This window comes from Mesoplodon bidens (assembly GCF_964165515.1).
Source record: "Mesoplodon bidens genome assembly, chromosome: 11".
Lineage (NCBI taxonomy): Eukaryota > Metazoa > Chordata > Mammalia > Artiodactyla > Ziphiidae > Mesoplodon > Mesoplodon bidens.
The window spans coordinates 56,913,642-56,985,730 of NC_138167.1; positions in this window are offsets into that span (position 1 = coordinate 56,913,642).

Here is a 72,089-nt window from a genome sequence, read left to right on the forward strand (position 1 = left end):
CCCTCAAGTACTTGTGCATATGGTGTGATTCTTAACACAGGTTTTGAAACTGCTGTTGCAGATAAGGGCCATAGTGCAGCAGCATTTTTGCTGTTCCCAATCTGGTAACTAGGGAAACAGACCTTCCTGGCAGTGGTTTTCCTAGGTTGTATATTAGAGTGCAATGTGCCTGGATAAATGCCCAAAAGCTGATATCTCCTTACTTTTGTTTGTTTTTTAAAGTGAATTTATATTTCTTTATGGGAGTCATATTCCATTGTGTACATGGACCACTTCTTCTTTGTGCATTCCTCTGTTGATGGACATTTTCATAGCTTCCAAGTGTTGGCTATGGTAAATATGGCGGAATGCAGGATTTCCAGCCTGTGTCATTTTTTCTCTTGTGGTACGTGCACCTCTCATTTCCGTGGCCCCTCCTGATGCAGAGCACAGGCTTCGGATGTGTAGATGCAGCAGCAATAACTCACGGGACCAGCTGCTCCTCGGCATGTGGGATATTCCTGAACTGGGGCATAAACTTGTGTCCCCTGCATCGGCAGGCAGACTCTCAACCACTGTGCTACAAGTGAAGCCCAGTCTGTGTCTTGTTGATTCTCAACCTCTCAGGCAATAAGCCCAGAGTTGGGTATGCTTGATTGAACGTTAGCTCAAATCCCTAACCCTAATCCGTTTTTGTACCCTAACTTGTACCCTAATACTTACCCATTCGTTAGCCCTAACCCTAACCCTAATATTAACACGTTTTCGTATCATCATCTTTACCCTAATCCTTACCCGTTCGCTAACCCAAACACCAACCCTAACCCTTACCTTAACCTGTACCCTAATCCTAACCCATACACTAACCCGTACCCTAAACCCAACACTTTTTTGTACTCTCACCTGTACCCTAAAGCTTACCCGTTCTCTAACCCTAACCATAACCCTAATCCAAACCCCAACCCTAATCCTTACCCTATCCTGTACCCTAATACTAACCCGTACACTAACACTAACCTGTACCCTAACCCTAACATGTTTCCGTACTCTCGCCTGTACCCTAAACCTTACCTGTTCACCAAGCCTAACCCTAAACCTAACCCTAACCCTTACCCTAATCTGTACCCTAACCCTAACTCGTACACTAACACGTACCGTAAAACGTACCCTAACCCTAACACGTTTTCGTACCCTCACCCGTACCCTAAATCTTGACCGTTCGCTAACCCTAACCCTTACCATAACCCGTAACTTAATCCTAACCCATACACTATCCCATATCCTAACACGTAACCTAAACCCAACACGTTTTCGTACCCTCACCTGTACCCTAATGCTTACCCGTTCACTAACCCTAACCCTTACCCTAATCCGTACCCTGACCCTATCACATTTCTGAACACTCACCTGTACCTTAAAACTTACCCGTTCGCAAACCCTAAACCTAACCCGTACCCTAATCCTAACCCGTACACTAACAAACACTATCCCATACTGTAACACGTACACTAGCCCTAACATGTTTCCGTACCCTCACCTGTACCCTAAAACTTACCCGTTCACTAACCCTAAACCTTACCCTTTCCCATACGCTAATCCTATCACATACACTAACACTAACCCATACCCTAACACGTACCCTCACTGGTACCCTAAACCTTATCCATTTGCTAATCCAAACCCTAACCCTAAACGTAAACCTTACCCTAACCCATACCCTAGTCCTAACCCGTACAGTAACACAAACCTGTAGCCTAACACGTACCCTAACCCTAACAGGTTCCCGTACCATCAACTGTACCCTAAACCTTACCCGTTGGCAAACCCTGTCCCTAAACCTAATCCTAAATCTAACCCTAACCCTAAACATAACCATTACCCTAACACGTACCCTAACATGTTTCCGTACCCTCACCTGTACACTAAACCTTACCCGTTCGCTAACCCTAAACCTAGCCCTAACCCTAACATTTACCCTAACCCATACCCTAATCCTTACCCATACACTAACACTAACCTGTACCCTAACGTACCCTAACCCTAACACGTTTCTGTAAACTCACCTGGACCCTAAACCTTACCCATTCGCTAACCCTAACCCTAACACTAACCCTTACCCTAACCCATACCGTAACCCTAACCCATAGACTAACACATACCCAACCCAAACACGTTTTTGTACTGTCAACTGTACCCTAAACAGTACCCATTCACTAACCCTCACACTTACCCTAAACCTAGCCCTAACCCTAACACTTACCCTAACCCGTACCCTAATCCTAACCTGTACGCTAACACTAACCCATACCCTAACACGTATCCTAATCCTAACACGTTTTCCTACCCTCACCTGTACCCTAAAACGTACCTGTTTGCTAACCATAACCCTAACCCTAAACCTAAGCCTATCTCTAAACCTAAACCTAACCCTAGCCCATACCATAATCCTAACCCATACACTAACACTAACCTGTACCCTAACACTTTTCCGTAACCTCACCTGTACCCTAAACCTTATCCACTCGCTAATGCTAACCCTAACCCTAACACTTACCCTAATCCTAAACTGTACACTAACACAAACCCATAGCCTAACACATAACCTAACCCTAACAGGTTCCCGTACCTTCAACTGTACCCTAAACCTTACCCATTCACGAACCCTGTCACTAAACCTAATCCTAAACCTAACCCTAACCCTTACCCTAATCTTAACCCGTACACTAACCTGTACCCTAACACATACCCTAACGCATTTCCGTACCCTCAACTGTACACTAAACCTTACCCATTCACTAACTCTAACACTAAACCTAAACCTAGCCCTAACCCTTACCGTAACCTGTACCCTAATCCTAACCCATACACTAATACTAACCCGTACGCTAACACGTACCCTAAGCCTAATACGTGTCCGTACCTTCACCTGTAACCTAAACCTTACCCGTTCCCTAACCCTAAACCATACCCTAATCTTAACATGTACACTAACGCTAACCTGTACCCTAACACATACTCTAACCCTAACACGTTTTTATACCGTCACCTGTACCCTAAACCTTACCCGTTCACTAACCCTTACCCTATCCCGTACACTAACACTAACATGTATCCTAACACGTACCATAACCCTAACACGTTTCCATACCCACAGCTGTACCTTAAACCTTACCCATTCGCTAACCCTAACCCTAATCCAAAACCTAACCCTAATCCTAACCCTGAACCTTACCCTAAACCGTACTCTAATCCTAAACCATACACTAATATTAACCTGTACCCTAACAGTACCCTAACACGTTTCCGTGCCCTCACCTGCACCCTAAAACTTACCCTTTCGCTAATCCTAACCCTAAACCTAACCCTAACCCAGAACCTTACCCTAACATGTACCCTAAGCGTAACACGTTTCCGTACCCCCATCTGTAACCTAAACCTTACCCGTTTGCTAACCCTTACCCTAACCCATACCCTAATCCTAACCTGTACACTAACACTAACACAAACCATAACATGTACCCTAACCCTAAGATGTTTCCGTAACCTCACCTGTACCCTAAAACTTACCCATTTGCTAACCCTAACACTAATCCTTACCCTCACCTGTACCCTCATCCTAACCAGTACACTAACCTGTACCCTAACACATACCCTAACCCTAATAGGTTTCCGTACCCTCATTTGTACCATAAACCTTACCTGTTTGCTAACCCTAAACCTATCCCTGAACCTTACCCTAACCCATACCCTAATCCTAAAGCGTACAATAACATTAACCCATACCCTAACACGTACCCTAACCCTAACACGTTTCTGAGTCCTCACCTGTATCCTAAAACTTACCCGTTTGCTAACCCTAACCCTAACCCTGACTCTGACCCTTACCCTAATCCTAACCCATACAGTAACACTAACCTGTACCCTAACCGTAACACATTTCCATACCCTCACCTGTACCCTAAACCTTACCTGTTCTCTAACCCTAAACCTAACCCTAACTCTTACCCTAACCAGTACCCTAATCCTAAAATGTACACTAACACTAACCCATACCCTAACACATACCCTAACCGTAACATGTTTTTGTACCATCACCTGTACCCTAAACCTATCCCATTCGCTAAACCTCACACTAACCCTAAACCTAGCCCTAACCCTAACACTTACCCTAACCCTAACACTTACCCTAATCCTAACCTGTTTACTAACACTAACCCTTACCCTAACACATACCCTAACCCTAACAAGTTTTCCTACCCTCACCTGTACCCTAAACCTTACCCGTTCTCTAACGCTAACCCTAATCCTTACCCTAAACCATACCCTAATCCTAACCCCTACACTAACACTAACCCGTACCATAAAATGTACCCTAACACTAAAACGTTTCCGTACCCTCAGCTGAACCCTAAAACTTACCTGTTTGCTAACCCTAAACCTAACCCTAAACCTTACCCTAACCTCTACCCTAATCCTAATCTATACACTAATACTAACTGGTACCCTAACACGTACCCTAACCGTAAAAGGTTTCCATACCCTCATCTGTACCCTAAACCTTACCTGTTCACTAACACTAACCCTAACCTTAAACCTAAAACTAACACTAATCCTAACCCTGACCCTAACCCGTACCCTAATCATAACCCGTACACTAACACTAAACCATACCCTAACATGTATCCTAACCCCAACACGTTTTTGTACCTTCACCTGTACCCTAAATCTTACCGGGTTGCTAACACTAAGCCTAACCCTAACACTAACCCTTACCCTAACCCGTACATTAATCCTAACCCTTACACTAACACTAACCCATAGCCTAACACATACTCTAACCCTAACACGTTTCAGTGCACTCACCTGTAACCTAAAACTTACCCGTTTGCTAACCCTAAACCTTACCCTAACTAGTACACTAATCCTAACCCATACACTAACACTAACCCGTACCCTAACATGTATCCTAACACCAACAGGTTTTCGTACCCTCCACTGTACCCTAAACCTTACCCGTTCACTAACCCTAAGCCTAAACCTAACCCGTACCCATACCCTAATACTAACGAGTACACTAACACTAAAGCGTTCCCTAAAATGTATGTTAACCCCAACACGTTTTTGTACCCTCACCTGTACCCTAAACCTTACCCGTTCACTAACCCTAAGCCTAACCCTATACCTAACACTAACTATAATGCTAAGCCTTACCCTAAGCCATACCCTAATCCATATACAGTAACACTAACCCATACCCTAACATGTATCCTAACCCTAACACATTTCCATACCCTCATCTGTACCCTAAATCTTACCCGTTTGCTAACCCTAACCCTAAAGCTTAGGCTAACCCGTACCCTAATCCTAACCCATACACTCACAGTATCCCATACCCTAACAGGTACCCTAACCCTAACACGTACCCTCATCTGTACCCTAAACATTACCTGTTCTTTAAACCTAACCCTAAACCTAAAACTAACGCTAACCCTAAACCTTACCCTAACCCATACCCTAATCCTAACCCGTGCTCTAACACTAACCCGTACCATAAAATGTACCCTAACACTAAAACGTTTCCATACCCTCAGCTGAAACCTAAAACTTACCCGTTTGCTAACCCTAACCTGTACCCTAATCCTAACCGGTACACTAACCCTAAAAGGTTTCCATACCCTCATCTCTACCATAAACCTTACCCATTCGCTAATGCTAAACCTAAAACTAACACTAATCCTAACCCCTACCCTAATCATAGCCCGTACACTAACACTAAACCATACCCTAACATGTATCCTAACCCCAACACGTTTTCATACCTTCACCTGTACTGTAAATCTTACCAGTTCACTAACACTAAGCCTAACCCTAAACCTAACCCTAAATCTAATGCTAACCCTTACCCTAACCCGTACCTTAATCCTAACCCTTACACTAACACTAACCCATACCCTGACACGTTTCCGTGCCCTCACCTGTACCCTAAAACTTACCCATTCGTTAACCCTAACACTGACCTCACCCTAACCTGTACCCTAATCCTAACCCATACACTAACACTAAATCATACCCTAACACGTACCCTAACTGTAACACGTTTCCATACCATCACTTGTAAACTAAACTTTACCCATTCTCTAACTCTAACCCTAAACCTAACCCTAACACTGAGCCTTACCCTAAACTGTACCCTACTCCTAAACCGTACACTAACACTAATCCATACCCTAACACGTACCCTAACCCTAACACATTTCCATACCCTCACCTGAACCCTAAACTTTACCCATTCGCTAACCCTAAACCTAACTCTAACCCATACCCTAATCCTAACCCATACACTAACACTATTCAGTACCCTAACACGTTTCTGTACACTCACCTGTACTCCAAACCCTACACGTTCACTAACTGTAACCCTAACCCTAACCCGTACACTAAAACTAACCCATACCCTAACATGAATGCTAACCCTAACACGTTTCCGTACCCTCAACTGTACCCTAAACCTTACCCATTCACTAACCCTAAGCCTAACCCTAAACCTAATCCTTACCCTTTCCCTAACATGTATCCTAACCCCAACACGATTTCATACCCTCAACTGTACCCTAAACCTTACCCATTCGCTAACACGTACCCTAAACCTAACCCTTTCCCTAACACGTACCCTAATCCTAACCCGTACACTAACACTAATCCATACCTTAACACGTATTCATATGCTCACCTGTACCCTAAACCGTACCCGTTCACTAACCCTAATCCTAACCCTAACCAGTACCCTAATCTGAACCCATTTCGTACCCTCCCCTGTACCCTAAAACTTACCTGTACCCTAATCCTAACCCATACCCTAACACGTACCCTAACCCTAACCCGTTTTCGTACACTAACCTGTACCCTAAAACTTACGTGTGCTAAACCTAACCCTAATCCTTACCGTAACCCATATCTAAACCTAACCTGTACACTAATGGGACCCTAACACATACCCTAACCCTAAACCTTACCCTAACCCTTACCCTAATCTTAACCAGTACACTAACCCTAATGTGTACCCTAACATGTACCCTAACCCATTTTGTACCCTAACCTGTACCCTAAACCGTACCCTAACCCTTAAACCAACCCTAACCCTAAACTGCACTCTAACCCATACCCTAGCACTAACCCGTACCTTAACCTATATCCTACCCCTAACTCGTAGCCATACCCTAAATGGTACCCTAACCCATACCCTAAACCTAAACCATACCCTAACCAATACACTAACCCATACACTAAACTGTACCCGTAGCCATACCTTCAATTTTACCCTAACCCGTACCCTAACCCTAAGCCTAACACTAACCCTAAACTGTGCCCAAACCTGTACGCTAATCCTGACCCATAACCTAACATTAAACCATACCCTAACCTCTACCCTAACCCTAACCCGTACCCTAACCTCTACCCTCATCCTAACCTGTGCCATAACTTTAACCTGTTCCCTAACCCACACCATAACCCATTTACTCTAACCCTAACCAGTAGCCATACCCTCAGCTGTACCCTAACCCTAACCTGTACCCTAAACCTAACCCGTACCTTAACCCATACCCTAATCCTAACCCATACCCTAACACTAACCTGTACTCACCTGTACCGTCAACCCATAGCCATACCCTAAACTGTACCTGAACCCATGCCCTAACCCTAACCTTAACACTAACCCTTACCCTAACCCATACCTGTACCCTCCCTAACTTTAACCTGTACCCTATTCCTAACCTGTACCCTAACCCTAACCTGTAATCCAACCCATATCCTAAACCCTAATCATTACCCCTAACTTAACTTTTTTTGTATTTTAAAAAATATTTTTCTGGGCTCAAAACAAATTAGAAGAACAACAACATAAAACAGAATGTAACCTGAGTGTCTCTCAAAAAGCTATGTCTGAAGTACTTTGTACTTCTGTTCTATGGAATGTTATGTAGCCTATAAAAATTGTGAGAGCTAAATCTGTTTTCTACACTGTGAAACATGATGTTCCAGATGTAAGGAACACCTGGATAAAATGAGAAATCTACACATTATGCTCGTCGTTTCTGAGAGTGAGAAAGGATGGCAAGTGGTACAATATCTTTTCCTTTAATCTTTTTAAATTTCCCTGGTTACAAATTACTAGAATTATAATTGTACTTTAAAAAAGTAACAATGGAAATTTAAAAGAAAAACATATATATGGTGTGTTTAACTACATTTCATAGAATTATTATTCCTGAATCGTAATTCTGTTAGTACACCAGTAAAGAGATTATTCCTTAATATTAAGGTGAGGACCATTTCCTTTTGTTTTTGAGAATAATTCTGTAAACTCATTTCAAGTAATGGCACTCTTCCCCAAATCAAAGGTTTAACAAGGGATATGCAAGCAGAATAATCATGAAAACACAAAGCAATACAACAGCAACAAAAAGTTTCTACCTTCCCAAAACAGCTCAATTTACAAGAGGATTTATATCTTTAGAACAAAAGCATTCCTCCTTGACTTTCTAACCAGTCGATATCTGTGTATTCTACAGAAAACCTGTGATGTTATTCCCATAAAATACCCTTTTCTATTTCTGCCTCCATTAGATATCCTAAGCACTAGTGTTTTAATGGACAGGTTAAAAACAAAATCCTAATGTGATTTATTTATAATGTGTGTTCTTTGTCTTATACTAGTGTCTAAATTCTTCTCCATAGCTGGACCCCAAATAATATTGCTTTATGTGCTAAGTGATATTTGGAGAGTGGGAGAGGTTTAATAAATACCCTAACCCTAAAGTATACCCTAACACTAATCCTAACCCATACCCTAAACCTAATCTGTACCCTAATCCTAAACCAAACCCTAACACTAACCCATAAACTATGCCATACACTAACCCTAACCGTAGCCATACCCTAAACTGTACCCTAATGCTAACCTGTACCATAACCCTAACCCTAACCCATACCCTAAACTGAACTCTAATCCTAACCCATACAGTAACACTAACCTGTACCCTAACATGTACCCTAACCCTAAGCCTAGCCATACCTTAAACTGTACCCTAACCCTATCCCATACCCTAACCCATCCCCTAAACCGTACCCTAATCCTAACCCGTACCCTAACACTAACCCATACTATAATATGTACCCTAACCCTAACCCGTTGCCATACCCTAACCTGTACACTAAACTGTATCTATGACCTAACGCTAACCCTAAACCTTACCCTAACCCTAATCCTAACCTGAGCACTAACACTAACCCGTACCCTAACCCATAGCCATACCCTAACCTGTGCCCTATCCCTATCCTGTACCCTAATCCTAAACCTAATCATAAACCGTACCCTAACCCTAAACCATAGCCATACACTAAAGTGTACCCTAACCTGTACCCTAGCCCTAACCCTAAACCGTACCCTAAACTGTACCCTAATCTGAACCCATTCCCTAACACTAAACCCTACCCTAACGTGTATCCTAACCCTAACCCAGAGCCATAATCTAACCTGTTCCCTAAACCGTACACCAACCCTAACCATAACCAAACCCTATATCTAACCCTAACCCGTACCCTAATCATAATCCATACACTAACACTAACCGGTACCCTAACCCATACCCTAACCCTAAACCGTAGCCATACCCTAAACTGTACCCTAAGCCTAACCCATACCCAGAACCGTACCCTAATCCTAACCCTAAGGTAGTACCCTAAGGTACTAAACAGTACCTTAACCCGTATCCTAACCCGTAGTTGCACCCTAACCCGTACACTAAGCCTAAACCTAACCCTAACCCGTACCCTAACGGTAACCCATACACTAACCCATAGCTGTACCCTACACCGTACCCTAAACCGTACCCTAACCCTAACTCTAACACTAACCCTAACCTGTACCCTAATCCGTACCCTAACCCTAACTGGCACCCTAACCCATACCCTAATCCTAACCTGTACCCTAACCCTAACCCGTACCCTAAACACTAATTCTTACCTCTAGCTTAATTTTTATTTTCTATTTTAAAAAATATTTTTCTGGGGATAAAGCAAATTAGCAGAACAATAAAATAAAACGGAAAGTATCCTGAGTGTCCCTCAAAAATCTAACTCTGAAATACTTGGTACTTCTGTTCTATTGACTGTTATGTAGCCTATAAAAAGTGTGAGAGCTAAATCTGTTTTTCTACAGTGAGAAACATGATGTTCCAGATGTATAGAACACCTGTAAAAAATGAGAAATCTACACATTATGCTGGTCATTTAAGTAAATGGGAAAGGATGGCAAGTGGTAAAATATTACCTTTTACTTTAATCTTTTTAAATTTCACTTGTTACTAAGAACTTGAATTATAATTGTACATTAAACATGTAACAATGGAAATTTAAAAGAAAAAATATATATTGTGTATTTTATTACATTTCATACAATTATGGAATGCTGTCGCCCTCTGGCCGTTACCTGCAAAAGCAGCTTTAAAACCTATGCTAATGGTCACTTCATATGAACAAGTACTGCAGGGCTGTAAAGGAAACCCGCCCTGAGGAAACCTGTCCTGAGGGAGGTAAAGGCCAAAATATTTCAAAATGTGGCACATATTTCAAGAAAACCATTTGAAGAAGTAAGCTGTAATAACAGTTTGAAAACTAAAAGGACATGCCTGAAAGCTCAATTTCAAGAGATTATGACACACATGCAAATCCAACCACACAGAAGTATCAGTGCACACCATTGAGAATAACAATCAGGAGAGAAATTACAAACGATCAAAGCTGAAGAGGTGGTGGAGAAATGCATACCCTTAATTTGAAGTGGGACGTAACCTGATAAGAGCCACTAATGGGAAGAGAATGTAGGTGCCTTGAAAAGATAAACATTGAGCTACTATATGATCCAGCAGGCCCACTCCTGGGCCTATAACCTAAGAAGACAGAATTCAAAAGACACAGGCAGGCAAATCTGCACTGCAGCAGTATTACAATAGTCAAGACATGGAAGCAACCAACAGGCCATCAACAGATGGGTGGATAAAGAAGAACCACTACATGTAGACACGGAATATTAGCTCGGGAAAAAATGAAACAATGCCATTTGAAGCACAATATATGAGTCTAGAGGTAATCATGCAACTTGTAGTAAGTGAGAAAGCGAAAGACACCTAATGTATAATATCACTTATAGGTGTTACCTACAAATTGATAACAATGAAGATATTTCCACAGAGAAAGGCAATCACAGGTTCATTAAACAAACTTATGGTTCCCCAAATCGAAAGGTGTGAGGATTGGATACATTACGATATTCGGGTTAACAGAAATATACAAAAACATGTGAAATATATAATCACCAAAGACCTACGGAATACCAAGAGAAGACTACTCAACATTGTGTCATAACCTACATGGGAAAAGGATACGAAGAAGAATAGATATATGTATATGTGTGAAAGAACCACATCTTGCACACCTAGAACAAACAAAACATTGTAATCAAATTTGCTGTGATAAAAATAAAAAATTAAAAATATGAACAAGAAATAATGAGATATAAACTTAAAGGAATTTTTCCTGGCACATTCCATTCTAATTTTCAACCTAGAACAGGACTTCCATTAAGGCACTGTTGCTCTGGTAACCAGATTTGGCAAAGGAGAAATGCTGGCACCTTGTGGCTGTTTCACACAACAGCAGCTTTAAACCAAGCACTAATGGTCACTTAATATTCAAAATATGTGCAGGTCTGTAAAGGACACCGGGTCTCTAAAAATTCCTGGGGTCGTAAATCGACCAGAAAATTCAAAAGACGTCAACATTTCAAAAAAGAGAATGTCAAGAGGCATATTTTGAGCACACTTTGTCTTTTTTTCTTTTTCTTTTTGTTTAAAAAATGCATGCAATAATGCTCAATATCAGGAACTAATAAAGCCATGCAAATCCAATCTACAAAAACGTTCACCTTACCAACGTCAGAATGATCATCAGCAAAATAGTCTACAAAACATGAATGCTGAAAGGGTTTTAGAGAGCTGTGTATCCTCTAGCTGCTGCTGGGACGTAAACTGGTAACAGCCAGTAGTGAGAAAACAATGGTGGTGCGTTTAAAGTTAGAAATTGAGCTCATCACTCTGTAGTAACCTACATGGGAAAGGAACTGAAGATGAATAGATAGATACATAAATATAATGAATCAGATTCTGTACATCTAGAACAAACACAACATTTTAATCAAATTTGCTCAGATAATAAATAAAAAATAATTAAAAATACAAACAAGAGGTAAGGAGATATAAGCACTTGGGGGCGTCCCCTGGCACATTCCACTCTAATTTGCAGCCTACTAACATGATTTCCAGGAATGCTCTGTTGCCCAAAAACCCAGAGTTGGAAATGTAGAAATGCTGCCGCCTTGTGGCCGTTTCCCACAAGAGCGGCTTTGAACCAAAAGCTAATAGTCACTTAACATTCACAAGGACTCAGGGCTGTAAAGGACACGTGCCCTCAAAAAATATCCTGAAGTGAGGAATAGCCAAAAAAATACAAAAAAGCCAAAATTTTCAAGAAGGTAGTATGAAGTGGTAAGTTTGACTTACTCTCTTGTTAAAAAAAGGAAAATGGATAGAAACTCAACCTCAGGAATTATTAGACTCAAGCAAATTTAATCTATAAAAGGTTTCAACTCACACCAGTCGACTGACCATCAGCAACAAGTCTACAAATAATAAATGCTGAAGTGGTTTGAGAGAACTGTGTGCCCTCTAGCTGCTGGGGGGATGTAAAGTGGTAACTGTCAGTAGTGAGAACATAATGGAGGTGTGTATAAAGGTAAAAATTGAGCTACCATGTTTTCTGGTAGGTCATTTGATGGGCCTATCACCTGAGCAAACCAGAATGAAAAAGACACAGGCTGGCAATCCTGCACTGCAGGAACATTAACATAGCCAAGACATGGAAGAAACCAAAATGTCCATGAACAGAAAAATGCACAAAGAAGTGGTCCATGTACACAATGGAATATTAGCCATGGAAAACAATGAAACAGTGCCATTTGCACCACCATATAAAGACCTAGAGATAATCACCCAAGTTGAAGTAAGAAAGACAGATATCCTATGACATCACTTCTAGGTGTTACCTAAAAATTGATACCCATGAAGTTATTTCCAAGAGCAAGAAATGCATGGACTAAGAAAATAAAATTATGTTTAACCAAATGGAAAGGTGTAAGGAATGAATGAATTATGATATCGGGGTTAACAGACATGTACTAACACATATGAAATATATAATCACAAAATACGTATGGAATAGCAAGAGAGGTCTACTCAACACTCGGTAATAACCTACATGGGAAAGGATCCAAAGATGAATAGACAGATTCATTGATATGATGAACCAGATACTGTACACTTAGGAGAGACAACATTTTAATGAACAGAGGAATGCACAAAGAAGAAGTGGTCCATGTACACAATGGAATATGACTCAGGTAAAAAAATATATAAATTCATTTTAGGAAACAATCATAAGTAAGGAGACAACAGCTTTTGGAGTTTGATCCGGGCATGTTCCACTCTAATTTATAACCGAGGAACACCACTGCCAGGAAGCTCTGTTTCCCTAGTTACGACATTGGGAAAAGCAGAAATGCTGCCGCCCTCTGACCGTTACCTGCAACAGCAGCTTGAAAACTTGTGCTAAGGGTCACTTCATGTGCACCAGTACTGGAGGGCTGTAAATGAAACATGCCCTCAAAATGTCTAGATGGAAGTCATGGCCAAAATATTTCTGAATGTCACACATACTTCATGAAAAGAATTGGAAGAAGTAAGCTGTATTCACAGTTTGAAGAAAAAAAGGACATGCCAGAAAGCTCACTTTCAAGGGATTATGAGACGCATGCAAATCCAACCACAAAGAGTTATCAGCTCTCACTAGTCAGAATAAACATCAGCAAAAAAACAACAAACTATAAAAGGTGAAGTTGTTGTGGAGAAGGGCATACCCTCAACTTTAAGTGGGACATAACCTGGTAAGAGCCACTAATGAGAACAGAATGGAGGAGCATTTACAAGGTAAACATTTTGCTACCATATGATCCAGCAGGCCCACTCCTGGGCCTATAACCTAAGAAGACAGAATTGGAAAGACACAGGCAGGCAAATGTGCATTGCCGCAGTATTACAATAGCCAAGACATGGAAGCAACCAAAACGTCCATCAACAGATGAGTGGACAAAGAAGTGGTACATGTAAAGACGGAATATTAGCCAAGGAAAAAAAGGACACACCGCCATTTGCAGCACCGTAGATGAGTCTAGAGGTAATCACATGATTTGTAGTAAGTCAGAAAGAGAAAGACACATATCCCATGATATCACTTATACGGTGTACCAAAAAATTGATACCAGTGAAGACATTTCCACAGAGAAGGGCAATCACAGATTCATTAAACAAACTTATGGTTCACCAATGGAAAGGTGTGAGGATGGGATACATTAGGATATTGGGGTTAACAGACATATACAAACACAGGTGAAGTATATAATCCCAAAGACCTAAGGAATACCAAGAGAAGACTACTCAATATTCTGTCATAACGTACAGGGGAAAAGTATCCCAGGAAGAATAGGCATATGTATATGTGTAAAAGAGCCACAACATGCACACCTAGAACAAGCCAAACATTGTAATCAAACTTGCTGTGATAAAAAATAAAAATTAAATTAAAAAACGAACAAGAAGTAGTGAGTCATAAACTTAAGGGTCTTTTTCCTGGCACATTCCATCCTAGATTGCAACTTAGAACATGACTTCAGTTGAGGCCCTGTTGCACTAGTAACCAGATTTGGTAAAGAAGAAATGCTGCCACATTGTGGGCGTTTCACAAAACAGAAGTTTAAATCCCAGCCTTAATGGTCAATTGATATTCAAAATAATTGCAGGCCTGTAAATCACACCTGCCCTGAAAACAAACCCTGGGGTCGAATATCGACCAAAAAATTCAAAAGGCGTCCCCATTTCAAAATGACACTTTCAAGAGGAATATTTTATGAACATTTGTCTTCTGTTTCGTTTTCTTTTTTTATTAGAAAAACGGGAATGGAAAAAGGCGGAACATCAGGAATTAATAAAGCCATGCAACTGCAGTGTACAGAAACGTTCACCTCACAGCCATCAGAATGATAATCAGCAAAAAAAAGTCTACAAAGAATAAATGCTGAAGGGGTTTTAGGGAACTGCGTACCCTTTAGCTGCTGGTGGGATGTAACCTGGTAACAGCCAGTAGTGAGAACAGAATGGAGGTGCTCTTAATGGTAAAAATGGAGGTACCATAGGATCAGGTAGGCCCACACATGGGTGTATCAGCTGAGTAGAAAAGAATCAAAAAGACACAGGCTGGCAATCCTGTACTACAGCAACATGTACCACAGCCAAGACCTGGAACAAACCAAAATGTCCATCAACAGAAAAATGCACCAAGAAGAACTCGTCCATGTACACAATGGAATAGTAGCCATGAAAAATCATGGAAAAGTGCCGTGGGCACCATCATAGAAGGATCTAGACATAATCACCCTACTTGAAGTAAGAAAGAAACCAAAAGACACACATCCTATGACATCACTTATAGGCGTTACCTAAAAATGGATACCCATGAAATAATTTCCAAGAGAAGGACATGCATAGATTCAGAAAACCAAATTATGTTTAACCAAATGGAAAGGTGTAAGGAATGTATGAATTAGGATATGGGGGTTAACAGACATGTACTAATAAATATGAAATATATAATCACAAAATACCTATGGAATACGAAGAGAGGTCTACTCAACACTTTATAATAACATACACGGGAAAGGATCCAAAGAGGAAGAGACAGATACACTGAAGGATGAACCAGAAACTGTACACCTAGGAGAATCTACATTTTTATCAAATTTGCTCTGATAATTAATAAAAATTAAATTAAAAAACACAACTATTTAGGAGATATAAGCTCTTGGGGGTTTGCGCTGGCACATTCCATTCTAATTTGCAAATTACTAACACGATTTCCAGGAAAGCACTGTTGCCCAAAAACCCAGAGTTGGAAATGTAGAAATGCTGCCGCCTTGTGATGGTTCCCACAACAGCGGTTTAAACCCACAGCTAATGGTCACTTAACATTGACAAGGACTCAGGGCTGTAAAGTACACCTGGCCTAAACAATTCTGTGGAGGTAGAGAATGGCCAAAAAATTCATACTGGCAAATTTTTCAAGGAGATAGTATGGAGGGGTAAGTTTTACTCACTCATTTTCAAAAAAGAGGAAAATGGATAAAACTCAACATCAGGAATTATTAGACTCATGCCAATCTAACCTCCAAAAAGGTTTCAACTCACACATGTCAACTACCATCAGCTAAAAGTCTACAAACAAGAAATGCTGAAGGAGTTTTAGAGAGCTGTGTACCCTCTAGCTGCTGGAGAGATGTAAAGTGGTAACAGCTAATAATGAGAACAGAAAGGAGCTGCGTTTAAAAGTAAAAATTGAGCCAACATTCCATTCAGCAGGCCCACCGCTGAGCCTCTCACCTGTGAAATCCAGAGTTGAGAAGGCACAGGCTTCAACAGCTGCACAGAAGGAATTTTCACGATAGCCAAGACACGAAAGCAGCCAAAATGTCCATCACCAGATGAATGGATAAAAAAGACGTGGTGCATGTACACAATGCAATATTAGCCATGGAAAACAATGAAACACTGCTCTTTGAGGCACCATAGATGAGCCTAGAGATCATCACAGAACATGAGGTAAGTCGGAAAGCAAAAGACATATACTATGATATCAATTATAGGCGTTATCTAAAAACTGACACAAATAAACATATTTCCACAAAGAAAGACACTCACAAACTTAGAATACAAACTATGCTTATCTCAAAGGGAAGGTGGGGGGAATGGAAAAATTAAGATTACAGTTACCATACATGTACAAATACCTATTAAATACATATATCAAAAAGACCGACCATATAGCAAGGGAGGTCTATGGAACACTCTGCAATAACTTACATGGGAACTAGATCTGTACATTAATATATATATATATATATATATATATATATATATATATATATGTGTGTGTGTGTGTGTGTGTGTGTGTGTGTGTGTGTGTATGTATCAAAGAAATGAACCAGAATGTGTCCTAGGACAAAGAATAATTCAACCATTACCCCGATTAAAAAAACTATAACTACGGACAAGAAGTAACGTGACATAAACTTAGGCAGTTTCTCCTGGCACATTCCATTTTATTTACAACCTAGGAATAGGACTTTCAGAAAGGCTCTGCTGCCATAGGAACCAAAATTGGCAATGGAGAAATGTTGCCGCCTTATGGCCATTACCCACAACAGCAGCTTTAAACCCAGGGCTAATGGTCACTAAATATTCACGCTCATTGCAGGGCTGTAAATGACACCTGCCCTCAAAAACAATCCTGGGGTCGAAAATTGACCAAAAAATTCAAAAGAGGGCAACCTTCCAAGAAGAAAATTTCAATAGGTTAATTGTACTCTCCGTTGATTTCTGTTTTCCTTTAACAGAAATTTTTAAAGTTGTGGAAGAATCCTGAACATTAGGAATAGCTAAATACATGCAAATCCAAATTACAAAAAACCTATCAGCTCACACCAGTCAGAATAGTCATCAGCAAAAATTCTGCAAACAATAAATGCTGAAGTGGGTGTGGAGAAATGTCTACCCTTGGTTTAACATGGGACATGGTAAGAGCCAGTAACGAAAACAAAAAGGAGGTGTCTTGAAACCGTAAATACTGAGCTACCATTCAATCAAGCATACCCACTGCTGGGCATTTCGCCTGAGAGAATGAGGATCAAAAAGACACAGGCTGGGCTTCACTGCTGGCGCTGTGGTTGAGAGTCCGCCTGCCGATGCAGGGGACACGGGTTCATGTCCCAGTTCGGAAATATCCCTCATGCCGAGCTGCTGCTTCCATGCGCTATGGCAGCTGGGCCTAACCGTACGGAGCCTGTGCTCTGAAAAGGGAGGGTCCACAGCATTTAGAGGCCCATATACCCCCACAAAAAATACATAGGCTGGCAATCCTGCACTCCCACCATATTTACGATAGCCAAAACTTGGAAGCCATGAAAATGTCCATCAACAGAGGAATGCACAAAGAAGAAGTGGTCCATGTATGCAATGTAATATGACTCCAATCAAAAATATATAAATTCAATTTAGAAAAGAAACAAAAGTAAGGAGACATCAGCATTTGGGTATTCATCCGGGCACATTCCACTCTAATATATAACCGAGAAACACCACTGCCAGGAATGTCTGTTTCCCTAGTTACGACATTGGGAAAAGCAGAAATGCTGCTGCCCTCGGGCCGTTACCTGCAACATCAGCTTTAGAACCTGTGCTAAGGGTCACTTCATATGCACCAGTACTGGAGGGCTGTAAAAGAAACCTGCCCTCACAATGTCTTGAGGGAGGTAATGGCCAAATTATTTCTAAATGTCACACATACTTCACGAAAACAATTTGAAGAGGTAAGCTGTACTCACAGTTTGAAGAGAAAAAGGACATGCCAGAAAGCTCAATTTCAAGGGACTTTGGGACGCATGCAAATCCAACCACAAAAGGTATATCAGATCACACTAGTCAGAATAAACATCACCAAAGAAACTACAAACAATAAATGCTGAAGGTGTTGCGGAGAAGTACATACCCTCAACTTTAAGTGGGACGTAACCTGTTAAGAGCCACTAATGAGAAAAGAATGAAGGTGCCTTTAAAGTTAAACATTTTGCTGCCATATGACCCAGCAGGCCCACTCCTGGGCCTATAACCTAAGAAGACACAATTGGAAAGACAAAGGCAGGCAAATGTGCATTGCCACAGTATTACAATAGCCAAGACACGAAAGCAACCAAAAAGTCCATCAACAGATGAGTGGACAAAGAAGAACTGGTACATATACAGACGGAATATTAGCCATGGAAAAAAAGGACAAAATGCCATTTGCAGCACCGTAGAAGAGTCTAGAGGTAATCAAGCGACTTGTAGTAAGTCAGAAAGAGAAAGACACATGTCATATGCTATCACTTATAGGTATAGCCTAAAAATTGATAACAGTGAAGATATTTCCACAGAGAAGGGCAATCACAGATTCATTAAACAAGCTTGTGGTTCACCAATGGAAACGTGTGATGATGGGATACATTAGGATATTGGGGTTAACAGACATACACAAACACAGGTGACATATATAATCACCGAAGACCTAAGGAATACCAAGAGAAGACTACTCAACATTCTGTCAAAACGTACATGGGAAAATGATCCCAGGAAGACTAGACAAATGTATATGTGTAAAACAGCCACATCTTGCACACCTAGAACAAGCCAAACATTATAATAAAACATGCTGCGATAAAAATAAAAATGAATTGAAAAACACGAACAAGAAGTAGTGAGACATAAACTTAAGGGGATTCTTCCTGGCACATTCCATTCTAAATTACAACCTAGAACACAACTTCCATTGAGGCTCTGTTGCCCTTGTAACCAGAATATGTAAAGAAGAACTGCTGCCACCTTGTGGCCGTTTCACACAACAGCAGCTTCAATCCCAGCGCTAATGGTCAGTTGATATTCAAAATAATTGCAGGCCTGTAAATCACACCTGCCCTGAAAATAAATCCTGGGGTCGTATATCAACCAAAATATTCAAAAGACGTCCACATTTCAAAATGACAGTTTCAAGACGCATATTTTACGCACATATGTCTTCTGTTTCTTTTTCTTTCTTTGTTGAAAAACGGGAATGGAAAAAGGTTGAACATCAGGAATTAATAAAATCATGCAAATCCAGTTAAAAAAACGTTCACCTCACAGGCATCAGAAGGATCATCAGCAAAAAAATGTCTACAAAGAATAAATGCTGGGGGCTTCCCTAGTGGCACAGTAGTTGGGAGTCCGCCTGCCGGGGCGGGGGACACGGGTTCGTGCCCTGGTCTGGGAGGGTCCCGCATGCTACAGAGCGGCTGGGCCCGTGAGCCATGGCCGCTGAGCCTGCGCGTCCGGAGCCTGTGCTCCGCAATGGGAGAGGCCACAAAAATGAGAGGCCCGCATACCGGGGAAAAAAAAGAATAAATGCTGAAGGGGTTTTAGAGAATTGTGTACCCTTTAGCTGCTGGTGGGATGTAACCTGGTAACAGACAGTAGGGAGAAGAGAATGAGGTGCGCTTAAGGGTAAAAATGTGATCTCGTAGGCCAACTGATGGGCCTATCACCTGAGTAGGCCAGAATCAAAAGACATAGGCTGGCAAACCTGCACTGCAGCAACATGTACCATAGCCAAGACCTGGAAGAAACCAAAATGTCCATCAACAGTAAAATGCACCAAGAAGAAGTGGTCCATGTACACAATGAAATAGTAGCCGTGAAAAGGCATGGAACAGTGCCCTTGGCACCACCATAGAAGGACCTAGAATTAATCACCCTACTTAAAGTAAGAAAGAAACCGAAAGACAGACATCCTATGACATCACTTATAGGCGTTACCTAAAACTTGATACCCATGAAATAATTTCCAAGAGAAGGACACGCATAGATTCAGAAAACCAAATTATGTTTAACCAAATGGAAAGGTGTAAGGAATGTATGAATTAGGATATGGGGGTTAACAGACATGTACTAATACATATGAAATATATGATCACAAAATACCTATGGAATATGAAGAGAGGTCTACTCAACACTCTATAATAATACATATGAAAGGATCCAAAGAGGAATAGACAGATACATTGATAGGATGAACCAGAAACTGTACACCTAGGAGAATCTACATTTTTATCAAATTTGCTCTGATAATTAATAAAATTAAATTTAAAAACAAACAACAATTTAGGAGATATAAGCTCTTGGGGGTTTGCGATGGCACATTCGCTCTAATTTGCAGCTTACTAACACGATTTCCAGGAAAGCTCTGTTGCCCAAAAACCCAGAGTTGGAAATGTAGAAATGCTGCCGCCTTTTGGCCGTTTCCCACAAGAGCGGCTTTAAATCCACAGCTAATGGTCACTTAACATTCACAAGGACTCAGGGCTGTAAAGGACACCTGCCCTAAACAATTGTGCTGAAGTAGGGAATGGCCCAAAAAATTCGAAGCTGGCATATTTTTCAAGGAGATAGCATGGAGGGGTAAGTTTTACTCACTCATTTTCAAAAAAGAGGAAAATGGATGAAGGCTCAGCATCAGGAATTATTAAACTCATGCAAATCAATCCCCCCAAAAGGTTTCAACTCACACATGTCAACTACCATCAGCAAAAGTCTACAAACAGTAAATGCTGAAGGTATTTTAGAGAACTGTATACCCTCTAGCTGCTGCAGAGATGTAAAGTGTTAACAGCTAATAATGAGAACAGAAAGGAGCTGCGTTTAAAAGTAAAAATTGAGTCACCATTCCATTCAGCAGGCCCACCGCTGAGCCTCTCACCTGAAAATTCCAGAGTCGAGAAGGCACAGGCTTCAGCAGCTGCACTGAAGGAATTTTCACAATAGCCAAGACACGGAAGCAAACAAAATGTCCACCACCAGATGAATGCATAAAGAAGAAGTGGTCCATGTACACAATGGAATATTAACATGGAAAACACTGAAACCCTGCTGTTTGAGGCACCGTAGATGAGCCTAGATATAATCACAGAACATGAGGAAAGCAAAAGACATATCCTATGATATCACTTATAGGCGTTATCTAACAACTGACACAAATGAACATATTTCCACAAAGAAAGACACTCACAGACTTAGAAAACAAACTATGCTTATCTAAAAGGAAAGCTGGGGGGAATGGAAAAATCAAGATTAGGGTTACCTAATATGTGCACAAATACCTATTAAATATATATATATATATATCAAAAAGACCGACCATATAGCAAGGGAGGTCTATGGCACACTCTGCAATAATTTACATGAGAAGTGGATATGTACGTGAATATATATATATATATATATATATATATATGTATATATACATATATATATATATATATATATGTAAGGTACAAATGAACCATATTGTGTACACCTAGGACAAACAATAGTCTAATCATTACCCCGAATAAAATAACTAAAACAACGAACAAGAAGTAATGTGACATAAACTTATGGGGGTTTCTCCTGGCACATTCCATTTTAATTTACAACCTAGGAACAGGACTTCCAGAAAGGCTCTGCTGCCCTAGTAACCAGATATGGGAATGGAGAAATGCTGCCGCCTTGTGGCCGTTTCCCACAACAGCAGCTTTAAACCCAGTGCTAATGGTCACTGAATATTCACACTCATTGCAGGCCTGTAAATGACCCCTGCCCTCAACAAAAATCCTGGGATCTAAACTTGACCAAAAAATTCAAAAGAGGGCAACCTTCCAAGAAGACAATTTCAAGAGGTTAATTGTACTCTCCGTTTTTTTCTGTTTTTCTTTACCAGAAATTTTAAAAGGCGTGGAAAAATGCTGAATATTAGGAATAAATAAAGACATGCAAATCCACATTACAAAAACCTGTCATCTCACACCAGTCAGAATGGCCATCAGCAAAACTTCTGCAAGCAATAAATGCTGAAGGGGTTGTGGAGGGAGGCCTACCCTTGGTTCAACCTAGGACAAGGTAAGAGCCAGTAAGGAAAACAAAAAGGAGGTGCCTTGAAAAGGTAAATACTAAGTTACCATTCAATCAAGCATTCCCACTGCTGGGCCTATCGCCTGAGAGGATGAGAATCAAAAAGACACAGGCTGGGCTTCACTGGTGGCACAGTGGTTGAGAGTCTGCCTGCCAATGCACGGGACACGGGTTCATGCCCCGGTTCGGGAAGATCCCACATGCAGCGGAGCGGCTGGTCCCATGAGCTATGGCTGCTGGGCCTGCGCGTCCAGAACCTGTGCTCTGCAACGGGAGGGGCCGCTGCAGTGCGAGGCCCACGTACTGGGAAAAAGAAACAAAAGACACAGGCTGGCAATCCTGCACTCCAGCAATATTGACCATAGCCAACACTTGGAAGCTACGAAAATGTCCATCAACAGAGGAATGCACAAAGGGAAAGTGGTCCATGTACGCAATGGAATATGACTCCAAATATATATATATATATATAATTTCAATTTAGAAAACCAACATAAGTAAGGAGACATCAGCATTTGGGGGTTTATCCGGGCACATTCCGCTCTAATATATGACCGAGGAACACCACTGCCAGGAAGGTCTGTTTCCCTAGTTACCAGATTGGGAAAAGCAGAAACGCTGCTGCCCTCTGGCCTTTACCTGCAACAGCAGCTTTAAAACCTGTGCTAAGGGTCACTTCATATGCACCAGTACTGGAGGGATGTAAATCAAACCTGTCTTCAAAATGTCTTGAGGCAGGTAATGGCCAAAATATTCCTAAGTGTCACACATACTTCACGAAAACAATTTGAAGAGGTAAGCTGTACTCACAGTTTGAAGAAAAAAAGGACATGCCAGAAAGCTCAATTTCAAGGGATTATGAGACGCATGGAAATCCAACCACAAAGAGGTATCAGCTCACACTAGTCAGAATAAACATCAGCAAAGAAACTACAAACAATAAATGCTGAAGGTGTTGTGGAGAAGTGCATACCCTCAACTTTAAGTGGGACGTAACCTGGTAAGAGCCACTAATGAGAACAGAATGGAGGTGCCTTGACAAGGTAAACATTTTGCTACCATATGATCCAGCATGCCCACTCCTGGGCCTAAAACCTAAGAAGACAGAATTAGAAAGACACAGGCAGGCAAATGTGCATGGCCGCAGTATTACAATAGCCAAGACATGGAAGCAACCGAAAAGTCCATCAACAGATGAGTGGACAAAGAAGAACTGGTACATGCAGAGATGGAATACTAGCCAAGGAAAACAAGGACACAATGCCATTTGCAGGACCATGGATGAGTCTAGAGGTAATCACGCGACTTGTAGTAAGTCAGAAAGAGAAAGACACATATCGTATGATATCACTTATAGGTGTTACCTAAAAATTGATACCAGTGAACATACTTCCACAGAGAAGGGCAATCACAGATTCATTAAACAAACTTATGGTTCACCAATGGAAAGGTGTGAGGATTGGATACATTAAGATATTGGGGTTAACAGACATATACAAACACAGGTGAAGTATATAATCCCCAAAGACCTACGGAATACCAAGAGAAGACTACTCAATATTCTGTCTTAACGTACATGGGGAAAGGATCCCAGGAAGAATAGGCATATGTATATGTGTAAAAGAACCACATCTTGCACACCTAGAAGAAGCCAAACACTGTAATCAAACTTGCTGTGATAAAAAAATAAAAATTAAATTAAAAAAACGAATAAGAAGTCGTGAGACATGAACTTAAGGGGCTTCTTCCTGGCACATTCCGTTCTAAATTACAACCTAGAACACGACTTCCATTGAGGCTCTGTTGCCCTAGTAACCAGATTTGGTAAAGGAGAACTGCTGCCACCTTGTGGCCGTTTCACACAACAGCAGCTTTAATCCCAGCACCAATGGTCAGTTGGTATTCAAGATAATTGCAGGCCTGTAAATCACACCTGCCCTGAAAACAAATCCTGGCGTCGTATATCGACCAAAAAATTCAAAAGACGTCCACATTTCAAAGTGACAGTTTCAAGAGGCATATTTTACACACATTTGCCTTCTGTTTCTTTTTCTTTCTTTCTTTCTTTCTTTGTTAAAAAATGGGAATGGAAAAAGGCTGAACATCAGGAATTAATAAAGCCATGCAAATCCAGTGTACAAAAACGTTCACCTCACGGCCGTCAGAACGATCATCAGCAAAAAAACTCTACAAAGAATAAATGCCGAAGTGGTTTTAGAGAACTGCGTACCCTTTAGCTGCTGGTGGGATGTAACCTGGTAACAGCCAGTAGTGAGAACAGAATGGAGGTGCGTTTCAGGGTAAAAATGGAGCTACCATGTGACCTGGTAGGCCCACTGATGGGTCTATCACCTGAGTAGACCAGAATCAAAAGACATAGGCTGGCAATCCTGCACTGCAGCAACATGTACCATAGCCAAGACCTGGAAGAAACCAAAATGTCCATCAACAGAAAAATGCACCAAGAAGAAGTCATCCGTGTACACAATAGAATATTAGCCATGAAAATGCATGGAAGATTGCCGTTGGCACCACCATAGAAGGATATAGAGATAATCACTCTACTTGAAGTAAGAAAGAAACCGAAAGACAGACATCCTATGACATCACTTATAGGCGTTACCTAAAACTTGATACCCATGAAATAATTTCCAAGAGAAGGACACGCATAGATTCAGAAAACCAAATTATGTTTAACCAAATGGAAAGGTGTAAGGAATGTATGAATTAGGATATGGGGGTTAACAGACATGTACTAATACATATGAAATATATGATCACAAAATACCTATGGAATACGAAGAGAGGTCTACTCAACACTCTATAATAATACATATGAAAGGATCCAAAGAGGAATAGACAGGTACATTGATAGGATGAACCAGAAACTGTACACCTAGGAGAATCTACATTTTTATCAAATTTGCTCTGATAATTAATAAAATTAAATTTAAAAACAAACAACAATTTAGGAGATATAAGCTCTTGGGGGTTTGCGATGGCACATTCGCTCTAATTTGCAGCTTACTAACACGATTTCCAGGAAAGCTCTGTTGCCCAAAAACCCAGAGTTGGAAATGTAGAAATGCTGCCGCCTTTTGGCCGTTTCCCACAAGAGCGGCTTTAAATCCACAGCTAATGGTCACTTAACATTCACAAGGACTCAGGGCTGTAAAGGACACCTGCCCTAAACAATTGTGCTGAAGTAGGGAATGGCCCAAAAAATTCGAAGCTGGCATATTTTTCAAGGAGATAGCATGGAGGGGTAAGTTTTACTCACTCATTTTCAAAAAAGAGGAAAATGGATGAAGGCTCAGCATCAGGAATTATTAAACTCATGCAAATCAATCCCCCCAAAAGGTTTCAACTCACACATGTCAACTACCATCAGCAAAAGTCTACAAACAGTAAATGCTGAAGGTATTTTAGAGAACTGTATACCCTCTAGCTGCTGCAGAGATGTAAAGTGTTAACAGCTAATAATGAGAACAGAAAGGAGCTGCGTTTAAAAGTAAAAATTGAGTCACCATTCCATTCAGCAGGCCCACCGCTGAGCCTCTCACCTGAAAATTCCAGAGTCGAGAAGGCACAGGCTTCAGCAGCTGCACTGAAGGAATTTTCACAATAGCCAAGACACGGAAGCAAACAAAATGTCCACCACCAGATGAATGCATAAAGAAGAAGTGGTCCATGTACACAATGGAATATTAACATGGAAAACACTGAAACCCTGCTGTTTGAGGCACCGTAGATGAGCCTAGATATAATCACAGAACATGAGGAAAGCAAAAGACATATCCTATGATATCACTTATAGGCGTTATCTAACAACTGACACAAATGAACATATTTCCACAAAGAAAGACACTCACAGACTTAGAAAACAAACTATGCTTATCTAAAAGGAAAGCTGGGGGGAATGGAAAAATCAAGATTAGGGTTACCTAATATGTGCACAAATACCTATTAAATATATATATATATCAAAAAGACCGACCATATAGCAAGGGAGGTCTATGGCACACTCTGCAATAATTTACATGAGAAGTGGATATGTACGTGAATATATATATATATATATATATATATATATATATATATATATATATATGTAAGGTACAAATGAACCATATTGTGTACACCTAGGACAAACAATAGTCTAATCATTACCCCGAATAAAATAACTAAAACAACGAACAAGAAGTAATGTGACATAAACTTATGGGGGTTTCTCCTGGCACATTCCATTTTAATTTACAACCTAGGAACAGGACTTCCAGAAAGGCTCTGCTGCCCTAGTAACCAGATATGGGAATGGAGAAATGCTGCCGCCTTGTGGCCGTTTCCCACAACAGCAGCTTTAAACCCAGTGCTAATGGTCACTGAATATTCACACTCATTGCAGGCCTGTAAATGACCCCTGCCCTCAACAAAAATCCTGGGATCTAAACTTGACCAAAAAATTCAAAAGAGGGCAACCTTCCAAGAAGACAATTTCAAGAGGTTAATTGTACTCTCCGTTTTTTTCTGTTTTTCTTTACCAGAAATTTTAAAAGGCGTGGAAAAATGCTGAATATTAGGAATAAATAAAGACATGCAAATCCACATTACAAAAACCTGTCATCTCACACCAGTCAGAATGGCCATCAGCAAAACTTCTGCAAGCAATAAATGCTGAAGGGGTTGTGGAGGGAGGCCTACCCTTGGTTCAACCTAGGACAAGGTAAGAGCCAGTAAGGAAAACAAAAAGGAGGTGCCTTGAAAAGGTAAATACTAAGTTACCATTCAATCAAGCATTCCCACTGCTGGGCCTATCGCCTGAGAGGATGAGAATCAAAAAGACACAGGCTGGGCTTCACTGGTGGCACAGTGGTTGAGAGTCTGCCTGCCAATGCACGGGACACGGGTTCATGCCCCGGTTCGGGAAGATCCCACATGCAGCGGAGCGGCTGGTCCCATGAGCTATGGCTGCTGGGCCTGCGCGTCCAGAACCTGTGCTCTGCAACGGGAGGGGCCGCTGCAGTGCGAGGCCCACGTACTGGGAAAAAGAAACAAAAGACACAGGCTGGCAATCCTGCACTCCAGCAATATTGACCATAGCCAACACTTGGAAGCTACGAAAATGTCCATCAACAGAGGAATGCACAAAGGGAAAGTGGTCCATGTACGCAATGGAATATGACTCCAAATATATATATATATATATAATTTCAATTTAGAAAACCAACATAAGTAAGGAGACATCAGCATTTGGGGGTTTATCCGGGCACATTCCGCTCTAATATATGACCGAGGAACACCACTGCCAGGAAGGTCTGTTTCCCTAGTTACCAGATTGGGAAAAGCAGAAACGCTGCTGCCCTCTGGCCTTTACCTGCAACAGCAGCTTTAAAACCTGTGCTAAGGGTCACTTCATATGCACCAGTACTGGAGGGATGTAAATCAAACCTGTCTTCAAAATGTCTTGAGGCAGGTAATGGCCAAAATATTCCTAAGTGTCACACATACTTCACGAAAACAATTTGAAGAGGTAAGCTGTACTCACAGTTTGAAGAAAAAAAGGACATGCCAGAAAGCTCAATTTCAAGGGATTATGAGACGCATGGAAATCCAACCACAAAGAGGTATCAGCTCACACTAGTCAGAATAAACATCAGCAAAGAAACTACAAACAATAAATGCTGAAGGTGTTGTGGAGAAGTGCATACCCTCAACTTTAAGTGGGACGTAACCTGGTAAGAGCCACTAATGAGAACAGAATGGAGGTGCCTTGACAAGGTAAACATTTTGCTACCATATGATCCAGCATGCCCACTCCTGGGCCTAAAACCTAAGAAGACAGAATTAGAAAGACACAGGCAGGCAAATGTGCATGGCCGCAGTATTACAATAGCCAAGACATGGAAGCAACCGAAAAGTCCATCAACAGATGAGTGGACAAAGAAGAACTGGTACATGCAGAGATGGAATACTAGCCAAGGAAAACAAGGACACAATGCCATTTGCAGGACCATGGATGAGTCTAGAGGTAATCACGCGACTTGTAGTAAGTCAGAAAGAGAAAGACACATATCGTATGATATCACTTATAGGTGTTACCTAAAAATTGATACCAGTGAACATACTTCCACAGAGAAGGGCAATCACAGATTCATTAAACAAACTTATGGTTCACCAATGGAAAGGTGTGAGGATTGGATACATTAAGATATTGGGGTTAACAGACATATACAAACACAGGTGAAGTATATAATCCCCAAAGACCTACGGAATACCAAGAGAAGACTACTCAATATTCTGTCTTAACGTACATGGGGAAAGGATCCCAGGAAGAATAGGCATATGTATATGTGTAAAAGAACCACATCTTGCACACCTAGAAGAAGCCAAACACTGTAATCAAACTTGCTGTGATAAAAAAATAAAAATTAAATTAAAAAAACGAATAAGAAGTCGTGAGACATGAACTTAAGGGGCTTCTTCCTGGCACATTCCGTTCTAAATTACAACCTAGAACACGACTTCCATTGAGGCTCTGTTGCCCTAGTAACCAGATTTGGTAAAGGAGAACTGCTGCCACCTTGTGGCCGTTTCACACAACAGCAGCTTTAATCCCAGCACCAATGGTCAGTTGGTATTCAAAATAATTGCAGGCCTGTAAATCACACCTGCCCTGAAAACAAATCCTGGCGTCGTATATCGACCAAAAAATTCAAAAGACGTCCACATTTCAAAGTGACAGTTTCAAGAGGCATATTTTACACACATTTGCCTTCTGTTTCTTTTTCTTTCTTTCTTTCTTTCTTTGTTAAAAAATGGGAATGGAAAAAGGCTGAACATCAGGAATTAATAAAGCCATGCAAATCCAGTGTACAAAAACGCTCACCTCACGGCCGTCAGAACGATCATCAGCAAAAAAACTCTACAAAGAATAAATGCCGAAGTGGTTTTAGAGAACTGCGTACCCTTTAGCTGCTGGTGGGATGTAACCTGGTAACAGCCAGTAGTGAGAACAGAATGGAGGTGCGTTTCAGGGTAAAAATGGAGCTACCATGTGACCTGGTAGGCCCACTGATGGGTCTATCACCTGAGTAGACCAGAATCAAAAGACATAGGCTGGCAATCCTGCACTGCAGCAACATGTACCATAGCCAAGACCTGGAAGAAACCAAAATGTCCATCAACAGAAAAATGCACCAAGAAGAAGTCATCCGTGTACACAATAGAATATTAGCCATGAAAATGCATGGAAGATTGCCGTTGGCACCACCATAGAAGGATATACAGATAATCACTCTACTTGAAGTAAGAAAGAAACCGAAAGACAGACATCCTATGACATCACTTATAGGCGTTACCTAAAACTTGATACCCATGAAATAATTTCCAAGAGAAGGACACGCATAGATTCAGAAAACCAAATTATGTTTAACCAAATGGAAAGGTGTAAGGAATGTATGAATTAGGATATGGGGGTTAACAGACATGTACTAATACATATGAAATATATGATCACAAAATACCTATGGAATACGAAGAGAGGTCTACTCAACACTCTATAATAATACATATGAAAGGATCCAAAGAGGAATAGACAGGTACATTGATAGGATGAACCAGAAACTGTACACCTAGGAGAATCTACATTTTTATCAAATTTGCTCTGATAATTAATAAAATTAAATTTAAAAACAAACAACAATTTAGGAGATATAAGCTCTTGGGGGTTTGCGATGGCACATTCGCTCTAATTTGCAGCTTACTAACACGATTTCCAGGAAAGCTCTGTTGCCCAAAAACCCAGAGTTGGAAATGTAGAAATGCTGCCGCCTTTTGGCCGTTTCCCACAAGAGCGGCTTTAAATCCACAGCTAATGGTCACTTAACATTCACAAGGACTCAGGGCTGTAAAGGACACCTGCCCTAAACAATTGTGCTGAAGTAGGGAATGGCCCAAAAAATTCGAAGCTGGCATATTTTTCAAGGAGATAGCATGGAGGGGTAAGTTTTACTCACTCATTTTCAAAAAAGAGGAAAATGGATGAAGGCTCAGCATCAGGAATTATTAAACTCATGCAAATCAATCCCCCCAAAAGGTTTCAACTCACACGTGTCAACTACCATCAGCAAAAGTCTACAAACAATAAATGCTGAAGGTATTTTAGAGAACTGTATACCCTCTAGCTGCTGCAGAGATGTAAAGTGTTAACAGCTAATAATGAGAACAGAAAGGAGCTGCGTTTAAAAGTAAAAATTGAGTCACCATTCCATTCGGCAGGCCCACCGCTGAGCCTCTCACCTGAAAATTCCAGAGTCGAGAAGGCACAGGCTTCAGCAGCTGCACTGAAGGAATTTTCACAATAGCCAAGACACGGAAGCAAACAAAATGTCCACCACCAGATGAATGCATAAAGAAGAAGTGGTCCATGTACACAATGGAATATTAACATGGAAAACACTGAAACCCTGCTGTTTGAGGCACCGTAGATGAGCCTAGATATAATCACAGAACATGAGGAAAGCAAAAGACATATCCTATGATATCACTTATAGGCGTTATCTAACAACTGACACAAATGAACATATTTCCACAAAGAAAGACACTCACAGACTTAGAAAACAAACTATGCTTATCTAAAAGGAAAGCTGGGGGGAATGGAAAAATCAAGATTAGGGTTACCTAATATGTGCACAAATACCTATTAAATATATATATATATCAAAAAGACCGACCATATAGCAAGGGAGGTCTATGGCACACTCTGCAATAATTTACATGAGAAGTGGATATGTACGTGAATATATATATATATATATATATATGTATATATACATATATATATATATATATATATATATATATATGTAAGGTACAAATGAACCATATTGTGTACACCTAGGACAAACAATAGTCTAATCATTACCCCGAATAAAATAACTAAAACAACGAACAAGAAGTAATGTGACATAAACTTATGGGGGTTTCTCCTGGCACATTCCATTTTAATTTACAACCTAGGAACAGGACTTCCAGAAAGGCTCTGCTGCCCTAGTAACCAGATATGGGAATGGAGAAATGCTGCCGCCTTGTGGCCGTTTCCCACAACAGCAGCTTTAAACCCAGTGCTAATGGTCACTGAATATTCACACTCATTGCAGGCCTGTAAATGACCCCTGCCCTCAACAAAAATCCTGGGATCTAAACTTGACCAAAAAATTCAAAAGAGGGCAACCTTCCAAGAAGACAATTTCAAGAGGTTAATTGTACTCTCCGTTTTTTTCTGTTTTTCTTTACCAGAAATTTTAAAAGGCGTGGAAAAATGCTGAATATTAGGAATAAATAAAGACATGCAAATCCACATTACAAAAACCTGTCATCTCACACCAGTCAGAATGGCCATCAGCAAAACTTCTGCAAGCAATAAATGCTGAAGGGGTTGTGGAGGGAGGCCTACCCTTGGTTCAACCTAGGACAAGGTAAGAGCCAGTAAGGAAAACAAAAAGGAGGTGCCTTGAAAAGGTAAATACTAAGTTACCATTCAATCAAGCATTCCCACTGCTGGGCCTATCGCCTGAGAGGATGAGAATCAAAAAGACACAGTCTTGGGACTCCCTGGTGGCGCAGTGGTTGAGAGTCCGCCTGCCGATGCAGGGGATACGGGTTCGTGCCCCGGTCTGGGAGGATCCCATATGCTGCGGAGCGGCTGGGCCCGTGAGCCATGGCCTCTGGGCCTGCGCGTCCGGAGCCTGTGCTCCGCAACGGGAGAGGCCACAACAGTGAGAGGCCCGCATACCGCAAAAAGAAAAAAAAAAAAAAAAAAAAAAAAACACAGGCTGGGCTTCACTGGTGGCACAGTGGTTGAGAGTCTGCCTGCCAATGCACGGGACACGGGTTCATGCCCCGGTTCGGGAAGATCCCACATGCAGCGGAGCGGCTGGTCCCATGAGCTATGGCTGCTGGGCCTGCGCGTCCAGAACCTGTGCTCTGCAACGGGAGGGGCCGCTGCAGTGCGAGGCCCACGTACTGGGAAAAAGAAACAAAAGACACAGGCTGGCAATCCTGCACTCCAGCAATATTGACCATAGCCAACACTTGGAAGCTACGAAAATGTCCATCAACAGAGGAATGCACAAAGGGAAAGTGGTCCATGTACGCAATGGAATATGACTCCAAATATATATATATATATATAATTTCAATTTAGAAAACCAACATAAGTAAGGAGACATCAGCATTTGGGGGTTTATCCGGGCACATTCCGCTCTAATATATGACCGAGGAACACCACTGCCAGGAAGGTCTGTTTCCCTAGTTACCAGATTGGGAAAAGCAGAAACGCTGCTGCCCTCTGGCCTTTACCTGCAACAGCAGCTTTAAAACCTGTGCTAAGGGTCACTTCATATGCACCAGTACTGGAGGGATGTAAATCAAACCTGTCTTCAAAATGTCTTGAGGCAGGTAATGGCCAAAATATTCCTAAGTGTCACACATACTTCACGAAAACAATTTGAAGAGGTAAGCTGTACTCACAGTTTGAAGAAAAAAAGGACATGCCAGAAAGCTCAATTTCAAGGGATTATGAGACGCATGGAAATCCAACCACAAAGAGGTATCAGCTCACACTAGTCAGAATAAACATCAGCAAAGAAACTACAAACAATAAATGCTGAAGGTGTTGTGGAGAAGTGCATACCCTCAACTTTAAGTGGGACGTAACCTGGTAAGAGCCACTAATGAGAACAGAATGGAGGTGCCTTGACAAGGTAAACATTTTGCTACCATATGATCCAGCATGCCCACTCCTGGGCCTAAAACCTAAGAAGACAGAATTAGAAAGACACAGGCAGGCAAATGTGCATGGCCGCAGTATTACAATAGCCAAGACATGGAAGCAACCGAAAAGTCCATCAACAGATGAGTGGACAAAGAAGAACTGGTACATGCAGAGATGGAATACTAGCCAAGGAAAACAAGGACACAATGCCATTTGCAGGACCATGGATGAGTCTAGAGGTAATCACGCGACTTGTAGTAAGTCAGAAAGAGAAAGACACATATCGTATGATATCACTTATAGGTGTTACCTAAAAATTGATACCAGTGAACATACTTCCACAGAGAAGGGCAATCACAGATTCATTAAACAAACTTATGGTTCACCAATGGAAAGGTGTGAGGATTGGATACATTAAGATATTGGGGTTAACAGACATATACAAACACAGGTGAAGTATATAATCCCCAAAGACCTACGGAATACCAAGAGAAGACTACTCAATATTCTGTCTTAACGTACATGGGGAAAGGATCCCAGGAAGAATAGGCATATGTATATGTGTAAAAGAACCACATCTTGCACACCTAGAAGAAGCCAAACACTGTAATCAAACTTGCTGTGATAAAAAAATAAAAATTAAATTAAAAAAACGAATAAGAAGTCGTGAGACATGAACTTAAGGGGCTTCTTCCTGGCACATTCCGTTCTAAATTACAACCTAGAACACGACTTCCATTGAGGCTCTGTTGCCCTAGTAACCAGATTTGGTAAAGGAGAACTGCTGCCACCTTGTGGCCGTTTCACACAACAGCAGCTTTAATCCCAGCACCAATGGTCAGTTGGTATTCAAAATAATTGCAGGCCTGTAAATCACACCTGCCCTGAAAACAAATCCTGGCGTCGTATATCGACCAAAAAATTCAAAAGACGTCCACATTTCAAAGTGACAGTTTCAAGAGGCATATTTTACACACATTTGCCTTCTGTTTCTTTTTCTTTCTTTCTTTCTTTCTTTGTTAAAAAATGGGAATGGAAAAAGGCTGAACATCAGGAATTAATAAAGCCATGCAAATCCAGTGTACAAAAACGCTCACCTCACGGCCGTCAGAACGATCATCAGCAAAAAAACTCTACAAAGAATAAATGCCGAAGTGGTTTTAGAGAACTGCGTACCCTTTAGCTGCTGGTGGGATGTAACCTGGTAACAGCCAGTAGTGAGAACAGAATGGAGGTGCGTTTCAGGGTAAAAATGGAGCTACCATGTGACCTGGTAGGCCCACTGATGGGTCTATCACCTGAGTAGACCAGAATCAAAAGACATAGGCTGGCAATCCTGCACTGCAGCAACATGTACCATAGCCAAGACCTGGAAGAAACCAAAATGTCCATCAACAGAAAAATGCACCAAGAAGAAGTCATCCGTGTACACAATAGAATATTAGCCATGAAAATGCATGGAAGATTGCCGTTGGCACCACCATAGAAGGATATAGAGATAATCACTCTACTTGAAGTAAGAAAGAAACCGAAAGACAGACATCCTATGACATCACTTATAGGCGTTACCTAAAACTTGATACCCATGAAATAATTTCCAAGAGAAGGACACGCATAGATTCAGAAAACCAAATTATGTTTAACCAAATGGAAAGGTGTAAGGAATGTATGAATTAGGATATGGGGGTTAACAGACATGTACTAATACATATGAAATATATGATCACAAAATACCTATGGAATACGAAGAGAGGTCTACTCAACACTCTATAATAATACATATGAAAGGATCCAAAGAGGAATAGACAGGTACATTGATAGGATGAACCAGAAACTGTACACCTAGGAGAATCTACATTTTTATCAAATTTGCTCTGATAATTAATAAAATTAAATTTAAAAACAAACAACAATTTAGGAGATATAAGCTCTTGGGGGTTTGCGATGGCACATTCGCTCTAATTTGCAGCTTACTAACACGATTTCCAGGAAAGCTCTGTTGCCCAAAAACCCAGAGTTGGAAATGTAGAAATGCTGCCGCCTTTTGGCCGTTTCCCACAAGAGCGGCTTTAAATCCACAGCTAATGGTCACTTAACATTCACAAGGACTCAGGGCTGTAAAGGACACCTGCCCTAAACAATTGTGCTGAAGTAGGGAATGGCCCAAAAAATTCGAAGCTGGCATATTTTTCAAGGAGATAGCATGGAGGGGTAAGTTTTACTCACTCATTTTCAAAAAAGAGGAAAATGGATGAAGGCTCAGCATCAGGAATTATTAAACTCATGCAAATCAATCCCCCCAAAAGGTTTCAACTCACACGTGTCAACTACCATCAGCAAAAGTCTACAAACAATAAATGCTGAAGGTATTTTAGAGAACTGTATACCCTCTAGCTGCTGCAGAGATGTAAAGTGTTAACAGCTAATAATGAGAACAGAAAGGAGCTGCGTTTAAAAGTAAAAATTGAGTCACCATTCCATTCAGCAGGCCCACCGCTGAGCCTCTCACCTGAAAATTCCAGAGTCGAGAAGGCACAGGCTTCAGCAGCTGCACTGAAGGAATTTTCACAATAGCCAAGACACGGAAGCAAACAAAATGTCCACCACCAGATGAATGCATAAAGAAGAAGTGGTCCATGTACACAATGGAATATTAACATGGAAAACACTGAAACCCTGCTGTTTGAGGCACCGTAGATGAGCCTAGATATAATCACAGAACATGAGGAAAGCAAAAGACATATCCTATGATATCACTTATAGGCGTTATCTAACAACTGACACAAATGAACATATTTCCACAAAGAAAGACACTCACAGACTTAGAAAACAAACTATGCTTATCTAAAAGGAAAGCTGGGGGGAATGGAAAAATCAAGATTAGGGTTACCTAATATGTGCACAAATACCTATTAAATATATATATATATCAAAAAGACCGACCATATAGCAAGGGAGGTCTATGGCACACTCTGCAATAATTTACATGAGAAGTGGATATGTACGTGAATATATATATATATATATATATATATATATATGTATATATACATATATATATATATATATATATATATATATGTAAGGTACAAATGAACCATATTGTGTACACCTAGGACAAACAATAGTCTAATCATTACCCCGAATAAAATAACTAAAACAACGAACAAGAAGTAATGTGACATAAACTTATGGGGGTTTCTCCTGGCACATTCCATTTTAATTTACAACCTAGGAACAGGACTTCCAGAAAGGCTCTGCTGCCCTAGTAACCAGATATGGGAATGGAGAAATGCTGCCGCCTTGTGGCCGTTTCCCACAACAGCAGCTTTAAACCCAGTGCTAATGGTCACTGAATATTCACACTCATTGCAGGCCTGTAAATGACCCCTGCCCTCAACAAAAATCCTGGGATCTAAACTTGACCAAAAAATTCAAAAGAGGGCAACCTTCCAAGAAGACAATTTCAAGAGGTTAGTTGTACTCTCCGTTTTTTTCTGTTTTTCTTTACCAGAAATTTTAAAAGGCGTGGAAAAATGCTGAATATTAGGAATAAATAAAGACATACAAATCCACATTACAAAAACCTGTCATCTCACACCAGTCAGAATGGCCATCAGCAAAACTTCTGCAAGCAATAAATGCTGAAGGGGTTGTGGAGGGAGGCCTACCCTTGGTTCAACCTAGGACAAGGTAAGAGCCAGTAAGGAAAACAAAAAGGAGGTGCCTTGAAAAGGTAAATACTAAGTTACCATTCAATCAAGCATTCCCACTGCTGGGCCTATCGCCTGAGAGGATGAGAATCAAAAAGACACAGGCTGGGCTTCACTGGTGGCACAGTGGTTGAGAGTCTGCCTGCCAATGCACGGGACACGGGTTCATGCCCCGGTTCGGGAAGATCCCACATGCAGCGGAGCGGCTGGTCCCATGAGCTATGGCTGCTGGGCCTGCGCGTCCAGAACCTGTGCTCTGCAACGGGAGGGGCCGCTGCAGTGCGAGGCCCACGTACTGGGAAAAAGAAACAAAAGACACAGGCTGGCAATCCTGCACTCCAGCAATATTGACCATAGCCAACACTTGGAAGCTACGAAAATGTCCATCAACAGAGGAATGCACAAAGGGAAAGTGGTCCATGTACGCAATGGAATATGACTCCAAATATATATATATATATATAATTTCAATTTAGAAAACCAACATAAGTAAGGAGACATCAGCATTTGGGGGTTTATCCGGGCACATTCCGCTCTAATATATGACCGAGGAACACCACTGCCAGGAAGGTCTGTTTCCCTAGTTACCAGATTGGGAAAAGCAGAAACGCTGCTGCCCTCTGGCCTTTACCTGCAACAGCAGCTTTAAAACCTGTGCTAAGGGTCACTTCATATGCACCAGTACTGGAGGGATGTAAATCAAACCTGTCTTCAAAATGTCTTGAGGCAGGTAATGGCCAAAATATTCCTAAGTGTCACACATACTTCACGAAAACAATTTGAAGAGGTAAGCTGTACTCACAGTTTGAAGAAAAAAAGGACATGCCAGAAAGCTCAATTTCAAGGGATTATGAGACGCATGGAAATCCAACCACAAAGAGGTATCAGCTCACACTAGTCAGAATAAACATCAGCAAAGAAACTACAAACAATAAATGCTGAAGGTGTTGTGGAGAAGTGCATACCCTCAACTTTAAGTGGGACGTAACCTGGTAAGAGCCACTAATGAGAACAGAATGGAGGTGCCTTGACAAGGTAAACATTTTGCTACCATATGATCCAGCATGCCCACTCCTGGGCCTAAAACCTAAGAAGACAGAATTAGAAAGACACAGGCAGGCAAATGTGCATGGCCGCAGTATTACAATAGCCAAGACATGGAAGCAACCGAAAAGTCCATCAACAGATGAGTGGACAAAGAAGAACTGGTACATGCAGAGATGGAATACTAGCCAAGGAAAACAAGGACACAATGCCATTTGCAGGACCATGGATGAGTCTAGAGGTAATCACGCGACTTGTAGTAAGTCAGAAAGAGAAAGACACATATCGTATGATATCACTTATAGGTGTTACCTAAAAATTGATACCAGTGAACATACTTCCACAGAGAAGGGCAATCACAGATTCATTAAACAAACTTATGGTTCACCAATGGAAAGGTGTGAGGATTGGATACATTAAGATATTGGGGTTAACAGACATATACAAACACAGGTGAAGTATATAATCCCCAAAGACCTACGGAATACCAAGAGAAGACTACTCAATATTCTGTCTTAACGTACATGGGGAAAGGATCCCAGGAAGAATAGGCATATGTATATGTGTAAAAGAACCACATCTTGCACACCTAGAAGAAGCCAAACACTGTAATCAAACTTGCTGTGATAAAAAAATAAAAATTAAATTAAAAAAACGAATAAGAAGTCGTGAGACATGAACTTAAGGGGCTTCTTCCTGGCACATTCCGTTCTAAATTACAACCTAGAACACGACTTCCATTGAGGCTCTGTTGCCCTAGTAACCAGATTTGGTAAAGGAGAACTGCTGCCACCTTGTGGCCGTTTCACACAACAGCAGCTTTAATCCCAGCACCAATGGTCAGTTGGTATTCAAAATAATTGCAGGCCTGTAAATCACACCTGCCCTGAAAACAAATCCTGGCGTCGTATATCGACCAAAAAATTCAAAAGACGTACACATTTCAAAGTGACAGTTTCAAGAGGCATATTTTACACACATTTGCCTTCTGTTTCTTTTTCTTTCTTTCTTTCTTTCTTTGTTAAAAAATGGGAATGGAAAAAGGCTGAACATCAGGAATTAATAAAGCCATGCAAATCCAGTGTACAAAAACGCTCACCTCACGGCCGTCAGAACGATCATCAGCAAAAAAACTCTACAAAGAATAAATGCCGAAGTGGTTTTAGAGAACTGCGTACCCTTTAGCTGCTGGTGGGATGTAACCTGGTAACAGCCAGTAGTGAGAACAGAATGGAGGTGCGTTTCAGGGTAAAAATGGAGCTACCATGTGACCTGGTAGGCCCACTGATGGGTCTATCACCTGAGTAGACCAGAATCAAAAGACATAGGCTGGCAATCCTGCACTGCAGCAACATGTACCATAGCCAAGACCTGGAAGAAACCAAAATGTCCATCAACAGAAAAATGCACCAAGAAGAAGTCATCCGTGTACACAATAGAATATTAGCCATGAAAATGCATGGAAGATTGCCGTTGGCACCACCATAGAAGGATATAGAGATAATCACTCTACTTGAAGTAAGAAAGAAACCGAAAGACAGACATCCTATGACATCACTTATAGGCGTTACCTAAAACTTGATACCCATGAAATAATTTCCAAGAGAAGGACACGCATAGATTCAGAAAACCAAATTATGTTTAACCAAATGGAAAGGTGTAAGGAATGTATGAATTAGGATATGGGGGTTAACAGACATGTACTAATACATATGAAATATATGATCACAAAATACCTATGGAATACGAAGAGAGGTCTACTCAACACTCTATAATAATACATATGAAAGGATCCAAAGAGGAATAGACAGGTACATTGATAGGATGAACCAGAAACTGTACACCTAGGAGAATCTACATTTTTATCAAATTTGCTCTGATAATTAATAAAATTAAATTTAAAAACAAACAACAATTTAGGAGATATAAGCTCTTGGGGGTTTGCGATGGCACATTCGCTCTAATTTGCAGCTTACTAACACGATTTCCAGGAAAGCTCTGTTGCCCAAAAACCCAGAGTTGGAAATGTAGAAATGCTGCCGCCTTTTGGCCGTTTCCCACAAGAGCGGCTTTAAATCCACAGCTAATGGTCACTTAACATTCACAAGGACTCAGGGCTGTAAAGGACACCTGCCCTAAACAATTGTGCTGAAGTAGGGAATGGCCCAAAAAATTCGAAGCTGGCATATTTTTCAAGGAGATAGCATGGAGGGGTAAGTTTTACTCACTCATTTTCAAAAAAGAGGAAAATGGATGAAGGCTCAGCATCAGGAATTATTAAACTCATGCAAATCAATCCCCCCAAAAGGTTTCAACTCACACGTGTCAACTACCATCAGCAAAAGTCTACAAACAATAAATGCTGAAGGTATTTTAGAGAACTGTATACCCTCTAGCTGCTGCAGAGATGTAAAGTGTTAACAGCTAATAATGAGAACAGAAAGGAGCTGCGTTTAAAAGTAAAAATTGAGTCACCATTCCATTCGGCAGGCCCACCGCTGAGCCTCTCACCTGAAAATTCCAGAGTCGAGAAGGCACAGGCTTCAGCAGCTGCACTGAAGGAATTTTCACAATAGCCAAGACACGGAAGCAAACAAAATGTCCACCACCAGATGAATGCATAAAGAAGAAGTGGTCCATGTACACAATGGAATATTAACATGGAAAACACTGAAACCCTGCTGTTTGAGGCACCGTAGATGAGCCTAGATATAATCACAGAACATGAGGAAAGCAAAAGACATATCCTATGATATCACTTATAGGCGTTATCTAACAACTGACACAAATGAACATATTTCCACAAAGAAAGACACTCACAGACTTAGAAAACAAACTATGCTTATCTAAAAGGAAAGCTGGGGGGAATGGAAAAATCAAGATTAGGGTTACCTAATATGTGCACAAATACCTATTAAATATATATATATATCAAAAAGACCGACCATATAGCAAGGGAGGTCTATGGCACACTCTGCAATAATTTACATGAGAAGTGGATATGTACGTGAATATATATATATATATATATATATGTATATATACATATATATATATATATATATATATATATATGTAAGGTACAAATGAACCATATTGTGTACACCTAGGACAAACAATAGTCTAATCATTACCCCGAATAAAATAACTAAAACAACGAACAAGAAGTAATGTGACATAAACTTATGGGGGTTTCTCCTGGCACATTCCATTTTAATTTACAACCTAGGAACAGGACTTCCAGAAAGGCTCTGCTGCCCTAGTAACCAGATATGGGAATGGAGAAATGCTGCCGCCTTGTGGCCGTTTCCCACAACAGCAGCTTTAAACCCAGTGCTAATGGTCACTGAATATTCACACTCATTGCAGGCCTGTAAATGACCCCTGCCCTCAACAAAAATCCTGGGATCTAAACTTGACCAAAAAATTCAAAAGAGGGCAACCTTCCAAGAAGACAATTTCAAGAGGTTAATTGTACTCTCCGTTTTTTTCTGTTTTTCTTTACCAGAAATTTTAAAAGGCGTGGAAAAATGCTGAATATTAGGAATAAATAAAGACATGCAAATCCACATTACAAAAACCTGTCATCTCACACCAGTCAGAATGGCCATCAGCAAAACTTCTGCAAGCAATAAATGCTGAAGGGGTTGTGGAGGGAGGCCTACCCTTGGTTCAACCTAGGACAAGGTAAGAGCCAGTAAGGAAAACAAAAAGGAGGTGCCTTGAAAAGGTAAATACTAAGTTACCATTCAATCAAGCATTCCCACTGCTGGGCCTATCGCCTGAGAGGATGAGAATCAAAAAGACACAGGCTGGGCTTCACTGGTGGCACAGTGGTTGAGAGTCTGCCTGCCAATGCACGGGACACGGGTTCATGCCCCGGTTCGGGAAGATCCCACATGCAGCGGAGCGGCTGGTCCCATGAGCTATGGCTGCTGGGCCTGCGCGTCCAGAACCTGTGCTCTGCAACGGGAGGGGCCGCTGCAGTGCGAGGCCCACGTACTGGGAAAAAGAAACAAAAGACACAGGCTGGCAATCCTGCACTCCAGCAATATTGACCATAGCCAACACTTGGAAGCTACGAAAATGTCCATCAACAGAGGAATGCACAAAGGGAAAGTGGTCCATGTACGCAATGGAATATGACTCCAAATATATATATATATATATATAATTTCAATTTAGAAAACCAACATAAGTAAGGAGACATCAGCATTTGGGGGTTTATCCGGGCACATTCCGCTCTAATATATGACCGAGGAACACCACTGCCAGGAAGGTCTGTTTCCCTAGTTACCAGATTGGGAAAAGCAGAAACGCTGCTGCCCTCTGGCCTTTACCTGCAACAGCAGCTTTAAAACCTGTGCTAAGGGTCACTTCATATGCACCAGTACTGGAGGGATGTAAATCAAACCTGTCTTCAAAATGTCTTGAGGCAGGTAATGGCCAAAATATTCCTAAGTGTCACACATACTTCACGAAAACAATTTGAAGAGGTAAGCTGTACTCACAGTTTGAAGAAAAAAAGGACATGCCAGAAAGCTCAATTTCAAGGGATTATGAGACGCATGGAAATCCAACCACAAAGAGGTATCAGCTCACACTAGTCAGAATAAACATCAGCAAAGAAACTACAAACAATAAATGCTGAAGGTGTTGTGGAGAAGTGCATACCCTCAACTTTAAGTGGGACGTAACCTGGTAAGAGCCACTAATGAGAACAGAATGGAGGTGCCTTGACAAGGTAAACATTTTGCTACCATATGGTCCAGCATGCCCACTCCTGGGCCTAAAACCTAAGAAGACAGAATTAGAAAGACACAGGCAGGCAAATGTGCATGGCCGCAGTATTACAATAGCCAAGACATGGAAGCAACCGAAAAGTCCATCAACAGATGAGTGGACAAAGAAGAACTGGTACATGCAGAGATGGAATACTAGCCAAGGAAAACAAGGACACAATGCTATTTGCAGGACCATGGATGAGTCTAGAGGTAATCACGCGACTTGTAGTAAGTCAGAAAGAGAAAGACACATATCGTATGATATCACTTATAGGTGTTACCTAAAAATTGATACCAGTGAACATACTTCCACAGAGAAGGGCAATCACAGATTCATTAAACAAACTTATGGTTCACCAATGGAAAGGTGTGAGGATTGGATACATTAAGATATTGGGGTTAACAGACATATACAAACACAGGTGAAGTATATAATCCCCAAAGACCTACGGAATACCAAGAGAAGACTACTCAATATTCTGTCTTAACGTACATGGGGAAAGGATCCCAGGAAGAATAGGCATATGTATATGTGTAAAAGAACCACATCTTGCACACCTAGAAGAAGCCAAACACTGTAATCAAACTTGCTGTGATAAAAAAATAAAAATTAAATTAAAAAAACGAATAAGAAGTCGTGAGACATGAACTTAAGGGGCTTCTTCCTGGCACATTCCGTTCTAAATTACAACCTAGAACACGACTTCCATTGAGGCTCTGTTGCCCTAGTAACCAGATTTGGTAAAGGAGAACTGCTGCCACCTTGTGGCCGTTTCACACAACAGCAGCTTTAATCCCAGCACCAATGGTCAGTTGGTATTCAAAATAATTGCAGGCCTGTAAATCACACCTGCCCTGAAAACAAATCCTGGCGTCGTATATCGACCAAAAAATTCAAAAGACGTCCACATTTCAAAGTGACAGTTTCAAGAGGCATATTTTACACACATTTGCCTTCTGTTTCTTTTTCTTTCTTTCTTTCTTTCTTTGTTAAAAAATGGGAATGGAAAAAGGCTGAACATCAGGAATTAATAAAGCCATGCAAATCCAGTGTACAAAAACGCTCACCTCACGGCCGTCAGAACGATCATCAGCAAAAAAACTCTACAAAGAATAAATGCCGAAGTGGTTTTAGAGAACTGCGTACCCTTTAGCTGCTGGTGGGATGTAACCTGGTAACAGCCAGTAGTGAGAACAGAATGGAGGTGCGTTTCAGGGTAAAAATGGAGCTACCATGTGACCTGGTAGGCCCACTGATGGGTCTATCACCTGAGTAGACCAGAATCAAAAGACATAGGCTGGCAATCCTGCACTGCAGCAACATGTACCATAGCCAAGACCTGGAAGAAACCAAAATGTCCATCAACAGAAAAATGCACCAAGAAGAAGTCATCCGTGTACACAATAGAATATTAGCCATGAAAATGCATGGAAGATTGCCGTTGGCACCACCATAGAAGGATATAGAGATAATCACTCTACTTGAAGTAAGAAAGAAACCGAAAGACAGACATCCTATGACATCACTTATAGGCGTTACCTAAAACTTGATACCCATGAAATAATTTCCAAGAGAAGGACACGCATAGATTCAGAAAACCAAATTATGTTTAACCAAATGGAAAGGTGTAAGGAATGTATGAATTAGGATATGGGGGTTAACAGACATGTACTAATACATATGAAATATATGATCACAAAATACCTATGGAATACGAAGAGAGGTCTACTCAACACTCTATAATAATACATATGAAAGGATCCAAAGAGGAATAGACAGGTACATTGATAGGATGAACCAGAAACTGTACACCTAGGAGAATCTACATTTTTATCAAATTTGCTCTGATAATTAATAAAATTAAATTTAAAAACAAACAACAATTTAGGAGATATAAGCTCTTGGGGGTTTGCGATGGCACATTCGCTCTAATTTGCAGCTTACTAACACGATTTCCAGGAAAGCTCTGTTGCCCAAAAACCCAGAGTTGGAAATGTAGAAATGCTGCCGCCTTTTGGCCGTTTCCCACAAGAGCGGCTTTAAATCCACAGCTAATGGTCACTTAACATTCACAAGGACTCAGGGCTGTAAAGGACACCTGCCCTAAACAATTGTGCTGAAGTAGGGAATGGCCCAAAAAATTCGAAGCTGGCATATTTTTCAAGGAGATAGCATGGAGGGGTAAGTTTTACTCACTCATTTTCAAAAAAGAGGAAAATGGATGAAGGCTCAGCATCAGGAATTATTAAACTCATGCAAATCAATCCCCCCAAAAGGTTTCAACTCACACGTGTCAACTACCATCAGCAAAAGTCTACAAACAATAAATGCTGAAGGTATTTTAGAGAACTGTATACCCTCTAGCTGCTGCAGAGATGTAAAGTGTTAACAGCTAATAATGAGAACAGAAAGGAGCTGCGTTTAAAAGTAAAAATTGAGTCACCATTCCATTCGGCAGGCCCACCGCTGAGCCTCTCACCTGAAAATTCCAGAGTCGAGAAGGCACAGGCTTCAGCAGCTGCACTGAAGGAATTTTCACAATAGCCAAGACACGGAAGCAAACAAAATGTCCACCACCAGATGAATGCATAAAGAAGAAGTGGTCCATGTACACAATGGAATATTAACATGGAAAACACTGAAACCCTGCTGTTTGAGGCACCGTAGATGAGCCTAGATATAATCACAGAACATGAGGAAAGCAAAAGACATATCCTATGATATCACTTATAGGCGTTATCTAACAACTGACACAAATGAACATATTTCCACAAAGAAAGACACTCACAGACTTAGAAAACAAACTATGCTTATCTAAAAGGAAAGCTGGGGGGAATGGAAAAATCAAGATTAGGGTTACCTAATATGTGCACAAATACCTATTAAATATATATATATATCAAAAAGACCGACCATATAGCAAGGGAGGTCTATGGCACACTCTGCAATAATTTACATGAGAAGTGGATATGTACGTGAATATATATATATATATATATATATGTATATATACATATATATATATATATATATATATATATATGTAAGGTACAAATGAACCATATTGTGTACACCTAGGACAAACAATAGTCTAATCATTACCCCGAATAAAATAACTAAAACAACGAACAAGAAGTAATGTGACATAAACTTATGGGGGTTTCTCCTGGCACATTCCATTTTAATTTACAACCTAGGAACAGGACTTCCAGAAAGGCTCTGCTGCCCTAGTAACCAGATATGGGAATGGAGAAATGCTGCCGCCTTGTGGCCGTTTCCCACAACAGCAGCTTTAAACCCAGTGCTAATGGTCACTGAATATTCACACTCATTGCAGGCCTGTAAATGACCCCTGCCCTCAACAAAAATCCTGGGATCTAAACTTGACCAAAAAATTCAAAAGAGGGCAACCTTCCAAGAAGACAATTTCAAGAGGTTAGTTGTACTCTCCGTTTTTTTCTGTTTTTCTTTACCAGAAATTTTAAAAGGCGTGGAAAAATGCTGAATATTAGGAATAAATAAAGACATACAAATCCACATTACAAAAACCTGTCATCTCACACCAGTCAGAATGGCCATCAGCAAAACTTCTGCAAGCAATAAATGCTGAAGGGGTTGTGGAGGGAGGCCTACCCTTGGTTCAACCTAGGACAAGGTAAGAGCCAGTAAGGAAAACAAAAAGGAGGTGCCTTGAAAAGGTAAATACTAAGTTACCATTCAATCAAGCATTCCCACTGCTGGGCCTATCGCCTGAGAGGATGAGAATCAAAAAGACACAGGCTGGGCTTCACTGGTGGCACAGTGGTTGAGAGTCTGCCTGCCAATGCACGGGACACGGGTTCATGCCCCGGTTCGGGAAGATCCCACATGCAGCGGAGCGGCTGGTCCCATGAGCTATGGCTGCTGGGCCTGCGCGTCCAGAACCTGTGCTCTGCAACGGGAGGGGCCGCTGCAGTGCGAGGCCCACGTACTGGGAAAAAGAAACAAAAGACACAGGCTGGCAATCCTGCACTCCAGCAATATTGACCATAGCCAACACTTGGAAGCTACGAAAATGTCCATCAACAGAGGAATGCACAAAGGGAAAGTGGTCCATGTACGCAATGGAATATGACTCCAAATATATATATATATATATAATTTCAATTTAGAAAACCAACATAAGTAAGGAGACATCAGCATTTGGGGGTTTATCCGGGCACATTCCGCTCTAATATATGACCGAGGAACACCACTGCCAGGAAGGTCTGTTTCCCTAGTTACCAGATTGGGAAAAGCAGAAACGCTGCTGCCCTCTGGCCTTTACCTGCAACAGCAGCTTTAAAACCTGTGCTAAGGGTCACTTCATATGCACCAGTACTGGAGGGATGTAAATCAAACCTGTCTTCAAAATGTCTTGAGGCAGGTAATGGCCAAAATATTCCTAAGTGTCACACATACTTCACGAAAACAATTTGAAGAGGTAAGCTGTACTCACAGTTTGAAGAAAAAAAGGACATGCCAGAAAGCTCAATTTCAAGGGATTATGAGACGCATGGAAATCCAACCACAAAGAGGTATCAGCTCACACTAGTCAGAATAAACATCAGCAAAGAAACTACAAACAATAAATGCTGAAGGTGTTGTGGAGAAGTGCATACCCTCAACTTTAAGTGGGACGTAACCTGGTAAGAGCCACTAATGAGAACAGAATGGAGGTGCCTTGACAAGGTAAACATTTTGCTACCATATGGTCCAGCATGCCCACTCCTGGGCCTAAAACCTAAGAAGACAGAATTAGAAAGACACAGGCAGGCAAATGTGCATGGCCGCAGTATTACAATAGCCAAGACATGGAAGCAACCGAAAAGTCCATCAACAGATGAGTGGACAAAGAAGAACTGGTACATGCAGAGATGGAATACTAGCCAAGGAAAACAAGGACACAATGCCATTTGCAGGACCATGGATGAGTCTAGAGGTAATCACGCGACTTGTAGTAAGTCAGAAAGAGAAAGACACATATCGTATGATATCACTTATAGGTGTTACCTAAAAATTGATACCAGTGAACATACTTCCACAGAGAAGGGCAATCACAGATTCATTAAACAAACTTATGGTTCACCAATGGAAAGGTGTGAGGATTGGATACATTAAGATATTGGGGTTAACAGACATATACAAACACAGGTGAAGTATATAATCCCCAAAGACCTACGGAATACCAAGAGAAGACTACTCAATATTCTGTCTTAACGTACATGGGGAAAGGATCCCAGGAAGAATAGGCATATGTATATGTGTAAAAGAACCACATCTTGCACACCTAGAAGAAGCCAAACACTGTAATCAAACTTGCTGTGATAAAAAAATAAAAATTAAATTAAAAAAACGAATAAGAAGTCGTGAGACATGAACTTAAGGGGCTTCTTCCTGGCACATTCCGTTCTAAATTACAACCTAGAACACGACTTCCATTGAGGCTCTGTTGCCCTAGTAACCAGATTTGGTAAAGGAGAACTGCTGCCACCTTGTGGCCGTTTCACACAACAGCAGCTTTAATCCCAGCACCAATGGTCAGTTGGTATTCAAAATAATTGCAGGCCTGTAAATCACACCTGCCCTGAAAACAAATCCTGGCGTCGTATATCGACCAAAAAATTCAAAAGACGTCCACATTTCAAAGTGACAGTTTCAAGAGGCATATTTTACACACATTTGCCTTCTGTTTCTTTTTCTTTCTTTCTTTCTTTCTTTGTTAAAAAATGGGAATGGAAAAAGGCTGAACATCAGGAATTAATAAAGCCATGCAAATCCAGTGTACAAAAACGCTCACCTCACGGCCGTCAGAACGATCATCAGCAAAAAAACTCTACAAAGAATAAATGCCGAAGTGGTTTTAGAGAACTGCGTACCCTTTAGCTGCTGGTGGGATGTAACCTGGTAACAGCCAGTAGTGAGAACAGAATGGAGGTGCGTTTCAGGGTAAAAATGGAGCTACCATGTGACCTGGTAGGCCCACTGATGGGTCTATCACCTGAGTAGACCAGAATCAAAAGACATAGGCTGGCAATCCTGCACTGCAGCAACATGTACCATAGCCAAGACCTGGAAGAAACCAAAATGTCCATCAACAGAAAAATGCACCAAGAAGAAGTCATCCGTGTACACAATAGAATATTAGCCATGAAAATGCATGGAAGATTGCCGTTGGCACCACCATAGAAGGATATAGAGATAATCACTCTACTTGAAGTAAGAAAGAAACCGAAAGACAGACATCCTATGACATCACTTATAGGCGTTACCTAAAACTTGATACCCATGAAATAATTTCCAAGAGAAGGACACGCATAGATTCAGAAAACCAAATTATGTTTAACCAAATGGAAAGGTGTAAGGAATGTATGAATTAGGATATGGGGGTTAACAGACATGTACTAATACATATGAAATATATGATCACAAAATACCTATGGAATACGAAGAGAGGTCTACTCAACACTCTATAATAATACATATGAAAGGATCCAAAGAGGAATAGACAGGTACATTGATAGGATGAACCAGAAACTGTACACCTAGGAGAATCTACATTTTTATCAAATTTGCTCTGATAATTAATAAAATTAAATTTAAAAACAAACAACAATTTAGGAGATATAAGCTCTTGGGGGTTTGCGATGGCACATTCGCTCTAATTTGCAGCTTACTAACACGATTTCCAGGAAAGCTCTGTTGCCCAAAAACCCAGAGTTGGAAATGTAGAAATGCTGCCGCCTTTTGGCCGTTTCCCACAAGAGCGGCTTTAAATCCACAGCTAATGGTCACTTAACATTCACAAGGACTCAGGGCTGTAAAGGACACCTGCCCTAAACAATTGTGCTGAAGTAGGGAATGGCCCAAAAAATTCGAAGCTGGCATATTTTTCAAGGAGATAGCATGGAGGGGTAAGTTTTACTCACTCATTTTCAAAAAAGAGGAAAATGGATGAAGGCTCAGCATCAGGAATTATTAAACTCATGCAAATCAATCCCCCCAAAAGGTTTCAACTCACACGTGTCAACTACCATCAGCAAAAGTCTACAAACAATAAATGCTGAAGGTATTTTAGAGAACTGTATACCCTCTAGCTGCTGCAGAGATGTAAAGTGTTAACAGCTAATAATGAGAACAGAAAGGAGCTGCGTTTAAAAGTAAAAATTGAGTCACCATTCCATTCGGCAGGCCCACCGCTGAGCCTCTCACCTGAAAATTCCAGAGTCGAGAAGGCACAGGCTTCAGCAGCTGCACTGAAGGAATTTTCACAATAGCCAAGACACGGAAGCAAACAAAATGTCCACCACCAGATGAATGCATAAAGAAGAAGTGGTCCATGTACACAATGGAATATTAACATGGAAAACACTGAAACCCTGCTGTTTGAGGCACCGTAGATGAGCCTAGATATAATCACAGAACATGAGGAAAGCAAAAGACATATCCTATGATATCACTTATAGGCGTTATCTAACAACTGACACAAATGAACATATTTCCACAAAGAAAGACACTCACAGACTTAGAAAACAAACTATGCTTATCTAAAAGGAAAGCTGGGGGGAATGGAAAAATCAAGATTAGGGTTACCTAATATGTGCACAAATACCTATTAAATATATATATATATCAAAAAGACCGACCATATAGCAAGGGAGGTCTATGGCACACTCTGCAATAATTTACATGAGAAGTGGATATGTACGTGAATATATATATATATATATATATATATGTATATATACATATATATATATATATATATATATATATATATATGTAAGGTACAAATGAACCATATTGTGTACACCTAGGACAAACAATAGTCTAATCATTACCCCGAATAAAATAACTAAAACAACGAACAAGAAGTAATGTGACATAAACTTATGGGGGTTTCTCCTGGCACATTCCATTTTAATTTACAACCTAGGAACAGGACTTCCAGAAAGGCTCTGCTGCCCTAGTAACCAGATATGGGAATGGAGAAATGCTGCCGCCTTGTGGCCGTTTCCCACAACAGCAGCTTTAAACCCAGTGCTAATGGTCACTGAATATTCACACTCATTGCAGGCCTGTAAATGACCCCTGCCCTCAACAAAAATCCTGGGATCTAAACTTGACCAAAAAATTCAAAAGAGGGCAACCTTCCAAGAAGACAATTTCAAGAGGTTAGTTGTACTCTCCGTTTTTTTCTGTTTTTCTTTACCAGAAATTTTAAAAGGCGTGGAAAAATGCTGAATATTAGGAATAAATAAAGACATACAAATCCACATTACAAAAACCTGTCATCTCACACCAGTCAGAATGGCCATCAGCAAAACTTCTGCAAGCAATAAATGCTGAAGGGGTTGTGGAGGGAGGCCTACCCTTGGTTCAACCTAGGACAAGGTAAGAGCCAGTAAGGAAAACAAAAAGGAGGTGCCTTGAAAAGGTAAATACTAAGTTACCATTCAATCAAGCATTCCCACTGCTGGGCCTATCGCCTGAGAGGATGAGAATCAAAAAGACACAGGCTGGGCTTCACTGGTGGCACAGTGGTTGAGAGTCTGCCTGCCAATGCACGGGACACGGGTTCATGCCCCGGTTCGGGAAGATCCCACATGCAGCGGAGCGGCTGGTCCCATGAGCTATGGCTGCTGGGCCTGCGCGTCCAGAACCTGTGCTCTGCAACGGGAGGGGCCGCTGCAGTGCGAGGCCCACGTATTGGGAAAAAGAAACAAAAGACACAGGCTGGCAATCCTGCACTCCAGCAATATTGACCATAGCCAACACTTGGAAGCTACGAAAATGTCCATCAACAGAGGAATGCACAAAGGGAAAGTGGTCCATGTACGCAATGGAATATGACTCCAAATATATATATATATATATAATTTCAATTTAGAAAACCAACATAAGTAAGGAGACATCAGCATTTGGGGGTTTATCCGGGCACATTCCGCTCTAATATATGACCGAGGAACACCACTGCCAGGAAGGTCTGTTTCCCTAGTTACCAGATTGGGAAAAGCAGAAACGCTGCTGCCCTCTGGCCTTTACCTGCAACAGCAGCTTTAAAACCTGTGCTAAGGGTCACTTCATATGCACCAGTACTGGAGGGATGTAAATCAAACCTGTCTTCAAAATGTCTTGAGGCAGGTAATGGCCAAAATATTCCTAAGTGTCACACATACTTCACGAAAACAATTTGAAGAGGTAAGCTGTACTCACAGTTTGAAGAAAAAAAGGACATGCCAGAAAGCTCAATTTCAAGGGATTATGAGACGCATGGAAATCCAACCACAAAGAGGTATCAGCTCACACTAGTCAGAATAAACATCAGCAAAGAAACTACAAACAATAAATGCTGAAGGTGTTGTGGAGAAGTGCATACCCTCAACTTTAAGTGGGACGTAACCTGGTAAGAGCCACTAATGAGAACAGAATGGAGGTGCCTTGACAAGGTAAACATTTTGCTACCATATGGTCCAGCATGCCCACTCCTGGGCCTAAAACCTAAGAAGACAGAATTAGAAAGACACAGGCAGGCAAATGTGCATGGCCGCAGTATTACAATAGCCAAGACATGGAAGCAACCGAAAAGTCCATCAACAGATGAGTGGACAAAGAAGAACTGGTACATGCAGAGATGGAATACTAGCCAAGGAAAACAAGGACACAATGCTATTTGCAGGACCATGGATGAGTCTAGAGGTAATCACGCGACTTGTAGTAAGTCAGAAAGAGAAAGACACATATCGTATGATATCACTTATAGGTGTTACCTAAAAATTGATACCAGTGAACATACTTCCACAGAGAAGGGCAATCACAGATTCATTAAACAAACTTATGGTTCACCAATGGAAAGGTGTGAGGATTGGATACATTAAGATATTGGGGTTAACAGACATATACAAACACAGGTGAAGTATATAATCCCCAAAGACCTACGGAATACCAAGAGAAGACTACTCAATATTCTGTCTTAACGTACATGGGGAAAGGATCCCAGGAAGAATAGGCATATGTATATGTGTAAAAGAACCACATCTTGCACACCTAGAAGAAGCCAAACACTGTAATCAAACTTGCTGTGATAAAAAAATAAAAATTAAATTAAAAAAACGAATAAGAAGTCGTGAGACATGAACTTAAGGGGCTTCTTCCTGGCACATTCCGTTCTAAATTACAACCTAGAACACGACTTCCATTGAGGCTCTGTTGCCCTAGTAACCAGATTTGGTAAAGGAGAACTGCTGCCACCTTGTGGCCGTTTCACACAACAGCAGCTTTAATCCCAGCACCAATGGTCAGTTGGTATTCAAAATAATTGCAGGCCTGTAAATCACACCTGCCCTGAAAACAAATCCTGGCGTCGTATATCGACCAAAAAATTCAAAAGACGTCCACATTTCAAAGTGACAGTTTCAAGAGGCATATTTTACACACATTTGCCTTCTGTTTCTTTTTCTTTCTTTCTTTCTTTCTTTGTTAAAAAATGGGAATGGAAAAAGGCTGAACATCAGGAATTAATAAAGCCATGCAAATCCAGTGTACAAAAACGCTCACCTCACGGCCGTCAGAACGATCATCAGCAAAAAAACTCTACAAAGAATAAATGCCGAAGTGGTTTTAGAGAACTGCGTACCCTTTAGCTGCTGGTGGGATGTAACCTGGTAACAGCCAGTAGTGAGAACAGAATGGAGGTGCGTTTCAGGGTAAAAATGGAGCTACCATGTGACCTGGTAGGCCCACTGATGGGTCTATCACCTGAGTAGACCAGAATCAAAAGACATAGGCTGGCAATCCTGCACTGCAGCAACATGTACCATAGCCAAGACCTGGAAGAAACCAAAATGTCCATCAACAGAAAAATGCACCAAGAAGAAGTCATCCGTGTACACAATAGAATATTAGCCATGAAAATGCATGGAAGATTGCCGTTGGCACCACCATAGAAGGATATAGAGATAATCACTCTACTTGAAGTAAGAAAGAAACCGAAAGACAGACATCCTATGACATCACTTATAGGCGTTACCTAAAACTTGATACCCATGAAATAATTTCCAAGAGAAGGACACGCATAGATTCAGAAAACCAAATTATGTTTAACCAAATGGAAAGGTGTAAGGAATGTATGAATTAGGATATGGGGGTTAACAGACATGTACTAATACATATGAAATATATGATCACAAAATACCTATGGAATACGAAGAGAGGTCTACTCAACACTCTATAATAATACATATGAAAGGATCCAAAGAGGAATAGACAGGTACATTGATAGGATGAACCAGAAACTGTACACCTAGGAGAATCTACATTTTTATCAAATTTGCTCTGATAATTAATAAAATTAAATTTAAAAACAAACAACAATTTAGGAGATATAAGCTCTTGGGGGTTTGCGATGGCACATTCGCTCTAATTTGCAGCTTACTAACACGATTTCCAGGAAAGCTCTGTTGCCCAAAAACCCAGAGTTGGAAATGTAGAAATGCTGCCGCCTTTTGGCCGTTTCCCACAAGAGCGGCTTTAAATCCACAGCTAATGGTCACTTAACATTCACAAGGACTCAGGGCTGTAAAGGACACCTGCCCTAAACAATTGTGCTGAAGTAGGGAATGGCCCAAAAAATTCGAAGCTGGCATATTTTTCAAGGAGATAGCATGGAGGGGTAAGTTTTACTCACTCATTTTCAAAAAAGAGGAAAATGGATGAAGGCTCAGCATCAGGAATTATTAAACTCATGCAAATCAATCCCCCCAAAAGGTTTCAACTCACACGTGTCAACTACCATCAGCAAAAGTCTACAAACAATAAATGCTGAAGGTATTTTAGAGAACTGTATACCCTCTAGCTGCTGCAGAGATGTAAAGTGTTAACAGCTAATAATGAGAACAGAAAGGAGCTGCGTTTAAAAGTAAAAATTGAGTCACCATTCCATTCGGCAGGCCCACCGCTGAGCCTCTCACCTGAAAATTCCAGAGTCGAGAAGGCACAGGCTTCAGCAGCTGCACTGAAGGAATTTTCACAATAGCCAAGACACGGAAGCAAACAAAATGTCCACCACCAGATGAATGCATAAAGAAGAAGTGGTCCATGTACACAATGGAATATTAACATGGAAAACACTGAAACCCTGCTGTTTGAGGCACCGTAGATGAGCCTAGATATAATCACAGAACATGAGGAAAGCAAAAGACATATCCTATGATATCACTTATAGGCGTTATCTAACAACTGACACAAATGAACATATTTCCACAAAGAAAGACACTCACAGACTTAGAAAACAAACTATGCTTATCTAAAAGGAAAGCTGGGGGGAATGGAAAAATCAAGATTAGGGTTACCTAATATGTGCACAAATACCTATTAAATATATATATATATCAAAAAGACCGACCATATAGCAAGGGAGGTCTATGGCACACTCTGCAATAATTTACATGAGAAGTGGATATGTACGTGAATATATATATATATATATATATATATGTATATATACATATATATATATATATATATATATATATATATATGTAAGGTACAAATGAACCATATTGTGTACACCTAGGACAAACAATAGTCTAATCATTACCCCGAATAAAATAACTAAAACAACGAACAAGAAGTAATGTGACATAAACTTATGGGGGTTTCTCCTGGCACATTCCATTTTAATTTACAACCTAGGAACAGGACTTCCAGAAAGGCTCTGCTGCCCTAGTAACCAGATATGGGAATGGAGAAATGCTGCCGCCTTGTGGCCGTTTCCCACAACAGCAGCTTTAAACCCAGTGCTAATGGTCACTGAATATTCACACTCATTGCAGGCCTGTAAATGACCCCTGCCCTCAACAAAAATCCTGGGATCTAAACTTGACCAAAAAATTCAAAAGAGGGCAACCTTCCAAGAAGACAATTTCAAGAGGTTAGTTGTACTCTCCGTTTTTTTCTGTTTTTCTTTACCAGAAATTTTAAAAGGCGTGGAAAAATGCTGAATATTAGGAATAAATAAAGACATACAAATCCACATTACAAAAACCTGTCATCTCACACCAGTCAGAATGGCCATCAGCAAAACTTCTGCAAGCAATAAATGCTGAAGGGGTTGTGGAGGGAGGCCTACCCTTGGTTCAACCTAGGACAAGGTAAGAGCCAGTAAGGAAAACAAAAAGGAGGTGCCTTGAAAAGGTAAATACTAAGTTACCATTCAATCAAGCATTCCCACTGCTGGGCCTATCGCCTGAGAGGATGAGAATCAAAAAGACACAGGCTGGGCTTCACTGGTGGCACAGTGGTTGAGAGTCTGCCTGCCAATGCACGGGACACGGGTTCATGCCCCGGTTCGGGAAGATCCCACATGCAGCGGAGCGGCTGGTCCCATGAGCTATGGCTGCTGGGCCTGCGCGTCCAGAACCTGTGCTCTGCAACGGGAGGGGCCGCTGCAGTGCGAGGCCCACGTACTGGGAAAAAGAAACAAAAGACACAGGCTGGCAATCCTGCACTCCAGCAATATTGACCATAGCCAACACTTGGAAGCTACGAAAATGTCCATCAACAGAGGAATGCACAAAGGGAAAGTGGTCCATGTACGCAATGGAATATGACTCCAAATATATATATATATATATAATTTCAATTTAGAAAACCAACATAAGTAAGGAGACATCAGCATTTGGGGGTTTATCCGGGCACATTCCGCTCTAATATATGACCGAGGAACACCACTGCCAGGAAGGTCTGTTTCCCTAGTTACCAGATTGGGAAAAGCAGAAACGCTGCTGCCCTCTGGCCTTTACCTGCAACAGCAGCTTTAAAACCTGTGCTAAGGGTCACTTCATATGCACCAGTACTGGAGGGATGTAAATCAAACCTGTCTTCAAAATGTCTTGAGGCAGGTAATGGCCAAAATATTCCTAAGTGTCACACATACTTCACGAAAACAATTTGAAGAGGTAAGCTGTACTCACAGTTTGAAGAAAAAAAGGACATGCCAGAAAGCTCAATTTCAAGGGATTATGAGACGCATGGAAATCCAACCACAAAGAGGTATCAGCTCACACTAGTCAGAATAAACATCAGCAAAGAAACTACAAACAATAAATGCTGAAGGTGTTGTGGAGAAGTGCATACCCTCAACTTTAAGTGGGACGTAACCTGGTAAGAGCCACTAATGAGAACAGAATGGAGGTGCCTTGACAAGGTAAACATTTTGCTACCATATGGTCCAGCATGCCCACTCCTGGGCCTAAAACCTAAGAAGACAGAATTAGAAAGACACAGGCAGGCAAATGTGCATGGCCGCAGTATTACAATAGCCAAGACATGGAAGCAACCGAAAAGTCCATCAACAGATGAGTGGACAAAGAAGAACTGGTACATGCAGAGATGGAATACTAGCCAAGGAAAACAAGGACACAATGCCATTTGCAGGACCATGGATGAGTCTAGAGGTAATCACGCGACTTGTAGTAAGTCAGAAAGAGAAAGACACATATCGTATGATATCACTTATAGGTGTTACCTAAAAATTGATACCAGTGAACATACTTCCACAGAGAAGGGCAATCACAGATTCATTAAACAAACTTATGGTTCACCAATGGAAAGGTGTGAGGATTGGATACATTAAGATATTGGGGTTAACAGACATATACAAACACAGGTGAAGTATATAATCCCCAAAGACCTACGGAATACCAAGAGAAGACTACTCAATATTCTGTCTTAACGTACATGGGGAAAGGATCCCAGGAAGAATAGGCATATGTATATGTGTAAAAGAACCACATCTTGCACACCTAGAAGAAGCCAAACACTGTAATCAAACTTGCTGTGATAAAAAAATAAAAATTAAATTAAAAAAACGAATAAGAAGTCGTGAGACATGAACTTAAGGGGCTTCTTCCTGGCACATTCCGTTCTAAATTACAACCTAGAACACGACTTCCATTGAGGCTCTGTTGCCCTAGTAACCAGATTTGGTAAAGGAGAACTGCTGCCACCTTGTGGCCGTTTCACACAACAGCAGCTTTAATCCCAGCACCAATGGTCAGTTGGTATTCAAAATAATTGCAGGCCTGTAAATCACACCTGCCCTGAAAACAAATCCTGGCGTCGTATATCGACCAAAAAATTCAAAAGACGTCCACATTTCAAAGTGACAGTTTCAAGAGGCATATTTTACACACATTTGCCTTCTGTTTCTTTTTCTTTCTTTCTTTCTTTCTTTGTTAAAAAATGGGAATGGAAAAAGGCTGAACATCAGGAATTAATAAAGCCATGCAAATCCAGTGTACAAAAACGCTCACCTCACGGCCGTCAGAACGATCATCAGCAAAAAAACTCTACAAAGAATAAATGCCGAAGTGGTTTTAGAGAACTGCGTACCCTTTAGCTGCTGGTGGGATGTAACCTGGTAACAGCCAGTAGTGAGAACAGAATGGAGGTGCGTTTCAGGGTAAAAATGGAGCTACCATGTGACCTGGTAGGCCCACTGATGGGTCTATCACCTGAGTAGACCAGAATCAAAAGACATAGGCTGGCAATCCTGCACTGCAGCAACATGTACCATAGCCAAGACCTGGAAGAAACCAAAATGTCCATCAACAGAAAAATGCACCAAGAAGAAGTCATCCGTGTACACAATAGAATATTAGCCATGAAAATGCATGGAAGATTGCCGTTGGCACCACCATAGAAGGATATAGAGATAATCACTCTACTTGAAGTAAGAAAGAAACCGAAAGACAGACATCCTATGACATCACTTATAGGCGTTACCTAAAACTTGATACCCATGAAATAATTTCCAAGAGAAGGACACGCATAGATTCAGAAAACCAAATTATGTTTAACCAAATGGAAAGGTGTAAGGAATGTATGAATTAGGATATGGGGGTTAACAGACATGTACTAATACATATGAAATATATGATCACAAAATACCTATGGAATACGAAGAGAGGTCTACTCAACACTCTATAATAATACATATGAAAGGATCCAAAGAGGAATAGACAGGTACATTGATAGGATGAACCAGAAACTGTACACCTAGGAGAATCTACATTTTTATCAAATTTGCTCTGATAATTAATAAAATTAAATTTAAAAACAAACAACAATTTAGGAGATATAAGCTCTTGGGGGTTTGCGATGGCACATTCGCTCTAATTTGCAGCTTACTAACACGATTTCCAGGAAAGCTCTGTTGCCCAAAAACCCAGAGTTGGAAATGTAGAAATGCTGCCGCCTTTTGGCCGTTTCCCACAAGAGCGGCTTTAAATCCACAGCTAATGGTCACTTAACATTCACAAGGACTCAGGGCTGTAAAGGACACCTGCCCTAAACAATTGTGCTGAAGTAGGGAATGGCCCAAAAAATTCGAAGCTGGCATATTTTTCAAGGAGATAGCATGGAGGGGTAAGTTTTACTCACTCATTTTCAAAAAAGAGGAAAATGGATGAAGGCTCAGCATCAGGAATTATTAAACTCATGCAAATCAATCCCCCCAAAAGGTTTCAACTCACACGTGTCAACTACCATCAGCAAAAGTCTACAAACAATAAATGCTGAAGGTATTTTAGAGAACTGTATACCCTCTAGCTGCTGCAGAGATGTAAAGTGTTAACAGCTAATAATGAGAACAGAAAGGAGCTGCGTTTAAAAGTAAAAATTGAGTCACCATTCCATTCAGCAGGCCCACCGCTGAGCCTCTCACCTGAAAATTCCAGAGTCGAGAAGGCACAGGCTTCAGCAGCTGCACTGAAGGAATTTTCACAATAGCCAAGACACGGAAGCAAACAAAATGTCCACCACCAGATGAATGCATAAAGAAGAAGTGGTCCATGTACACAATGGAATATTAACATGGAAAACACTGAAACCCTGCTGTTTGAGGCACCGTAGATGAGCCTAGATATAATCACAGAACATGAGGAAAGCAAAAGACATATCCTATGATATCACTTATAGGCGTTATCTAACAACTGACACAAATGAACATATTTCCACAAAGAAAGACACTCACAGACTTAGAAAACAAACTATGCTTATCTAAAAGGAAAGCTGGGGGGAATGGAAAAATCAAGATTAGGGTTACCTAATATGTGCACAAATACCTATTAAATATATATATATATCAAAAAGACCGACCATATAGCAAGGGAGGTCTATGGCACACTCTGCAATAATTTACATGAGAAGTGGATATGTACGTGAATATATATATATATATATATATATATGTATATATACATATATATATATATATATATATATATATATATATGTAAGGTACAAATGAACCATATTGTGTACACCTAGGACAAACAATAGTCTAATCATTACCCCGAATAAAATAACTAAAACAACGAACAAGAAGTAATGTGACATAAACTTATGGGGGTTTCTCCTGGCACATTCCATTTTAATTTACAACCTAGGAACAGGACTTCCAGAAAGGCTCTGCTGCCCTAGTAACCAGATATGGGAATGGAGAAATGCTGCCGCCTTGTGGCCGTTTCCCACAACAGCAGCTTTAAACCCAGTGCTAATGGTCACTGAATATTCACACTCATTGCAGGCCTGTAAATGACCCCTGCCCTCAACAAAAATCCTGGGATCTAAACTTGACCAAAAAATTCAAAAGAGGGCAACCTTCCAAGAAGACAATTTCAAGAGGTTAGTTGTACTCTCCGTTTTTTTCTGTTTTTCTTTACCAGAAATTTTAAAAGGCGTGGAAAAATGCTGAATATTAGGAATAAATAAAGACATACAAATCCACATTACAAAAACCTGTCATCTCACACCAGTCAGAATGGCCATCAGCAAAACTTCTGCAAGCAATAAATGCTGAAGGGGTTGTGGAGGGAGGCCTACCCTTGGTTCAACCTAGGACAAGGTAAGAGCCAGTAAGGAAAACAAAAAGGAGGTGCCTTGAAAAGGTAAATACTAAGTTACCATTCAATCAAGCATTCCCACTGCTGGGCCTATCGCCTGAGAGGATGAGAATCAAAAAGACACAGGCTGGGCTTCACTGGTGGCACAGTGGTTGAGAGTCTGCCTGCCAATGCACGGGACACGGGTTCATGCCCCGGTTCGGGAAGATCCCACATGCAGCGGAGCGGCTGGTCCCATGAGCTATGGCTGCTGGGCCTGCGCGTCCAGAACCTGTGCTCTGCAACGGGAGGGGCCGCTGCAGTGCGAGGCCCACGTACTGGGAAAAAGAAACAAAAGACACAGGCTGGCAATCCTGCACTCCAGCAATATTGACCATAGCCAACACTTGGAAGCTACGAAAATGTCCATCAACAGAGGAATGCACAAAGGGAAAGTGGTCCATGTACGCAATGGAATATGACTCCAAATATATATATATATATATATAATTTCAATTTAGAAAACCAACATAAGTAAGGAGACATCAGCATTTGGGGGTTTATCCGGGCACATTCCGCTCTAATATATGACCGAGGAACACCACTGCCAGGAAGGTCTGTTTCCCTAGTTACCAGATTGGGAAAAGCAGAAACGCTGCTGCCCTCTGGCCTTTACCTGCAACAGCAGCTTTAAAACCTGTGCTAAGGGTCACTTCATATGCACCAGTACTGGAGGGATGTAAATCAAACCTGTCTTCAAAATGTCTTGAGGCAGGTAATGGCCAAAATATTCCTAAGTGTCACACATACTTCACGAAAACAATTTGAAGAGGTAAGCTGTACTCACAGTTTGAAGAAAAAAAGGACATGCCAGAAAGCTCAATTTCAAGGGATTATGAGACGCATGGAAATCCAACCACAAAGAGGTATCAGCTCACACTAGTCAGAATAAACATCAGCAAAGAAACTACAAACAATAAATGCTGAAGGTGTTGTGGAGAAGTGCATACCCTCAACTTTAAGTGGGACGTAACCTGGTAAGAGCCACTAATGAGAACAGAATGGAGGTGCCTTGACAAGGTAAACATTTTGCTACCATATGGTCCAGCATGCCCACTCCTGGGCCTAAAACCTAAGAAGACAGAATTAGAAAGACACAGGCAGGCAAATGTGCATGGCCGCAGTATTACAATAGCCAAGACATGGAAGCAACCGAAAAGTCCATCAACAGATGAGTGGACAAAGAAGAACTGGTACATGCAGAGATGGAATACTAGCCAAGGAAAACAAGGACACAATGCCATTTGCAGGACCATGGATGAGTCTAGAGGTAATCACGCGACTTGTAGTAAGTCAGAAAGAGAAAGACACATATCGTATGATATCACTTATAGGTGTTACCTAAAAATTGATACCAGTGAACATACTTCCACAGAGAAGGGCAATCACAGATTCATTAAACAAACTTATGGTTCACCAATGGAAAGGTGTGAGGATTGGATACATTAAGATATTGGGGTTAACAGACATATACAAACACAGGTGAAGTATATAATCCCCAAAGACCTACGGAATACCAAGAGAAGACTACTCAATATTCTGTCTTAACGTACATGGGGAAAGGATCCCAGGAAGAATAGGCATATGTATATGTGTAAAAGAACCACATCTTGCACACCTAGAAGAAGCCAAACACTGTAATCAAACTTGCTGTGATAAAAAAATAAAAATTAAATTAAAAAAACGAATAAGAAGTCGTGAGACATGAACTTAAGGGGCTTCTTCCTGGCACATTCCGTTCTAAATTACAACCTAGAACACGACTTCCATTGAGGCTCTGTTGCCCTAGTAACCAGATTTGGTAAAGGAGAACTGCTGCCACCTTGTGGCCGTTTCACACAACAGCAGCTTTAATCCCAGCACCAATGGTCAGTTGGTATTCAAAATAATTGCAGGCCTGTAAATCACACCTGCCCTGAAAACAAATCCTGGCGTCGTATATCGACCAAAAAATTCAAAAGACGTCCACATTTCAAAGTGACAGTTTCAAGAGGCATATTTTACACACATTTGCCTTCTGTTTCTTTTTCTTTCTTTCTTTCTTTCTTTGTTAAAAAATGGGAATGGAAAAAGGCTGAACATCAGGAATTAATAAAGCCATGCAAATCCAGTGTACAAAAACGCTCACCTCACGGCCGTCAGAACGATCATCAGCAAAAAAACTCTACAAAGAATAAATGCCGAAGTGGTTTTAGAGAACTGCGTACCCTTTAGCTGCTGGTGGGATGTAACCTGGTAACAGCCAGTAGTGAGAACAGAATGGAGGTGCGTTTCAGGGTAAAAATGGAGCTACCATGTGACCTGGTAGGCCCACTGATGGGTCTATCACCTGAGTAGACCAGAATCAAAAGACATAGGCTGGCAATCCTGCACTGCAGCAACATGTACCATAGCCAAGACCTGGAAGAAACCAAAATGTCCATCAACAGAAAAATGCACCAAGAAGAAGTCATCCGTGTACACAATAGAATATTAGCCATGAAAATGCATGGAAGATTGCCGTTGGCACCACCATAGAAGGATATAGAGATAATCACTCTACTTGAAGTAAGAAAGAAACCGAAAGACAGACATCCTATGACATCACTTATAGGCGTTACCTAAAACTTGATACCCATGAAATAATTTCCAAGAGAAGGACACGCATAGATTCAGAAAACCAAATTATGTTTAACCAAATGGAAAGGTGTAAGGAATGTATGAATTAGGATATGGGGGTTAACAGACATGTACTAATACATATGAAATATATGATCACAAAATACCTATGGAATACGAAGAGAGGTCTACTCAACACTCTATAATAATACATATGAAAGGATCCAAAGAGGAATAGACAGGTACATTGATAGGATGAACCAGAAACTGTACACCTAGGAGAATCTACATTTTTATCAAATTTGCTCTGATAATTAATAAAATTAAATTTAAAAACAAACAACAATTTAGGAGATATAAGCTCTTGGGGGTTTGCGATGGCACATTCGCTCTAATTTGCAGCTTACTAACACGATTTCCAGGAAAGCTCTGTTGCCCAAAAACCCAGAGTTGGAAATGTAGAAATGCTGCCGCCTTTTGGCCGTTTCCCACAAGAGCGGCTTTAAATCCACAGCTAATGGTCACTTAACATTCACAAGGACTCAGGGCTGTAAAGGACACCTGCCCTAAACAATTGTGCTGAAGTAGGGAATGGCCCAAAAAATTCGAAGCTGGCATATTTTTCAAGGAGATAGCATGGAGGGGTAAGTTTTACTCACTCATTTTCAAAAAAGAGGAAAATGGATGAAGGCTCAGCATCAGGAATTATTAAACTCATGCAAATCAATCCCCCCAAAAGGTTTCAACTCACACGTGTCAACTACCATCAGCAAAAGTCTACAAACAATAAATGCTGAAGGTATTTTAGAGAACTGTATACCCTCTAGCTGCTGCAGAGATGTAAAGTGTTAACAGCTAATAATGAGAACAGAAAGGAGCTGCGTTTAAAAGTAAAAATTGAGTCACCATTCCATTCAGCAGGCCCACCGCTGAGCCTCTCACCTGAAAATTCCAGAGTCGAGAAGGCACAGGCTTCAGCAGCTGCACTGAAGGAATTTTCACAATAGCCAAGACACGGAAGCAAACAAAATGTCCACCACCAGATGAATGCATAAAGAAGAAGTGGTCCATGTACACAATGGAATATTAACATGGAAAACACTGAAACCCTGCTGTTTGAGGCACCGTAGATGAGCCTAGATATAATCACAGAACATGAGGAAAGCAAAAGACATATCCTATGATATCACTTATAGGCGTTATCTAACAACTGACACAAATGAACATATTTCCACAAAGAAAGACACTCACAGACTTAGAAAACAAACTATGCTTATCTAAAAGGAAAGCTGGGGGGAATGGAAAAATCAAGATTAGGGTTACCTAATATGTGCACAAATACCTATTAAATATATATATATATCAAAAAGACCGACCATATAGCAAGGGAGGTCTATGGCACACTCTGCAATAATTTACATGAGAAGTGGATATGTACGTGAATATATATATATATATATATATATGTATATATACATATATATATATATATATATATATATATATGTAAGGTACAAATGAACCATATTGTGTACACCTAGGACAAACAATAGTCTAATCATTACCCCGAATAAAATAACTAAAACAACGAACAAGAAGTAATGTGACATAAACTTATGGGGGTTTCTCCTGGCACATTCCATTTTAATTTACAACCTAGGAACAGGACTTCCAGAAAGGCTCTGCTGCCCTAGTAACCAGATATGGGAATGGAGAAATGCTGCCGCCTTGTGGCCGTTTCCCACAACAGCAGCTTTAAACCCAGTGCTAATGGTCACTGAATATTCACACTCATTGCAGGCCTGTAAATGACCCCTGCCCTCAACAAAAATCCTGGGATCTAAACTTGACCAAAAAATTCAAAAGAGGGCAACCTTCCAAGAAGACAATTTCAAGAGGTTAATTGTACTCTCCGTTTTTTTCTGTTTTTCTTTACCAGAAATTTTAAAAGGCGTGGAAAAATGCTGAATATTAGGAATAAATAAAGACATGCAAATCCACATTACAAAAACCTGTCATCTCACACCAGTCAGAATGGCCATCAGCAAAACTTCTGCAAGCAATAAATGCTGAAGGGGTTGTGGAGGGAGGCCTACCCTTGGTTCAACCTAGGACAAGGTAAGAGCCAGTAAGGAAAACAAAAAGGAGGTGCCTTGAAAAGGTAAATACTAAGTTACCATTCAATCAAGCATTCCCACTGCTGGGCCTATCGCCTGAGAGGATGAGAATCAAAAAGACACAGGCTGGGCTTCACTGGTGGCACAGTGGTTGAGAGTCTGCCTGCCAATGCACGGGACACGGGTTCATGCCCCGGTTCGGGAAGATCCCACATGCAGCGGAGCGGCTGGTCCCATGAGCTATGGCTGCTGGGCCTGCGCGTCCAGAACCTGTGCTCTGCAACGGGAGGGGCCGCTGCAGTGCGAGGCCCACGTACTGGGAAAAAGAAACAAAAGACACAGGCTGGCAATCCTGCACTCCAGCAATATTGACCATAGCCAACACTTGGAAGCTACGAAAATGTCCATCAACAGAGGAATGCACAAAGGGAAAGTGGTCCATGTACGCAATGGAATATGACTCCAAATATATATATATATATATATATAATTTCAATTTAGAAAACCAACATAAGTAAGGAGACATCAGCATTTGGGGGTTTATCCGGGCACATTCCGCTCTAATATATGACCGAGGAACACCACTGCCAGGAAGGTCTGTTTCCCTAGTTACCAGATTGGGAAAAGCAGAAACGCTGCTGCCCTCTGGCCTTTACCTGCAACAGCAGCTTTAAAACCTGTGCTAAGGGTCACTTCATATGCACCAGTACTGGAGGGATGTAAATCAAACCTGTCTTCAAAATGTCTTGAGGCAGGTAATGGCCAAAATATTCCTAAGTGTCACACATACTTCACGAAAACAATTTGAAGAGGTAAGCTGTACTCACAGTTTGAAGAAAAAAAGGACATGCCAGAAAGCTCAATTTCAAGGGATTATGAGACGCATGGAAATCCAACCACAAAGAGGTATCAGCTCACACTAGTCAGAATAAACATCAGCAAAGAAACTACAAACAATAAATGCTGAAGGTGTTGTGGAGAAGTGCATACCCTCAACTTTAAGTGGGACGTAACCTGGTAAGAGCCACTAATGAGAACAGAATGGAGGTGCCTTGACAAGGTAAACATTTTGCTACCATATGGTCCAGCATGCCCACTCCTGGGCCTAAAACCTAAGAAGACAGAATTAGAAAGACACAGGCAGGCAAATGTGCATGGCCGCAGTATTACAATAGCCAAGACATGGAAGCAACCGAAAAGTCCATCAACAGATGAGTGGACAAAGAAGAACTGGTACATGCAGAGATGGAATACTAGCCAAGGAAAACAAGGACACAATGCCATTTGCAGGACCATGGATGAGTCTAGAGGTAATCACGCGACTTGTAGTAAGTCAGAAAGAGAAAGACACATATCGTATGATATCACTTATAGGTGTTACCTAAAAATTGATACCAGTGAACATACTTCCACAGAGAAGGGCAATCACAGATTCATTAAACAAACTTATGGTTCACCAATGGAAAGGTGTGAGGATTGGATACATTAAGATATTGGGGTTAACAGACATATACAAACACAGGTGAAGTATATAATCCCCAAAGACCTACGGAATACCAAGAGAAGACTACTCAATATTCTGTCTTAACGTACATGGGGAAAGGATCCCAGGAAGAATAGGCATATGTATATGTGTAAAAGAACCACATCTTGCACACCTAGAAGAAGCCAAACACTGTAATCAAACTTGCTGTGATAAAAAAATAAAAATTAAATTAAAAAAACGAATAAGAAGTCGTGAGACATGAACTTAAGGGGCTTCTTCCTGGCACATTCCGTTCTAAATTACAACCTAGAACACGACTTCCATTGAGGCTCTGTTGCCCTAGTAACCAGATTTGGTAAAGGAGAACTGCTGCCACCTTGTGGCCGTTTCACACAACAGCAGCTTTAATCCCAGCACCAATGGTCAGTTGGTATTCAAAATAATTGCAGGCCTGTAAATCACACCTGCCCTGAAAACAAATCCTGGCGTCGTATATCGACCAAAAAATTCAAAAGACGTCCACATTTCAAAGTGACAGTTTCAAGAGGCATATTTTACACACATTTGCCTTCTGTTTCTTTTTCTTTCTTTCTTTCTTTCTTTGTTAAAAAATGGGAATGGAAAAAGGCTGAACATCAGGAATTAATAAAGCCATGCAAATCCAGTGTACAAAAACGCTCACCTCACGGCCGTCAGAACGATCATCAGCAAAAAAACTCTACAAAGAATAAATGCCGAAGTGGTTTTAGAGAACTGCGTACCCTTTAGCTGCTGGTGGGATGTAACCTGGTAACAGCCAGTAGTGAGAACAGAATGGAGGTGCGTTTCAGGGTAAAAATGGAGCTACCATGTGACCTGGTAGGCCCACTGATGGGTCTATCACCTGAGTAGACCAGAATCAAAAGACATAGGCTGGCAATCCTGCACTGCAGCAACATGTACCATAGCCAAGACCTGGAAGAAACCAAAATGTCCATCAACAGAAAAATGCACCAAGAAGAAGTCATCCGTGTACACAATAGAATATTAGCCATGAAAATGCATGGAAGATTGCCGTTGGCACCACCATAGAAGGATATAGAGATAATCACTCTACTTGAAGTAAGAAAGAAACCGAAAGACAGACATCCTATGACATCACTTATAGGCGTTACCTAAAACTTGATACCCATGAAATAATTTCCAAGAGAAGGACACGCATAGATTCAGAAAACCAAATTATGTTTAACCAAATGGAAAGGTGTAAGGAATGTATGAATTAGGATATGGGGGTTAACAGACATGTACTAATACATATGAAATATATGATCACAAAATACCTATGGAATACGAAGAGAGGTCTACTCAACACTCTATAATAATACATATGAAAGGATCCAAAGAGGAATAGACAGGTACATTGATAGGATGAACCAGAAACTGTACACCTAGGAGAATCTACATTTTTATCAAATTTGCTCTGATAATTAATAAAATTAAATTTAAAAACAAACAACAATTTAGGAGATATAAGCTCTTGGGGGTTTGCGATGGCACATTCGCTCTAATTTGCAGCTTACTAACACGATTTCCAGGAAAGCTCTGTTGCCCAAAAACCCAGAGTTGGAAATGTAGAAATGCTGCCGCCTTTTGGCCGTTTCCCACAAGAGCGGCTTTAAATCCACAGCTAATGGTCACTTAACATTCACAAGGACTCAGGGCTGTAAAGGACACCTGCCCTAAACAATTGTGCTGAAGTAGGGAATGGCCCAAAAAATTCGAAGCTGGCATATTTTTCAAGGAGATAGCATGGAGGGGTAAGTTTTACTCACTCATTTTCAAAAAAGAGGAAAATGGATGAAGGCTCAGCATCAGGAATTATTAAACTCATGCAAATCAATCCCCCCAAAAGGTTTCAACTCACACGTGTCAACTACCATCAGCAAAAGTCTACAAACAATAAATGCTGAAGGTATTTTAGAGAACTGTATACCCTCTAGCTGCTGCAGAGATGTAAAGTGTTAACAGCTAATAATGAGAACAGAAAGGAGCTGCGTTTAAAAGTAAAAATTGAGTCACCATTCCATTCGGCAGGCCCACCGCTGAGCCTCTCACCTGAAAATTCCAGAGTCGAGAAGGCACAGGCTTCAGCAGCTGCACTGAAGGAATTTTCACAATAGCCAAGACACGGAAGCAAACAAAATGTCCACCACCAGATGAATGCATAAAGAAGAAGTGGTCCATGTACACAATGGAATATTAACATGGAAAACACTGAAACCCTGCTGTTTGAGGCACCGTAGATGAGCCTAGATATAATCACAGAACATGAGGAAAGCAAAAGACATATCCTATGATATCACTTATAGGCGTTATCTAACAACTGACACAAATGAACATATTTCCACAAAGAAAGACACTCACAGACTTAGAAAACAAACTATGCTTATCTAAAAGGAAAGCTGGGGGGAATGGAAAAATCAAGATTAGGGTTACCTAATATGTGCACAAATACCTATTAAATATATATATATATCAAAAAGACCGACCATATAGCAAGGGAGGTCTATGGCACACTCTGCAATAATTTACATGAGAAGTGGATATGTACGTGAATATATATATATATATATATATATGTATATATACTATATATATATATATATATATATATATATATATATATATATATATATATGTAAGGTACAAATGAACCATATTGTGTACACCTAGGACAAACAATAGTCTAATCATTACCCCGAATAAAATAACTAAAACAACGAACAAGAAGTAATGTGACATAAACTTATGGGGGTTTCTCCTGGCACATTCCATTTTAATTTACAACCTAGGAACAGGACTTCCAGAAAGGCTCTGCTGCCCTAGTAACCAGATATGGGAATGGAGAAATGCTGCCGCCTTGTGGCCGTTTCCCACAACAGCAGCTTTAAACCCAGTGCTAATGGTCACTGAATATTCACACTCATTGCAGGCCTGTAAATGACCCCTGCCCTCAACAAAAATCCTGGGATCTAAACTTGACCAAAAAATTCAAAAGAGGGCAACCTTCCAAGAAGACAATTTCAAGAGGTTAATTGTACTCTCCGTTTTTTTCTGTTTTTCTTTACCAGAAATTTTAAAAGGCGTGGAAAAATGCTGAATATTAGGAATAAATAAAGACATGCAAATCCACATTACAAAAACCTGTCGTCTCACACCAGTCAGAATGGCCATCAGCAAAACTTCTGCAAGCAATAAATGCTGAAGGGGTTGTGGAGGGAGGCCTACCCTTGGTTCAACCTAGGACAAGGTAAGAGCCAGTAAGGAAAACAAAAAGGAGGTGCCTTGAAAAGGTAAATACTAAGTTACCATTCAATCAAGCATTCCCACTGCTGGGCCTATCGCCTGAGAGGATGAGAATCAAAAAGACACAGGCTGGGCTTCACTGGTGGCACAGTGGTTGAGAGTCTGCCTGCCAATGCACGGGACACGGGTTCATGCCCCGGTTCGGGAAGATCCCACATGCAGCGGAGCGGCTGGTCCCATGAGCTATGGCTGCTGGGCCTGCGCGTCCAGAACCTGTGCTCTGCAACGGGAGGGGCCGCTGCAGTGCGAGGCCCACGTACTGGGAAAAAGAAACAAAAGACACAGGCTGGCAATCCTGCACTCCAGCAATATTGACCATAGCCAACACTTGGAAGCTACGAAAATGTCCATCAACAGAGGAATGCACAAAGGGAAAGTGGTCCATGTACGCAATGGAATATGACTCCAAATATATATATATATATATAATTTCAATTTAGAAAACCAACATAAGTAAGGAGACATCAGCATTTGGGGGTTTATCCGGGCACATTCCGCTCTAATATATGACCGAGGAACACCACTGCCAGGAAGGTCTGTTTCCCTAGTTACCAGATTGGGAAAAGCAGAAACGCTGCTGCCCTCTGGCCTTTACCTGCAACAGCAGCTTTAAAACCTGTGCTAAGGGTCACTTCATATGCACCAGTACTGGAGGGATGTAAATCAAACCTGTCTTCAAAATGTCTTGAGGCAGGTAATGGCCAAAATATTCCTAAGTGTCACACATACTTCACGAAAACAATTTGAAGAGGTAAGCTGTACTCACAGTTTGAAGAAAAAAAGGACATGCCAGAAAGCTCAATTTCAAGGGATTATGAGACGCATGGAAATCCAACCACAAAGAGGTATCAGCTCACACTAGTCAGAATAAACATCAGCAAAGAAACTACAAACAATAAATGCTGAAGGTGTTGTGGAGAAGTGCATACCCTCAACTTTAAGTGGGACGTAACCTGGTAAGAGCCACTAATGAGAACAGAATGGAGGTGCCTTGACAAGGTAAACATTTTGCTACCATATGGTCCAGCATGCCCACTCCTGGGCCTAAAACCTAAGAAGACAGAATTAGAAAGACACAGGCAGGCAAATGTGCATGGCCGCAGTATTACAATAGCCAAGACATGGAAGCAACCGAAAAGTCCATCAACAGATGAGTGGACAAAGAAGAACTGGTACATGCAGAGATGGAATACTAGCCAAGGAAAACAAGGACACAATGCCATTTGCAGGACCATGGATGAGTCTAGAGGTAATCACGCGACTTGTAGTAAGTCAGAAAGAGAAAGACACATATCGTATGATATCACTTATAGGTGTTACCTAAAAATTGATACCAGTGAACATACTTCCACAGAGAAGGGCAATCACAGATTCATTAAACAAACTTATGGTTCACCAATGGAAAGGTGTGAGGATTGGATACATTAAGATATTGGGGTTAACAGACATATACAAACACAGGTGAAGTATATAATCCCCAAAGACCTACGGAATACCAAGAGAAGACTACTCAATATTCTGTCTTAACGTACATGGGGAAAGGATCCCAGGA